This window comes from Haemaphysalis longicornis, unplaced genomic scaffold (genome assembly GCF_048455015.1).
Source record: "Haemaphysalis longicornis isolate Haplotype H1 unplaced genomic scaffold, Haemaphysalis longicornis Haplotype H1 scaffold_15, whole genome shotgun sequence".
Lineage (NCBI taxonomy): Eukaryota > Metazoa > Arthropoda > Arachnida > Ixodida > Ixodidae > Haemaphysalis > Haemaphysalis longicornis.
In genome coordinates this window covers 8,057,668-8,124,895 of record NW_027526257.1, presented here as the reverse complement: position 1 = coordinate 8,124,895, position 67,228 = coordinate 8,057,668, and the positions used below count along the sequence as shown (strand labels likewise).

General features: G+C 47.4%; 1 protein-coding gene across 1 annotated transcript; it reads left to right on the top strand.

Moving 5' to 3' along the window:
* The first annotated feature begins 7,688 nt into the window (after positions 1-7,688).
* On the top strand, positions 7,689-48,418 carry LOC144165789 (AB hydrolase superfamily protein YfhM-like). Its single transcript, XM_077695563.1, has 6 exons — positions 7,689-8,095; positions 20,172-20,398; positions 24,023-24,135; positions 31,178-31,352; positions 33,444-33,583; positions 45,834-48,418. Exons 1-6 carry the CDS (start codon positions 7,889-7,891, stop codon positions 46,109-46,111), a joined length of 1,140 nt encoding a protein of 379 aa, XP_077551689.1. The 5' UTR covers positions 7,689-7,888; the 3' UTR covers positions 46,112-48,418.
* Positions 48,419-67,228: the final 18,810 nt, after the last annotated feature.

The following is a 67,228-nucleotide window of genomic DNA, read 5'->3' as shown; positions in this document are numbered from 1 at the left end:
CACTTGCATGCCCACTCTGTTAGCTATCCTTCCTAAGTTGTGCGACGCGCCATGAAGGTGCGGGATCACAGCCGCATTTCCCTAAGGCCTTTGTTGTTGGTCTTGTTGCGAGCCCCACAACTCCTGCTTTTTAGCCTTAAAGGAGCCATGAAGACAAAATACAAGTTGGGTTTATTAGAAAGACTGCTTAGTCCCGATAACAATGATACCAATATCATCGCAATCTTCGAACAAGTAACGGAGATATTAAAGAAAATGTGTGAAGCAGTCGCGACCGCCTAGCCAATTTCCCGCAACTTTTCTATGACATCACGGAACCTTGTTTGTGCGATTGGCGGCCGCCTAACTCGCCTGTCGCGACGACACATGACTGGACGTCTGTAATGGGGCCTCTAGTTCCATATGACCGCATCACTTGAATGCTAAAGTGCAGTTAACGCACTGAAAATAATGTTTTACTGTTGGCCCGTATGGCGTCATTCTTGCTCATAACACGTCATTGTGGCGCAAAATTTGAAAGTTTTTAAATACTTCTTGCTTTTTTTTTTTTTTTCGTTAAAAAACATCTTTTGTGGCTGTAATGGAGCTGAGTGAGATACTGAATCCTAGCTCTTTCAAATTAAACAAAGTTGTATTTTCTCTTCATGGCTCCTTTAAAGGAGCCATGAAGAGAAAATGCAAGTTGGTTTTATTCGAAATATTTCGTGTTTTATAGTGCCCCCAGCGCTTGTCCGGATACAAACGGTGCTTTATTCACTGAGAAATTAAACAATTTAGGTTAAAATTTTGATTTTCCCGCTCAATCGTGCGTTTTCGTGGTCCCAAATGACATCACAGGAACCGACCGCTCTGCAGCCTAGACTACCTTCATTCACGCATCCGCCGTACAGGGTAGAGACACGTATACGCTGGCGCCGCCATTTTCGGTTGCTCGCTCGCCGCCGAAGAAAGTCATTGTGTCAAAACCGCGCTAAAATTATCGCCGCAACGCGGTTTACTGAAGCAGTTTGAATCATATTGTCTGTTTCGCGTTGCTAGGTCTCGTGGGAAACGAAAAGAATAACGCGTTGAGCCCGTTGGCCCAATTGCGGCGGCACGTGACCGTTCAAAGGTTGTCTCCACCCTGTACAGCGGTGTTGGTTTGTTTCCGCGTTTCTTTACGTTCCGTAACCTAGATGGCGCCACCATACCGTGGCAAGCGTTTGGTTTGTTTTTGCCCGCATTTAAACCTGGCTTGTTTTTGTTCTGGGAGAAAATATTCGTTCCCTGAAACAGTGCTCGCTCGACAAATGGGGTCACGTAAGACACCGTTGCTTGCGTCAATCGGCCAGTGTCGTCTGAGACAACCCCAAGCCCCGTAGTGCTGTGCAGCTAAACCAAGCATGCTGTGCGCAGTACGAACAGCAGAACGCATCAGTACTTCTATGTTTACATGTGCTTTTGTAACTTCCACTGTTTGTCCCATCATTCTTATTGCTTTGTAAAGAATGTGCCCTAAATTTAAGCGCAAATCGCTCGTTCGTCTAGTTTGTAAGCTCTACCTAATTTGCGTCTGCTTCTGCCAGCCTCTGCCAATCGCAGAGCTTAGCTCATGTGACATCATAGGCTCTGTTGCGGGAAATGAGCTGGTGGGTCGCATGACCATTCCCGTTTTTCCTAATTATGTAGCTTATTTGAGCGAAGTTTACGTTAAAAGTGGTGTCAGTATGATTCTAACGAGACAATCTTTTGAATGAACCAAACTTGTGTTTTCTCTTCATGGCTCCTTTAAGCATACCTTCTGCAACCAAGGCCAAGACGTGCCCAGGGTAACCTGAACCTGCAAAAGTCTGCTCTCTGAAGCTGGCTTCAGCTTTGTGGCTACGAGATTTTGCGAGAGCATTTGTAAAATGGAGTCTGACAACTTCCCTCTTCACCAATTTTGAATGTACTAACGAAAAGGCATCGGCGCTTTTGAACTTCCCCGCCCGTATTCCCAGCAGACATGACCTGATTGAATTGCAAACTGGTGTTTCGTGCGCGAGTGTCGGAGGTTTCGTGCAAGTTTGAGAAATCGACAAGACACTCGAGACCTGCTGACCGAGCCATTCGAAGCTACACTTAAGTTTGACTAAGAAATCATCCATGTACCGGAAAATCTTTAGCACATTGCACTCTGATAGAAAACTAGACACTGCTCTACTACCGTAATGCGCTAATACCAAATCGCTCAGTTCGGGGGCAATAAGTTGATCCCCTGCGACTGCCATCTTGCTGAAGAAGAACTGTATCTTCCAATGCCACAAACGTTGATCTCGCTTATGACAACAATTCAAGAAATACGCCAGCACTCACTCGTCCCGTGTTTTGAAATGGGACTGCTCCAGACCGGTCTGTGCAGTCTTCACTGCAACATGGTATTTTTTTCTCTTGGCAGGGAATTATACAAATCCTTTACAGTTGAACCTCGTTATAAGAAGCATGCATGTAGGAGGCAAATGGGTATAAGAGACACTATTCACCCACATGGTTGGCTGCCCTATCTTTGACCTCTTTTATAACAGACATCGGATTATGTAGAAGACAGTTGGTTACAAGGGACAAGTTATCCTTGACCTTTAATCAACAATCTTGCTTGTAACAGGCACTTCAACTTCAGATGCAGTGCCACCAGTCACTAATTGCAGTTGCTTCCATTGTGGAAACACAGGTGGACGACAGACGCCTGCAGTTGCTATTTATTATAACTTCAGCAAACACACAGCGGTTTAGTCAGCTACGAAATGACGATGAGAAGCCCTGCCAATGGAAGTGCAACTTACAGAAGTGGTTGAAGCTTACAGCCATCCATTGGAGCGCGACCGCACATGCGGGCTCTCCCACTCGCGTAGCTCCCAATCAAGAAGCATCGCAGATGTTGGGTCCTGCAAGCGTGATGAATAGCCTGAGCACACAGCGGAAGAAGCTGTGCGCTCTGGCTATTCAGCAGGCTTGTGAACTCAACATCTACGATTCATCTTCCACAAACAGTAAAAGGAAAAAAAGCTTGTAGAATCGGTTTTAAAAAACAGTGTAAATACAGTCATGAAGCAAACAAAGATTCAGAACTGTTTCATGAATTCCGGGGGACCAAACATAAATTAGAATGAATATTTTGCAACATGCTGTAGGTAGCGTTCTTTTGAGCTTATTTTAGTCATACGGTGCCCACATTGAACTAGGGTCTGATTAGTAAGTGAAAACATGGTTCCCTGCTTATAAGAGACAGAAACTTCTCCCCAATACGTGTCTCTCATAAAGGGGTTCAACTGTATATCGATCGAAAAAGCACTGTAGGACGCGTCAGAGTGGCAGTTCAAGAATTCCACCACTGGAAAAAAACTGATAAGGAAAGGGTCTTCTACGCGAAGCAAGCTCAACTTTTTCTGTAAAAAACATGGCGAGGGCATTTTGCCAGGTGTTATTTTCCGAAACAGCAGCTCAAGAACACCATATCGATCTTGCGCGTCTTCACAGAGAACAACTCTAGGCTGGAATTTTTGCTCTTGCCAATTTTCTGAGCTAGTGGTGGAATTCTTAAACTGCCACTCTGACAGGTCTTGCAGTGCCTTTTAGATCGATATAAAGGATTTGCGTTACTCCCTGCCAAGAGAAGAAATGCTAAGCTGGAAGTTGCCATGGGATTTCCTAAGGGAAGTTGTGGATACTTTTCGTCTTCTTACTGTGCAGTTTTCTCTGGAGTTTTTCTCTAGCCTTTCAAGGAAGGCTGCGACGAACACTAACTCGTAATCTGTTCCCAGTGCCTCTTTATTGCCAGCCCTATACTTGCGGGACCGTGGGAACAGTGTGTTAGGTGGGGTTAAGCATAAGTGCATGCCGCCAAAACTATTTTCTTGAAGCTTCATTTGCTAACGCTTCCAGTTGAAACAAGGCTGTGCGAAAAAGGGACATTGATCCCTTGTTGGGACAACAGCCGCAGTTAATTAGAGACTAGTGACCATTGTTTCGTGCTGTGTCGTGACGCGGTGTTTTTGTGGGACGTTTTGCAACGGACACTAAAAAAAGGATGTTGACGTCACCCCGTACACCATTCGCTTCTCAACATTTGAAGACGTTAATCGGGTGTCATATGAGGTTTTTGTTCTACTAGTATTGTTTAGCTTGTGGAAGTGCCGCATGGTTGATTGGCATGTGAAACCCCCTAGGCCAACGAAGTGGATTCTTTGGGGGGCAGGTGACGTTGGTGCGGAGTGTTCATCCGGCCAAGAGTGATCGACCGGAGCGGTTGCATCTGTTGGATGCGCGAGTCTGCTTGCCTAAGCTTTGAAGTGGTGCCGATCTTTGTGAAACTGATGGACTTACTCTTTCCTGTGCGTTAGTTTTTATATTGCGTGGTAATTGCCACGTCCGAATTTGTCCAAAATTTCCCTGCGTTAAAGAAAGAAAAGAATACGCAGACAGTGCGGTGGTGATGCACTTGACATCTACCCTGGAGACTGGTTTGAAACCTCGTATAAACTCAAACGCATTTCTTCATTACTCAGCAGCGGCCATTTCCTGTACTGGAAAACAACAAGAACAACACGGACGGTGCTTGTTTTTGGCAGAATGCCTCGCTTAACTGGGAACTGCACTGTCTTCAAAGATACATGGTGGGCGAGATAAAATGCCATTGTCTCTTAGTGCTGCTTTGTGTGCTCAGAGATGAACCATTGCAACCCAGACTGCAGAAAAGATTCATTCCACACAGAATCATTTGGATGGTCTCTTGGGTGGCACATCTGCCAAATTCTGCCATCTTTTTTTGCTACGGTTGCTTTAGTGTTCCTTGGGTCAGATGGCCGTGCGGTGTCTCATTTGAGCTACTAGCCAGCCCGTGAACATGGATCTACCTCGGGCCTTGGCGCTCAACGCATGTTGTTCACTGTTTGAATGGGAAAACCAACTGAGCATCATCTCTCTAAGCACAGCAAGCACAAACACAAACTCCACGAATCCTTGAAAGCAAGAGCTTTTCATGATTGGGTAACTGAAGCAGAACATTCGTTTTCTCCAAATGGCCCTAAAAAGAAATGTTTACCAAACAAAAGTCGGTTTTGCTATGAAAATGTAATGCAGCTTTCGCACGCACAAGGCAGACGTGTTACTGTGTTCACAAGATTGAAAAATTGAAAGTGTGAAAGCTGAACTAACAACAGCAGGTCGTGTTGCATGACGGGTCAATGCGACATCACTTAGACGAAACGTGCTCTTACTTGGCAGCAGCTAATAACGTAAAAGTTTTAAAGACACTGTGTCCTCTTCAGTGATTCACCTATGCATGAAAAGAACCCGTTGCAGTGGCTAAGGCGTTGTGCTGCTGAGCATGACGTTGAGGGTTCGGTTCCTGGCAGCGGCGACGGCTTTTTTGATGGAGGCGAAAAGCAAAAACGCCCGTGTGTACGAGATTTCGGCGCACGTTAAAAATCCCAAGGTGGTCAAAATTAATCCGGAGCCTTCCACTACAGCGCGCCTCATCGCCTGCGTTGCGTCGGCATGTTAAAACCTACAATCAATCAATATATGCATGAAAAGAAGGTGATGTATGGGATCATGGGAAGGTACTCTTCTTCCATGGTTTCCGCTAGTTTTATTACAGCTTTACCTTAGTTCCCTCGGGATTGGATGAGGCATTTCTTTGTGGTGAAATGAGAGTTGCCACAAATGTCACAACCACCACCCAACTCTTTTCAGCGTACAATGCAACCTACGCCTAAAAATTCTTTTGAAGCATAAAATAGTTTGGTAATTCGTTTAGTCCGAAAAAAGACACTTTTCACCAGTGCACTAATATTAACCATAGCACAGTCTCGAAATAGCGACTTTTTGACAGCTTGGAACACAGCAGATCAGTCGTCAGAGTCGCTCTAGTCGCGGCATCTACCACGGCTGTGAATTGCCAAGTGGTTTGCTCTGCTAGGTGTAGCCCTTTATTTTCAGCACTGGACAAAACACGACAGCGAGACGGGAGCCAGACACGCAGCCTTCTCGGGGTCTACAGCTTCTTACGCGTATTGAAATGAGGTTATGAGTGCAGCTAAGTTTGTGGGTGTCAATATGAGGACATACCTAGATGAATGCCCATAACAGCGCCAGCATATATGCTGGTAGCGTTTTGGCTCACGGCTTTCTCAATATTTGAGCACCACGATAGTGCACTGCCTGCAGCCGATTTCTCTCTTTTTATCCCCCTTTTAGCGCTTCTTGGTTTCTTCTTAGCTAGCATAGAATGTCCTCGCTGTAATAGTGCGTTTGCTGTGACGGTAAGGTTACTGTACAGTGTGTTGCGATGGTAACTGTAACACTTTAAAAATTTTTCCTGAACGAACCGCCGCTCTGTTCGCGCTCAAACTCCACACGAAGGTCGCATTTTGTGGTCTATTTTGTTCGACACCGGGAACAACGACGGTACTTACCTGTTTATCCTGAAAATAAATAAAAACGATTTTCGCCTATGGGAAATGGCGGCTGATTTGGACATGGGAGCCCGAAAACCGGGTTTTCTGATCGTCTGCTAGCTCATTTCTAAGTGGTTTTTCTGGTCGTCTGCTGCACCATTTGGCTCCGTACGTGAATCCCAAACGTGCGTTTCACTCTGCAGGTGATTCCGTCGTTCCAACATCAACTTGCGCTGGCTCGCACGTCCAAATCAGCCGCCATTTTCCAATTGGCGAAAATCGTTTTTATTTATTTTCAGAATGCACAGGTAAGCACCATCGTTGTTGCCGGTATCAAACAAAATAGACCACAAAATGCGACCTTCTTGGCAAGTTTGAGCGCGAACAGGGCGGCGGTTCGCTCAGGAAAAATTTTTAAAGTGTTCCAGTTATCGTCGCAACACCCTGTACTTACATCACGTGTCTTTCGCTGCAACCAGCCGTTAGTTATCGCGCTATCTGTGCACAGAAAAGTTTCTTCATCAGCTTTTTGAGGCGACGAAGGGACTTCTGCGTACACACGCCCGCGGAACAGGCAAACCAATTGAATATCGGCGGTGGGCGCGCAGCGTCGACTACGGGCACGTTTCTAAAGGTTTCAATCTGGCGCCACCACTGTTCGATCGTTGGCTTTTGTCACCGGGCCAGAGTAGTTTCCTTTGAGGTTCACCGCCTCACGGAAGTCTCGTCGACACTTCGGTGCCGCGAAGTTGGGGCGCGCAACAAATTTCTGGCGCTTGCCAACTATGCTCTCCAAGAGCTGCGCTTATTGGATCGTGTTACGAGATCGAAATGGCACTATGAGAAGCTTGCGTTCTCTCGCCGAACATGATCAAAGCGATCAAAGTAGCCGAACATCTATTTGTATGGGGGCCGCCATTTTTAAATCCCAGCACCCAGGGGAGGCTATGACCCAGGCGAAAGAGAGAAAAAGCAGAACGAGAGAGATGGAGGTTGTGAATCTTATTTTTGAGCCTGAATATTTTTATAAAAGAGCAATAAAAATATTTGTTATTTTACGCGTCGTTGTGACATTATTGCCGAAACGTTGTCATAAAGGAAAGGTTTGTTGCGGCATCTCTCGGCTTACTACAAAAACGTCTATTCGGTCGCCCACCCTCCGCAGGTAATAAAATAAAAAATCTCATACTGGTAGCTACTACTCCCAACAGAGGGCAAGACAAGCGGTTAACATTTTCTTTAGCACGCTTTTGTTCTTGAGACAATGTAGTGGCCGCACTAAAAGTCAACTGAGCCACCTCCACGACGTCACGGCTCGTCGATCGAGCTGCTCGCTTCTTCCTCCATGCAATCCTCCCTGTTCTGTGGCTACACGTGAGTAGCCGAGCCAGGCGCCTCGACGAGCAGTTTCTTGAAGGCAGCGGAGCGAGCATTGCGGAGAAGCGCCCGGCTTGCTGCTCGACAGACGGGCAATGGCAGCGTACAAGACGCTGCGGCGGGCTCTGAGCCACGTCTTGCTGGTCACCATCGGTGTGTGCATCGGGCTGTGGATATGCCTCAAGATGTGCCTGCAAGTGGTCTTCAAGGGACGGGCCATTCTGACGCCCAAGCCACGCACCGAGGAACCCGCATGTCTTCGGGACCCGGCGCTCGGAACGCACCAATTCGTCACACTGGAGGTGTGTGCGTCGTCTTTTGAACACGGAGATCTGATCTCGTTCGATGCCTTGATTGAGGGCGCGTACGCGATTGTGGGAGCGTTGTCCGGCACCACGGATTTCTTCGCGTCTTTTGAGCGAGTTGACGACGGCAGTTTGGTTGTGAGTGCATTCTATGACCGCCAATATCCGCGCCGCGACAACGTTGTCTGTTGAATCCGAGTAGCGATGTCACGGCGTTGTAAGGTCAGCAACGGCGACGCGCAATCAACCTGCAGTCGGTCAAATAAAACGCCGCCTCAATTGGTGGAATTCCTTCTGTTCGACCCCTGAATCGGCGATTGAACAAACGGCAACAAAAAACAGCTGCTTCTCGTCTGTACTACGTGTCTCCGGTCTCGTAAGCGAGCCAGGCTTTTATCGCGCTTATCGAAAACGATATCGCTGCTCATTACTGCTATCTCGTCGTTGCCGCTCAGGGTAAGTTTGAACGTAGCATGGCGGAAAGGATTTTGTCTATTTATAGGTGCGTGCGTGCGGCACCTCTTAAAAGATCGCGTCAAACCGCTGCCAAGTCCTGGGGCTCTAAAATTGCTCGTGCGTAAACCTTCAGCATTCGTGTACTCGTCGCTCTGTCAAGAGCGCTGACAAGGCGTAGCTGACGAGGTTATTGATGCGGAGCCGACAGTCACGCTTTATTTGTTTGTTTATTGCGAACGGGCCTCCCGGAAAGAGACGGGCAGTCTGACCTACGGGGAATGTCAGCTACGGGACATGCGAAACGGATTGGAGCCGGTGCTAACTGCATGCCCGCCGGTTTTTGTGTCTTCGCTGTTTGCTTTTCAACCGTTTTTGGTTTCTCTTTCCGGGTTTTGACGCGTCGGTTTTCGGTTTTTGTAGCGCCTGTCGGCGCGAGGCGTGTCTGCTTCGCACGCTATCTAGTTGCATCGACGGGGCCTGTCAAACACGAGACATCCAGCCGAGCCTCTCGTGTTCCATTCATTCATTCACCGGCTGCTCTTTGTGTTCGTGCGCGCTTCATTTCGCAATTACCTGTCAGAGCCGGACATTACGATGCGGCTAACCGATCGCGTATCCCCGGTGGTGCTACGCGCGGGAAATTTGAATGCGTTTTTTGCCGTACCCAGACTCGTCTCGAAGCTGGTGTTTGTTTCGAATCACGGAATGCGCCGTAGTTTTCCTAACTTTTTGTGAAATACTTAACATTTTCTGATTTGCCTAAATACGTCTCTATTGCAGAAGTGATATCAGTTCTAGAAAAAAAAAGTGTAGAGTGTTGCCTTGACTTTATTTTTCCAGCGATGTCTTTCGAATCCGCTGCAACTTTTGCTTTAGTATCACCCCGTTGGGAATGAGGCCAAATATTAGCACATGGGTATGATGCAAGCTTGTGAAGGTGATGTAAAACACCAGTCGACGTTACCGTACTGTCAACATTTTTCTCATGTCAATAAGACAGCAGTGCAGACCTCGGAACCAGTCTGTGACCCTAAATTCACATCAGTGGGAGCTATGGCACTAATTGCGGGTAATGAAATTGAGGAAAAAAGCAACTCTTCTTTTAAGCCTATTATTCTTAATGCCCATTTAATGTTTTGTTGACAATGAAGCAAATTATTCTTTTTCTTTCATGCGCGATGGCTGTTTTTATGCGCAATGGCTGTTTGACTCAACATAACCCATGATTCCGTAAAGTGCTTCAGCTTGATACAGGCCCTGAGCAAAGTAACCAACGTGACAGCTTAGAACAACCTGACAAGCTATTTAGCAAATAGTTGAGGCAGGTTTTTGCATTCCTGGCATATTTGTTTCCGTAAATGTAACAGCACATTTAAGAATTTTTTTGAGAATATTTCACCGATGGTCTCGCAAACTGGGAATCGTTAAGGTGAAAGGCTACTTGTTTTTCAGCAGCATTTGGCGAGGCCAGTTTTCAACCTGGGAGTGTCCGCAGACTTCTACGCACCCTGCCTACACTTCCCAAAACATCTCCGTCCCACATGCGTCAACAAAACATCACCGAATTGTTAAAACTTGCTGCTGAGCTGGTTTATTCATGGTCGTCACAAAGGAGGTTAGGTTTTTTGTACTATATGTGCGAAGATGTAGCTTAGTAATAAATCAGTTAAAGCAGCGCCCGTCCTGTCCGTTTGCTGTCTTGTTTCTTGAAGTGCTAGCCTCCTTTGTGACGATCACAGACTTGGCGGCATGCAAACGCTGCCACTTTATGCACAATAACCTGCAAGAATGTCGTGTCTACGTGGCTTGTACAGGCTGGCCAACTCGGCATAGGCCACATTGACTCTTCCCCAAGCAGCGTCCTTTGTAATGAAGTGTTGGTGTGTATAAGAGGGATTATCCCATCAGAAAACATTATCACTTTGCTTGCTATCACCGCAATGACTCAGCAGCTCGTAATCTTGACAAACCTGGTAGCTGCAGTATTATCTCTGGTAGAGGCATGGCTGCTTTATCATATGATTAGTTTGCAAACACAAGGTCTTGTAGGCTCTCAGTGAAGCCATAGTCTTAAAAAAATCTCTGTTCTGCATATCCACTGTATGTTGTCAGATTATAAGTTAAAGTGCCTGTGGGTAGATTCGAGAAATGGAAACTAACGTGTGTTCAAGGTTTGAGCATTCATTGGAAGAAGGTTCTCATAGTCTGAACTGAACCGTAGGCTTGTTGGTGGGACTAGCACTCTTTCCTTTGTATTTTGTACTTGGAAAAAAAAAAAAATTTACATTTAACTAACCAATAACTTGGTCAGACTACACTTGTTTGTCGGGTGCATTGTTTTTTACGAGTCTTCAGCTTTCTGTCATGGGGAAAAAGTTTCAGGTAATTAGGACCTGGAAATTTTCCCCCTGTGGCAAAAACGACTTATGTTTGTTTCAGCACGGGACCTTAAAAGGGCTCTTGAGTCATTGGCAGAAATTTTTTTGATGTTTGAGCTATTGCAATGAAAATTAGTAGACAGTGTGGTGATCAAAATAAATTTTTTCGCGCAGAAAAATAGTTTAGTATACATGCAAATTTCATCGTGAATGTTCGTTCAAAATTTTTCACGAAGCTGTCTAATGCGTGTTTACGAGTTTTATGCAAACATATAAATGGATGAATCTAGGAGTGCAGTAAAAGTTGCATCTCACATTTTTACCTTTCCTACCTTCAAAAGTTGTGCGACTTTATAGTGCGCGGTGGAAGAAGAAAAGTAAAATTTATCAGCAATGCACTTCCTGCGTGCATCATATCTCCTAGAGCAACAGAGCTAAAAGCCTGGAACAAACTCGCAACGCACTTTTTGGTTCGTCTCAGCTGTGGCTTCAAAGAAATCGTAAGCATCCGTTCAGCTGTTTTTTTTTTTTATATAAATGTACGACAAAAATTTTGCAACAAAATAGGTGTATATTTCAAATTATGAAGTTAATGTAAAAATTCGTTCTGCACTTATGGTCAGGACACTGCAACACACGTCTGCAGTTTTCACGGCAATAACTTTCTATTTTTTTTTTAGAAAGTTTTAGCGTTTTAGAAATTGAAAGCCATCACTAGTGATTTTATTGTCGTAATTAGCAGCTAGTGATGTTGAAAACTACCAGGTTGACTTCCTGTACTTTCCTTTAGAAGTCAGGGTTAATGGAGGACACGAAGAGAGATTTTGACAGCACTTTTCTCGTGACCTGTGTAAGGCAGTTTTCCCATTACTATTGCCTATAAAGCCATTAGGAATGTACAGTCATAAACAAATGGAACGCGATCACAGAAAAAAAGGAAGCAGATCACACAGCTATCGCGATGTCTTTCCATGCAAGTCATATTGATGCATAGGAAATGTGGCTTGCCAAATATTCAATAGGGCGCCAATATCGTGAACAGTATTTTTCACTTTTTCATGTTCTGGTCCATATTTTCCTGTTTGCATGTCATTTGACCATGACTGTACGTGGAGCCTGTTTATTATCTTCCATTTAAGTTTTGCGTAGAAGTTTGTGCCGAATCCCCTCCTCCATTTCAGAAAAGATATTGCGGTAATATTTTTGTTTTCGTACGGCTGCATGTAAACCTTTGATGAGAACTCGCAACTACCACTTTAAAGTCTATCCTTTTTTCTTTTTATAGGGAATTTGCTTTGAAGCTGTTAAACTCCCTTACTATCTAGTGCTAGTAGGTTGTCAACTGTCAACCTCCTTGATCTAGTGTCACTTTAGCGTGATTTGCTTGAACTGCCAGGTAAAAATAATACATTTTCTAGCTGGATTATTCAACCAGAAATTTCTTCTAGCTAGAGATGGGCAGAATTTCCAGCTAGAAATTAAGTTTCTAGCTGAGTCCTTGCTGGATTTAGATTTTGTTTCGGCAGGCACATATTACTTCGAGCTAGCGTTCGTCAGTCCAGCTGGAAGAAAAACAACCTGCGAGCAGAAAATAGTCGTCTCTAGCTAGACTAATAATTTTTCTAGTTGGAAGCTGTCAGTCCCAGCTATAATCCACAAATCTAGTCAGTAGTGAAGCTGGAAATTGTGATTTCTTGCTAGAAGTGCTCTTCCCATTTTCGCGTGTACGTAACCAGTGAGCTCATTTCACAGAACTGCCTTTGCAGCTGTTTGGACATTAAAAAAAAACGCAAAGGATATGGCACAAGTGCCCGGTGCCTTCCGAATTTAGCCTGAAAAAAGGAACTAAGAAAATGGTTGCTGCCTGAATGAGACTCGCCATCAAGCAATAGGCAGAGCAGGTGTGCTGGCCTTTTATCTTGTGTGAGGCCTCTTTTACGATACAGCCTCCTCTTATCTTTTATGGCTGCTAACTGTCCCAGTGCCTCTACCTTCGTTAGAGGTGTTTAGTCTGCATCTGTTCAGAAGTACTGTGACCGTCGATGAGGCAGGCATGCTCTAATCTGGCAGGAAATGTCTGCAGCACAAAAGGAACGGGGGGAGGGGGGAGTGCGCTGCAGTGAAGTCGGTGGGGCATACAGCTGGTAGATGAGATGTAAATGATTGGAGCACTTGTGTGTAGTGAGCAGGGGTTTTTGAAAGGTATAGGTCGAACCTTTCGCGTAGTTTTTGAGACGTTTGTGCTCGGCAGGTACCCTATGTTGTGCAAGTTCACTTTGGAAGGGGCAATTTTCGACTCGGAATGTATAAATTGGCGCAACAATTTTCGTGCAAGAAAAATTTAAGCTTTTTCCTTTCTTTTCTTTCGCGTGCTTTCGTTTAGCAAGTTTAATGTGATGAGATATTTTTGCCACGCTTTTTTTTTTAGCTTGTAGAGCATTGCATTCGCATGCAAGCTTCAGAGCTGTAAGTTATTTTTTGCACTTCTTTTTGTGGCATCATTTTTTGTTGGCTTCGTTGCATGCATAAGGTGTTGCCACAACTAAGTCAGTATGTTAACTCGAACACTGCTCAGTCTTCACAACACAACAGTAGTGGGTAGGTGACCATGTAAATTCTGACAGTACAGATAGACAACCAGATTTGTAACTGTTTATTGCAGCTAGAGAGAGAAAGTGCAGCGTCTGTGCTCATTTCCTGTTTGTGCAAACACGGAAGAAAAAAAATGTGAGAGGCCGAATGTTTGTACTCTGGAAAGGCTAGCTTGTCTGCGAAGTGCCGGCATAAGCCACCGTACGTGCAGACGTATCCTCCTTTCAAGATAACAGTCGTACAAGGTCAATGCACTTTCTGTCCGGCCCTTTGTTATCGCGTACGTCGGCAAGCTGACAGCCTATCGGTTTGTGTTGTAGGCAGACGGGTCAAAACCTAGAGCGGTTTATCGCGTCTGCAGTCACTCGATATAAAAAGGGTTCACCGTATAAGTTTTGCTCCCGGTTGCTGTTTATTTTTGGTATAAACTGCAGCATTCGCAAGATTCCTTTTGTTGTTGTTTTTTTTTTCATGTCTTTTTGTTTTTGTTTCCTTGTAGTGCGTGTCGTTTAAATCAAGCAATGTAAGCTCTTTCAAGGGGGCTGAGTTGTTCTAAACCCTCAACGGAAGCTTTTAGTGGTTTATTAGTAGATGCCGCCCCCCTCCCACCAACTATACCCAAACACCAAATAAAGGGGTTGATTCTTTCCTGACGCATGGTTTCGCATTCTTTGAGGAGCGTGTCTCCATTGAATGAGGAGAAAAAAAACGCACACAAAATCTTCAAAACCCAGAATTTTTTGTGCATTTAAGTAGTTATCGCATCACAGAAAATTTTCAAAAGTCACCTGTGACCATCACTCAAGGAATCAGTTTTTTCTTGCTCTAGTGGCATTAATGGAAAATATTTAGGGCAGCCTGATTGCTGCTCTGATGTTGACAAGATGAAAGAGCTTTGCAGAGTTATTTCAAACGGCATTACATTGTGGAAAGTTCAAAAGCACAGTCCTTTCGGTGGCATTCAGTCTTCTGAAGCTTCAATAAATGGCTACGTGACCGCCAGTTTTAATCGCATGCAACCACTTACAATACTTTAATTGCTTTAGCGAGGGGCAAGAGGTGTTCACTTAACTTGTTTCTGGGGTATCAAGGGCAACTTTAAGCTAAATCTTCCCAGTGATGCCATCACTGACTCAAGTGGCTGTCTGAATTGCTGGGAATATGGCTGTATATGGCTGGGATACCAAGGTCTTGGGCCGGCGGCAACAATTTACTCGGCGGCATGTGTTAACAGCGTTTGAAAAAATTCATTAAAAAAGATATTGGTCCTTTGGAGCCTTTATATGTTGGTACAACACGGCTTATATTGCCTCTAGAAAGATTTCTTCCCGGTTGTGCATTTATGTTTAGACGTGAAGCCTACTTTAAAGGGATCGGTGTGAGCTTGGTCTCTGTAAGCTGACTTTCCCACATTGCGTGTTGCGCAGTGAAGCGCGGCCACCCACGTAGAGAGTACAGTGTTACAGCCCCACTTTTAAGTGCAGAGCACTTTATGGCCGTGCCTTGTCGTCGTAGCTCACTCGCTGGACCCAAGTAGAGCCACACGGCGTTCCGTCGTAGCTGCTGTCGTTGCGGCGTAACCCAGAGGCTTCGAAAGCCAAGAGGTTTATATAGTCATAAGCGTTCGAAACTCGTAAAGCACTGGCGCTTGTCATACATCGTCCCGTAGCTTAGCGCAAAGAAAAGTGCATTTGCATTTGAGGTGAAACATGCGTAATTAACTGCCTGCATTCATTTAGTTACGAACGATCATTCGGTTGGTGTTTACGATAGCAAGGGGGAAAAAAAAGGGGGCAGTGCAACGCTAGCATGTGCGGGAGGAAAAGCAAGCGCAAAAAGAACAGAACTCCCGCTGGCGCAGTTTCAGGCGGGGGGCGCGCGAGCACTGCGAAGGCGGGAAATTTGAATTGCATTGGGTGGTAGCAGTGAGTGTATAACGGCGCCACAGTCCATTATGGCGAATCACTGCTCTGCACTTCCGACAGCTTCTTTCACATTGAGTGGAACGGCTTTGATTTTTACGCTCCTCTCAGCTGTCGCCGTCTCTTTCTTGAGTCATGTGTGCCCCTGGCCAAGCTGGTTCCCCGGGCATTGCACAATGCCACATGCTATATGACAGCCACCTGTGTGCTGCACTAGAGCCCTCACTGAAATTGGCATGGCTGCACTGTAAGTTTATTAGAGAGCTATAGCAGAGTGGAGAACCGGTCCCGGTACGGTACCCGGTGCACATGCGCATGCACGCAACCACTTTTTTTCACCTCAGCGCACGTGCAGTGGCGCTGGTCGCCTACCAGGTATCGTACCGGGACCGGTTCTTTTCTCTGCTATAACTCTGTTATCCCTGCCCAAGAAGCATCTGTGTCCTTAGTCTGGGACGTAGAGATTCCATCAATGTCCTTCAAATTCAACATAGCAAATCCCACTACACCGGCAGCTTCACTCGACTTCCCTCGTGACAGGATGAAAGAGCTGTGATTTTTTTTTTGTAAAAATCTGTGCGACTTTTTTAGCTTTATGTTGTAACCAGGAATAAAGCCTTGGTTTTTGTGCAGGTGTTTGCATTCCTAACCCTGTGCAAAGCTTCGGTTCTGAAAAGCTGGAATTGAATGTTTAGTTGTGTGACATTTTCAGAATTAACCAGTTATCGAGGGTGCACGTTTGTAATGAATGGCAACTGTTTGGACTTCTCTTCCTTGCGTTCAGACATGTCGGTTAAGTTCTGAAACGCCATAAATAATTTTGCAGAGGAGCAATGTTTGACAGTTTCCTGCCGCAATTAACAGATATTATCTTGAGTCTCTGATTGGCAGTTAGCATATGGGCAGCTGTAGAATCTCTTCTTCCATCACGAAAATCTTTTGTCTCCTCCCTCCCCCTTTCGTTGCCTGATTTTCACTTTCTTTTTCATACCTGATAATGCTACCCACTTGCAGCAAAATATTCGAGTAGGTTCCTAGTCTCACACTCCCACATATCCTTGTGCACTTCTCGGATAATTACAGTACCTGCAGTTTTTTTTCCAGAATGAAAATGAAATGTTTAAAGCAATGGTGGCGTGTGCGCTTGCCTCGCTGCATGTTGTCGAAAGACCTGCCATGCGACACGTTTTCCTCTTTCCCCATCACACCTCTCGTGCACTTTTGCTCCCTCCTGACTCTTCCACGACGAGTGCAATGGAAATTTGCTCAACTTTCCATTTCCATTCTCCTGCATCTGCTGCTCTGCCGGTGTCATCTGTTAAGACCTTGCACATCCGTTTGCCTTATCTTTTTACCGCATCTCCTTTTATTTTATTACCCATGGTAAAAACCAATTTGACGTGTATTATTAATTAAAGCAGCGCTGGTGCTCTCAGTTGTGTGCTTGTATTTTGTCTAAAATACGTCCAAAGTTTTCTTAGCGCTGAATAATGTCAAAATGTACGAGTCACGAGAGCAGTTTGGAAAGGTTTCCCCAATTCTGAATTCAAGCCCTCTTTCACTTATTTTTGGCTGGGCAGTTGTATTGGGTGGGACGCAGACAGAGGACAGATGGACCAAAATATATTTGTGTTTACGTAGCCCAAGGAAGACTGTCGTCTTTAAAAGTGCAATGGACATTGCCCTTTTCTTTTGTTGCTGCACGATTGAAGAACAATCGTTGTTTTGTTCTAGTGGGTATGTAACACAGCTGTCAAAGTAGCTAAACTCTCCATCATGCAGGTTGAATAAAAGAAAAATGAACTTGTTTTTTTTTTTAATGGATATGAGCAGACGATTTGTTTGTGGGCAACTCTTTTTTCTTATGTTGCTTTTTCGTTCAAGAACTTGCACTTCTTCAGCTGTAGCAGCTTGGAAACCTTCCCGTTTTATACTCATTTGGCATGATCATATATGCACAGTGCAAACAGGTCTTGCTGTTTAACATGGCCCCACATGTCCCCTAATTTTATATATGGTGACTCTTTCTCTCTGATACCTTGAGTAGAATGATTTAATTTAGGTTCAGGCATTGTTTACCTACGTTAACGTGTAACTGGGGGCTTGGCATGTGTTTAGCTTTACTAATGTTGGATGTTCGTCATAATGAAATTAGAATATCAACATCATTTTCAAAGAAGGGCTGTGTACTTTGTGCAGTTAAGGAGTGGATGTCAAGGGTTAAATAGATTCCTTATACAGTTGAAACCTTCTTGCTAATCATTGCTTTGAATTGGTGTTTGCTTTATTAGGTTTATTGCCTCACTACAACTTAAAAAATCCCGAGAACACTGTAGTGCTGCTCGGGGAATTTCAGGAATAAATTGTGACGTAACCTTGCAGCTACCGAATGCATCACTTCATTGGAGAGTTGTACATGGATGTACACGTAGACCCCCGTGAAGATGGCAAGAGCATTTCTAGGAAGAAATCATAACTTTCAGCTACATTTCTGACTATATTTATAAATTCTAGCTGTAATTGAAAGCTTCTAACCAAAAAAAAAAAATTCTTAGTCTACTGGAGAGGATTATTTCCGGCTTGCAGTTTTTTTTTTCTTCCTGCTGGACTGACAAATGTTAGCTGGAAGCAAATCTCAATCCAGCTAGAAATTAGCTAGAAACTGAATTTCTAGCTAGAAATTCTGCTTATTTGTAGCTGGAAACATTTCTATAGTTACGAGAAATTTTTGGTTCAATAATCCAGCTAGAAAAAATATTACTTTACTCGAGCGTAGGACACGAAAACCCCTTCACGGTTTCGTGCACTTGCCACTGTCGTCAGAAGAACATTTGAAAAATGGCGGGCTATTACTGGCTGATGTGTACTTGCTTTCATTATAGAGAAAAGCCCCCCTTCCCTCCCCCAGATATTGTGGCAACCTGGAAGATCATTTTAACATTGAATGTCCGCATGTGCCCCTGGTGATATAATAAAGTCCTGCAAGCACGCAGTACGATAATAGTGTCCCATGTAGACCACAGGTTTTGTCGAGAAAGTAGCGAATAGGCTAAGAAATGCAGCGCCATCACTGCATACTTGCCTACACATTGTAGGCACTTCTATCCACAGTGTTATTTCAGGGGCAGCTGCACTACCACATTTATATTGCTGTCATCTCTATTCTCCATCTCCCTCTAGTATCCCTTGGCGAGGAGAAATCTTATTGCCACACTGTTATGCGGTGCGACAGTTAATTTATTGCATTCCGCAACCCCCGTCGTGCCTCTTACATGGCGTTCGCATTATTTCTGATCGGCGCACTTTTCAGTTTTTCAGTGATGTCAAATATTTGCTCCTACTTTCTTATCATGCTTGCTGATGACCTGGCCCTTTACACCAGCCATTGTCGTTGCCTTTTAAAGTGTTTTCAATAAATAAATAAATTAATTATTTACATTTATTTTTACTAAAAAAATGGTAGGATTTACTCTCACAGCAGTCTCATGAAGTAACTTTTTTTTCTGCATTTTTTGTTCATAGTCGCTCTTGCGCTGTAAAAAAAACAATCACCATCAGTTATTAATTGAGTAAGAATAATTAATTGTGGCGCCACGTTCGGGTGCAATTTCAATGGTCAGTTGGGCTTCCTTGAAGACGTGATGAGTTCTTAAATCTGCCTGTCGCTGAACGGACTGGGCAACGATTGGTATTTGCCGCATAGTGATCAAGGTTTGCTTCACCGAGACGCAGACTTCTCCGAAAGGTGGTTGAGGGCAGAAATTTGTAGGCGGGAGGCACAGATACAGAACAATGATACAGTGTGCCTAATCTTGTGACGCAGAATTGCTGGAAGTCAACGAGAAAGTTATATGCCGAGAGGTTTCGAAAGTAAGGTCAGGTAGAGGGCATGTTGTGGCATACAGTTGGGCAAGTCTAGGTGTGCACATGCGTGCAATGACATTTTTTTTTCAATTAATATCAAAAACACGCTGCTTAAATCATTCATTTCAGCACTGCCAGACTTTGCACGTACGTCATAACTTGAAGGTTGTGTGGTAGAGTGGAAATGTTTGTAATGGTAGTACCTTGTTTCTTTCTCACTGTGTTTACCAAAAGATATTGCGTTGTAGCGATTGAACTTCAGGGCAAACAATGGGAGCTTTTTTTTTCTTTTCCTTTTCTTTCTTTTGATGCAGCACAGGCACTTAAATTTATCTTAAAGCACTGACTGTCATACCATCTTAGTTCTTGAAGCCCACAACTCCGTGGCTATCAATTGCGCCTTGAACGCAGCTTAAAAGCTCCTTCAGAGGGAGTGAATAAAAAAGGTACTTAATATCGATTGAAAACGCTAAAAGCCCTTTGTTGTTGGCTTTCAAAAAGTCTAATACTTTGAGTTTTTGATCATAAAGGGTTCGTCAAGTACTAAAAGCTTGAGCTTTTGCTGCAAGAATAACGCAAGGGGCTTTCGCCATGCCCTGTTTTCCGAGACAGTGGCACGAAACAGGAAATCTGGTTTGTGGTTTTTCGCCATGGAAAATACCTACAAGCTTAAGCTTTCTTTGCTGGCTTTGCTGACTTTAGACTGTAGCGATCCAATAACTTTCATGTGTTCGTACCGCAGTCCCATGTTTCGTGTTCCCTCCACCTCCTTCTAAATTGGCTTGTAACCCTCATAGGTGAGCAGTGGTTTGCTGGTGCATAATACGGTCACCAACGCCACCGTTGACGTTGACTGTGCAGTGTGCGGAGGAGGAGGAGGACCGGCCGGGCCGGTCCAGGGGCGATGTAGTGGAGAACGGCAGCAACGGGAAGAAGAAGTCGGACCGCCGGTCGCCTCCCCGGACCGTGACCCTTCACTACGTCTCGGCAGGCAGCCGCGACAGCCCGCTGCTGCTGTTTGTGCATGGGTTCCCCGACACCTGGTACACCTGGGAGAAGCAGATACGCCACTTCCAAAAGGACTTCTGGTCAGTATGATGATGATGATGATGATTGCTATTGGTTTCCCCTCTGTAGCGGGGTGATGACATGTCATCTTACCCAAAAGGACTAATACACCCATGTTTTATACTCTTTATTTAATACTAGCGCCGCTCTTAGGGCAGGCACAGAAAGCTTATTAGGCACAAAACACCTTTTTTTTTTTCCTGTTACAGGTGGTAACTGTACTAGGCAATATTCCCCTCTCACCTTTTCGTCCTCCAGCATTCTAATCTTCTTTTCGGCGCCTCGACAGCCTTGAAGTTAACTTCCTCTGTGATACCTTTAAATCCTAGGGCTTCTGGAAGCCGAATATTTCCCTCGTGTAGATTTGGATGGACACCCTCGCATTCTAACACTATGTGCCGCATATTTTCTGTTTCTTTTCCGCAGACCACGCGTACCCCATCATTTGTGAATACTTCCCCGGGGGAGGGGGGGAGGGGGGGAGGGTATGCACTCTCTCGCCCTCTCTCTTGCAAATGGGCGCCCCGGCATTTCATTTCCTTTCATTTCATTTCACCTCATTTCCAATTCCAACATGATAGTTCAGAAAAACTGCTTGGACCCATAGCCAAAGGCTAGTATCGGGTCCAATGTTGAGATGCAAGGCATTGTAACAGGATACAGAAGACGAGATGCGAGAACATTGCGAATACAGAAAAGAAGATTAGGGAATTGTGGGAATTGTACAAACATGTATATCCACACACTGACAGAAAGGAAGATTAGGGAATTGTACAAACATATATGTCCACACACTGACAGAAAAGAAGATTAGGGAATTGTACAAACATATATATCCACACACGGAAACTTGGGTAAGATAACAGAAACATGCAATTTAAGCAATGAATAATAACAACTACGCAGTAAACTTTCGCTGGATGAAGTTATGTTTGTAGTCAAGAGTTTAACGATTTTGTTACTATTTGGGGAGAGACTGCTGGTCAGGGAGACTCATTAAGGAGGGAACGGAAATGTTTCTTGATTTTAAGGGGAAATTTATCAGCCGGTTTTATGTCCTGGGGCCAAACTATTCCAGATTTTGGTACCGATGAACTGTATTCGTCGTTCTTCATATACGTTATTGGTGGGAGGTAGGTTGAAGTTACCGGCAACAGAATATGCACAAAACGTTTGTAGTGTTGTCTGGGCCAGTTAACAAATTTTTTTGCACAAATGTGACCCTTTCGGGTCGGTGTTGTTTGATGGCAAAGTTGGCAGTGGCATCGTGTCGCAGAAAGTTTAGCCGATGCTAAACAACAGTATTCGAATTCGAAACAAGCGAGTGAGTGTGGTTGCCCATGTTGGTGTTAAATGAATTGGAGCATGAAGTGCGCGACTTTTGTGCACAGCTTTTGAGGAAAAGTAGGGATCTGGGTTTACTGTGGAAAAAAAATCTTTATAAAGTGGCTTGGAGAATTGCGCAACCCCCCCGCAGCAGTGTTGAGGTGGGTTTAGGGTTGCCACCTGCCCGGTTTTGGACCGGCCCGACTGGTTTTTTAAACACCAGGCCGGTTGATGGTCCATACTTAAAACTGGCTGGCATTTGCCGGTTTTTTGGCCCTCGTGCCGTGACTATGTCCGTTTTGGTGTTTGATAAGCTTCAATTCAACAACTAAGATGACAAATATGTGTCGACAAGCTGCGCAAAGACACTTGAGCTGAGAAAATACGCGGGCGAGCGCACTGCCTGAGATGGAGGGGGACCTAAGGGAGGAACAAAACAATGAAATGCTGCCACCGCGGTCAGCAATTGCGGCGACTGTTCAGTGAAGCACATACAGAGCGATAACCAAGCTCTCAATCACTTTCAGTACAAACGTTATGATGGTTTCTCTCTAAGAAAACGCTACAATAAATGGCACTGCATGTCAAAAACATGGCGTCTTTTTTTCGACAGAATTAAACATTCTATATACCATGCTCCCCTCCCCCCCCCCCCTTGCCTTGAAGGGCCTTTTTTTTTTTTCGGGGAAAGGTGGCAACCCTGGTTGGGTTACGTAGAGCTGAACCACAGGGAAGTGGGGGGAAAATAATTTTAGTGTTGTTCCAAAAGCCTGTGTAGAAAAAAAAGTGGGAGGGGGCAAAAAAGGGAAAGAAATGCTGTGTCGAGATCCTGGCAAGCAGCTGGGCTCGCGTAACTCAGCGAGTGTGGTATTTTTTTGGTTGGTCTCCAATGCAATCTTGTGACAGATTGCATTATGAGCACACGAGGACCATAGTGCCTTGTACTAAAGCTTGACGTTGGGCTAGAGAAAGCGGACAGACTCGAGTGCTTTGTCTGTCCGCCTTCTCTTTGGTCCACGTCTTGCCGCGCAGTTTACCGGGGTGTCAGAGTGCCTGGTGTTTGCTCTTTTTTAAACTGGCCCCAGAGGGAAATCAACACACAGATTATGTTTGCTTTCCAAGTAGCGACGCTGTGTCTGCATTATTTGTTCAAATCACTAACGCGTAAGAGTTACGTTAGATGTGTGTCATTTTATTCAAAGAAAACGGAGTACAGTGTTGGTGCCACACTTGCATTGTATTCCATTTCGGCTTAGAATCCTGTCTGGGGAATTCATCGTACTAGCGAAAATTACGACAGGGACGAAGTTGAAGAGGAGATGAAACACACGCTAGAACTTCAACTCAGCTTATGCCACAGGAACACAGAAAGCACCTATATGTACAGTCTCTGTCAAAATTTTCTAGGCCAGGTAGGAAGTGCATCAGCGGCAAAACATTTAACGTACAAGCCTACGTCCCGAGTGAGGATGTAACGTTGTATGCCGAAAGCTAGGGAAAACGCCTTTCTTTCCTACTGTCATTAGATAACTTTGTCATATTTAAAAGTAAAGCTTATTCTTTGAGTTCTTTGTGGTCCAGTAGGCTTAGGTTTGGCCTAGAAAATTTTGGCAAAGAGTGTACATGATACGTACATAGTGTGTTTTGTCTCCTCTTTAGCTTTGTCCCCGCTTTAAAGGAGCCATGAAGGCAAAATAATACAAGTTGTGTTTATTAGAAAGACTGCTTAGTCCCGATAACAATGATACCAATATCATCGCAATCTTCGAACAAATAACGGAGATATTGAAGAAAACGTGTGAAGCAGTCGCGACCGCCTAGCCAATTTTCCGCAACTTTTCTATGACGTCACGGAACCTTGTTTGTGCACTTGGCGGCCACCTAACTCGCCTGTCGCGACGACACATGACTGGACGTCTGTAATGGGGCCTCTAGTTCCATTTGACCGCATCACTTGAACGCTAACGTGCAGTTAACGCACTGAAAGTTATGTTTTATTGTTGGCCCGTATGACGTCATTCTCGCTCATAACGCGTCACCATGGCGCAAAATTTGAAAGTTTTTAAATACTTCTTGCTTTTTTTTTTTTCGTGAAAAAAACACCTTTTATGGCTGTAATGGAGATGAGTGAGATACTGAATTCTAGTTTTTTCAAATTAAACGAAGTTGTACTTTCTCTTCATGGCTCCTTTAATGCTCGCTAGTACAATAAATTCCCTAGTTCATAACCAAGTCGCCAAACTTAGCGCTTTAAAACCCTGTTTGTGGTTCAGAGCGGCAGCTGGCATGACACTCCCTCTCTTCCCTGTGGTGTGCAGGGTGGTGGCGGTGGACATGCGGGGCTGTGGCAAGTCGACCAGGTTTGAGCGCGTCGAGGACTACCTCCTGTCGCACCTGGTGGACGACCTCAGGGGCCTCATCCTGGCACTGGGTGCGTTGGTTGGCCTGCTGCGTGTGTCCTTGAATGTCTGCGAGGTCGGTTACGGGGCCCATTGAAGAAGGTGACGGCCAACCAAGGGGGGGAACATTTGTAGAAACTCCCAAGCAGCGATTGTTTGGCAGTTGTGTTAGCCGTTGAGCCCGCTTGAAGTTAGCTTCACTGCGATACGCAGATGCCATGCTGGGAAGAGGTTTATCAGGGGCAGCATAAACAGCTCAGTGTCAAAGTACGAATGTCCAAGGGCTCAAATAACACTATAAGATCATATGTGCAGGCACCGTCAAAAGTAACTGGAACATGGTCTCGAAATTTACGCGAATTTCATCTTCCGGAAACTGCCTGGCTGCATTGGTGTCCGTTTAAAGGGGTCCTTTCTAACAGAAAAAGCATCCTGAAAGCCAGTAATGGCTGTCATAAAGCCAGTAAGAAAAATATTTTGTGATGTTCGCAAATCCTCGTTCCGATTATTTATGACGGCACTTGCACAAGCATGGACAGCAGACGACAGATGCTGGTGCCACAACCCAGACGCGATCGGAATGCTCTGATGGGATAAAAGGCATGTTTGTTCACCTGCTGCACAATGAATAGTTCCACCAGTGGATGTGTGTTTTGTCCAATTACACATATCTGGAAAGGACTTGTAGGTTTATGTTTGATTATGATAGACGGGATTGGTGGGGCTCTGGGTGGTGCAACAAACCACGTTTTCTTTGTCACATTTGTTTTGGGCTTTGTAAGCCCTGATTTCTGTGAGTTGTTGTGGGGTACTCTCAGGCGGGGCGAGTATGTGGTATAAATACTATAGTTATTAGGCAGAGAGATAGGTGAAACGCTGGTGAAAGTTCACGAGGAAACGGCATCTTGAAACTGTTAAACAATAAATCGGGAACAATCAAGGAAATGTGCAACCAGACAGAACGCTCGCACCATTTTGAATGATACGGTCAAACCTTGATATGACATAGAAGTAAAAACAGCGCATTACCTTGTTATATGCTGAAATTTCACTGCATCGAAATTCTGCCTGTAATATACAGAGATGTTGCCAGTGTACTTGCCAGTTGTAAGGACTGATTCAGAACACCCCTTCTTTTTTTTTTGGAAAGTAATCTATGAAGCTTATTTGCGCCCCTTTAGTTGTCAGATACGACCTCGCATTGTGTTCATAGGCCCATCATGTGACCCAGTCAATCTTGCGTAACAAGCCCTTTGAGGTTGCTGGGGCCTTTGCCGTCATCATCATTGTCACTGTCTTGAGCCCCTTGAGAGTGTTCAAACACCTCTTGCATGATGAACTCTTCTGTCCCTTCATTGGTTGCAAGGACACCAGAGTCGGTGCAGAGGTAGTGCTTTAAAGTGACACCATCAGGAACGACGTTGTCGTTTTCCAAGCATCACCTAGCTTCTCCAAGGCTGTCCTTTGGGGGTTACTTTTTCTTTGTAGCTTTGTTATGTCAGGGGTTTAGTTATATTCAAGTTCATTATACTGAGGTTTTTTTTTTGCTGTACAAAGTAAACTGTGCTAGTTTGGAGAGCGGCCATTGGCATTGCCAACTTTCAGTAACGTGAGATGGCGAAGGGATTCCCTGCCTCCTCTGTGTCCACATTACGGCCAGCAGGGTTCGGCGTAACTCTTGAAAGTTAGTGCCAAGAACGGAACACACATGCACTCAAACGAAAGAAAACTCTGTTAGTGGCCCCAAAGTCAGGAAAAAGTACGCAGAGGGTTGCATGATGGCTAGCTTCTGTGGCAGGCAGAGTTCCCGAGTGGTCTACCACAAGCAGAAACATTTCAGTTCCTTGGTGGGTGAAATAGCTTGGGTATAGCAAACTTCAATGCTATAACAAAAACTTTAACATAACAAAGTAGCAAACCTTACGAACTTCATGCCCATTGAATATCAAGTAGCCCCGATGTAACGAAACACTTTTTAACAGTGAATCTGTTTAAACTTTCTTCTATTTCGTTAACAGGAAATTGTACTCAACAAAGTGGAGAGGGGGAAATACTAGACACACAAGTGTGAGGGAAAGTGGTAAGGGGGCTAAAAGCTCACAAGCAGGTGTTGAGAGTGCATGCCTCAAAAAAAAAAAAAAAAAAAAAAGCTTCCTGTGGTAGGAATTGAACCTGGGTCCTTCATGCTATGAAATTGGTGTTTATCCGATAGCGCTATCATCTCGGTCGTGTCATTCAAGTGTTTCCTATGGGTTTGTAGCACGGGAGGGAGGTGGCTTTGTACTTAGGCAGTGTGGATTTTGGACTTTAATAGACTCGATTGTAGACTCTGATTTAAGTCAGGATTTTGAACTTTAATTGACTGGATTGCAGACTCTGATTTAACTTTGGATTTTGGACTTGGATAATAGGCTTGGATTGTGGAGTTTGATTTAACTCAATTTACTCGGAGAAAGCTTCGCTTTTTAATCGTCTTTCTCTTGAGAAAGGGGCAGACTTTTAAGAAAAGCCAAGTCACAGCTACTGAAGACTACCAGCTCCACTGTTTGCTTGGGCTTTGCGTCTCAATTGCAAAGGTGGCCAAATTTTCTCGTGTAATTTCAGTACAAGAAGTGGCTTAATATTGCAAGTGCAAGTGACTTCAGCCTGTCAAGGCAGGGTTTTCCAGGCTTGCCACAAAGCATCTGGACATCAATCGATTGGTGTTACCAGAGTGTCTGCTTTCTTCTTAATCTTTCTACGGATGAGCTGTCTATCTGTTCATTCTTTCATGGCCCTGTGTTGCTTATCACATCACCTTTCCTCCTCGGAGCTTTATGGTCCTTGGTCTTTTATCTTGTGTACACACTCCTGTGTGTACAAGCTGTGTGTGTACACTTGGGTACGCACACTTGTGTTTACCGTATTTTTCAGTCTATAAGTCACACTTTTGTATAAGTCGCACCCCCCCTCAAAATGACAGTTTTTCCGAAAAAAAAAAAAAAAAACGTATATGAGTCACCGGTGCAGAAAGCGCACTTGGTAATCAGGTAAGCTCATAGAGGATCAGTTCATTAGAAAGTGTGACAAAAGTACATGGTTGCGGCGGCCGCCTCCTCTGAATGCATCCCCTGGTAAGCAGTGCTAGACACGCGCATCTCCCGTCCAAAGTCTAGACAGAACTAACTTCTCAAAAATGGGTTATTGATGCACACAGATGGCATGCACTCACAGACGGTGTTTAGGCAAAACCATCGAAGCCTTCTTCCTCCGACACGCTAACAAATAATTCATTCATTTAGACCATGGAGCTGTGTCTCTTAGCGTGCGCTGACATCACACAGCGCACAGGCACCTTTTCGAGCGTGGACCATGTGCAGCCGCCACGTACCGGATTTATTCTATACGTAAGTCGCACCAGTGGATAAGGCGCACCAACGAAAATTTCAGAAAAAAAACCGCGACTTATGCACCGGAAAATACGGTACACAAGTTTTGTGACGCTTGTGTGTACGCTTGATGGTGTGTACTATCGGCGTCAAATCAACCGCGAACACGAAAATATGAACCTGAACACGCAAGTAGCGCGATCATTTTCCATGCAAGCCAAAATGACGCGTGTCTTAGTTACAAAAACAAAGTTGGAAAAAGTGGATGTCTAAACATACCAATAGCAAGCCGTTATATGAACTCTACGAACAGTGTTCTTCAATTTTGCACGTTCTGGTTCATGTTTTCGCGTTCGCGTTTCCTTTGACGCCGAGAGTACACTCGTGTTAGCGCAGCATCCCTCAGCATGGGGCCATGGTTCTGAGCATTTAAAAGGGATACAGGTAAAAGAGGGCGAGGCAAACAGATGCCGTTCCCCAGCAATTCTTTTGCTGACACTGCACCATATGCCAGCTTCAAGGGGGCATGCAGACAGAATGAAGTTTTGTTTTATTTGAAAGATTGGGTGTTTTATAGTGCGCCCAGCACTTGTCCGGTGCCAAATGATGCTTTATTCACCGAGAAATTGCGCAATTTAAGCCAAAATTTTAATCCTCCCGATAATTTATGCGTTTCGCAATGTCAGCGATGGCCGTGTCCAGGGCAGGCATTTGGAACAAAAGCTAGTAAGTGTGCGACTACGGCTGCAGTGGACGACGAAGCGTCTTTTGTTGTTGCCTTGTTTATCATCCGTCCTCTAGATGGCTCCGTAATACCGCTCAGGCCTGCTGTCCACACTCGTTTTATTTTTGACCAGACTTGCAGCGGGCTTGCTTTTGTTACAGTAGAAAGTCACCACTTCGTGAAACATTGGGTATGCTCGACAAACAGGGTCACGTAAGACACCGTCGCCTACGTCAATCGACCATTGTCGTGCGAGACAACCCCAAAGTGTCGGGACTGCTGTGCAGCTATAACAAGCATAGTGCGCACAGTACCAACAGCAGTATGCGTCGCCACTTCTATGCTTATGCGTATTTTCTTAACTTCCATTGTTTATCCCTCCATTCTTATTGCCATAAAATGAATATGCATTACACTTGTGTGCAGATAGCTCATTCTGCAAGCTTATTAGAAGCCCTGCCTACATTGTGTTCGCTCTTGCTGGCCTCAGCGAATCAATCGCACAGCTGTGCATATTAAGTCGTATGTTTGAGTGAGGGAAATGAGTTGTAGTGAGTCACATGGCCATTCCCTGTTTTACTAATTATGTAGCTTATTTCAGTGTAGTAGTTTGTGTTAAAAGTTGCGTCGGTGTTCATGAATGGCTTTCAAGTTTGCTGCAAGTAAATTCTTACAACTGCTTAATGAACTTCTACTCTTTTGTGCATTTGAGGTGCGAGTTTTCAATAGAAGGAAATTTCAGTGAAGTGAGGTGTTGACTTTGTTGTATCGAGATTGAGCTGTACCACACTTTTCTGCCAGTTCAAAGAGCAGGGAAAGCTGGGGTGCCAAGTGCAGGGTTCGCACAGGTCCTTGAAAACCTTGAAAACCCTTGAATTTAGAAGTGTCAATTTCAAGGCCTGGAAAGTCCTGGAATTTTTAAATGGTCCTTGAAAACCCTTGATTTTTCCTGAGAGAATCAATGGCCCTGTTTTGTCACAAGAATTTAAAGTGTTTGTCATGGATTTTAGGTGTTAACAAATGTGGAGAAACATTGTAACAATCAAGTTTCAGTGTATTGCGTGAAATTAGAAGTTTGGTGGATTTTCGTTATTACAAGGCAACATTGGGAGCAGGCACTTGTCAATCCAATCCATATCACGACACAATCCAGTTAAATCCAGCTTCTGTTCTCTATCTTGCATCTTCCATCTAGTCTGTGGACGCTTGCTCATTGCATGTTTGCTGTGCCTCATACTATATTCTAGTTCACTATACTCATACGCTCCATCTATGTTTGCTTTTACGTGCAAATGGTGGACGTGTACATAGTTCATCCTGCCTTGAAGCAACACTTGCTCGATTTAATTTCAGCTGGTACTCTTGCTGACAAAGCAGGACATGCAGGCAACATTAACTAAGTTTAGAAATCAATCAGTCTCAGCAAAACACAAAGAAAAACCTCTAAATGCCAGCCATGAAATAAAAAAATAAAGCTGGGGGAGCATATACGAACCCGTTAGCACCTATCTAAATGTGCACTAATGTGCTTATGTATTGTGCAATAAAAAACTTTTGCATTGTGTTGGAAAAGTTATAAATAATCCCAGATAAAACATTAAATGGGGACCTTGAAAATGTGTTTTCTGGTCCTTGAAAGTCCTTGAAAACCCTTGAATTTTTGCTTTTGAAGCCTGTACGAACCCTGCAAGTGGCTTGACGGCACCCAAATTTCTGGGCTGTCAGAGTTGTTTGATTCCCCGCTTGTGCTATGCATCTCAGCAAGGCGGTTCTGTAGGTTACAGACCGGTTACAAGCATAGTGGTCTTCCTACCACTCAGGCTAGTTACGTGTTATAGAGTTTCATACTAATATGCACTACAGCTAAATCTGCCACTGTAATTGTGTGCTGTAGCGGGTACCACCAAATCAGCTGGGAGCGTTCTTCTCCTACTTGGCTTGGCTTGCCACATGGCTTCTTTTTGCCCCTGAAGCCAAAATCCACAAAAAAGGGAAAAATTCTTACTCTTGTTTGTCTTTCATCAAGATTCCAACTATTCACAGACAAATCATTTGGCGCCCCACTTTCCTATAAATGAACCAACTTTAAATCCTTTTAACTCTATAAATATTTTCATGGGGCAGGAGCCAGTAAATACGATATATTATACTGTTTACAGCGGCAAATATAGCTAGCAGGGGAACGTTGTGTACAGTGTCAAAGCGTCTGTCATCTTCCTCCAAAAAGCATGCCCAGCCAACGCCTTCTGGTTGTCTTCAATGCCCAGAGCAGTCTTGTGACAATATTATCATTATTCTTTGCAGCCATAGGCAACTTCTGAGCTTGTTGGTGAGCTGTGCCAAGTAGCAATGGAACACCTCTCTGCAGTCTACAAAGGCACACCCGCTGAAGCTTGGCTAGCCTAGATGCTAGTGCTAGATCCCTTTTTAGTATATATCAGTGTTAAACTCTCTCTGTTGGGCCTACCAGTTTCAGTGAAACCTACATGGTGCAGAGTGAGCAGTCAATGGTTTGGTGCGACGAGATTCCGTTCTCTTGTGGGTGCAAGCTCACCCTGGCCTGTACGCACGCAGCGCCATTTACGGTACGACTTGGAACACTCAGGCTTTTATTGTTTTGAGCAATTGGCGAAAGGGCCTGCTGTTTGGCTTCAGTAGCCGAATGGGTAGGACAACCAACGGGTTTTGGCGCAAATGGACTGGGTTCAAGCACCACGAGTGCAGGAATTTGTGCAAGTTGCTGTCTCTTTTACTGTGAAATGTTCTGTTGGCCCAATTCGACGCATTGTTTTTCTGAACACGGCTGCTGTGGTGTCGTTCAGGCCGGTTTAAAGGCAGGGTGCGGCGTACCAATAATTGTTATTGTTCATCGAACCAGCAATGTCTGGCCCTGTACCTCTCTTGGAAGAGAATATTGCCCTGGAGCCAATGATCTCAGGTTAGCGGTTGTTGACCACGCTTCCTGTCCTATTCTGTGTGCAGGCCGGGGTGAGAAGAAGGCCACCGTGGTGGGCCACGACCTGGGTGCCCTGGCGTGCTGGGTGCTGGCCACCCGGCACCCCGACCTGGTGGACCGCCTCATCGTGGTGAACGGCCCCAGCCCCGGGGCCTGCCGCGAGCAGCTCGAGAACAGTGTCGCACAGATGGCCAAGGCCTGGTATGCGTCTGTCAGCCTTCTGCCTTTGGCTGTTTGCTTGCATGGAGGGTGTTTGTGTTAGTGGCTGTGCTTCTGTGAGACCAAGTATTTGGCTTTCTAAACCTGCGCCTATCGCAGACACACTTCCCTCTGGAAGGGACAGCAGTTGTGCGTTGTCCTTTGGAGCGCTAGTCTTCCTTCTATTCCATTTCATGTCCATTTTGAAGCATCCATTTCGGACGAGCTCTGATTGGCTGGAAGTGGACGCCCCGGATGCGATGCAGCAGAAGCAAGGCAGGGTGTCCAGAGGCCTCACAAGTGCACGTGCATCACAACTAAAGCAGAGACAAAATGTACATTTTTGAAATGGACACAACTCACATTTCCGCCACTCCATACACCACTCAAGTAGTCGTTTTATAAAATGAGCTGAGGTGGCGGACAGGTTGTGAGGTAGTGTGAGGCCCCTACCTCAGCTCATGCCTTGTGCAGTCGAATCGAGTCAGTACTGTGGCCTAGCATACAGAATAACAGTGGACCCCCAACTAGCTTCTCTAGTGCGATAACTGCTAAGCTGTGCTACTAGCCGCATAGTGGAATTTGAACACTAAAGCACAGGTTCGTCTATGCCAACTCCACACTTTATCCGCACAGCTGTGGCTTTATTGCCATCCAAGTACAGGTGATGTAGCAGACAACAGTGCTACCGTTTCCCGCAGTGGAAGTTCACTCGCTCACTAAGCCATGGGGATATGTCATTGTCGGTGCTGGGAGAGGGGCTAGCCAAATAAGATCAAATCAGACCCACTTAAATCGGTCCAGGATGTGCTGTTTTCCAGTAATGCGTTCGCTGCAGGTTAGGCCTACATGTAACCAGTGTAAGCATGTGCGGGCATGCTGACAGGAAAATTCTGTCGGCACTAAATAAAGTCGTTCATTCATTCATGTAAGTAACACACTGCCAATTTCTTTCGAGGGTTGCAGAGAGGCGTCATCTTGTTGCAGTTTTTTCTGGAAACGCCTGGCTGGCGACATTTACTAATTTGCTGTCAGTGGCTAGATGTGAGTGTAGGGTTTAACGCGCCGGCGCAACGCAGGCGATGAGGCGCACCGTAGTGGAGGGCTCCTATGGATTAATTTTGACCACCTGGGGATCTTTAACGTGCACCGAAATCTCGTACACACGCACGTTTTTGCTTTTCGCCTCCATCAGAAAAGCGGCCGCCGAGGGGGGGGGGGGGGGGTGGCTAGATGTGAGCAGCGACAAGGAATGTGAGGGGGAGGAGACACCCACGATTGAGTGTGTGGAGTAAGAATTGCATTGGTCTTGCTTTACAGTGTTGCTGGCATTGTTAAACTGTGCAATTCGTGCTTGCTCACTGTCAGGCAATTTAGCTGGGATCAGAATGCGATGTGGCTGAAACGTGGCAACTTAAGCATGCGTGTCTGAAGGGGGAGGGGGAGGCAGCAAAGGAAGAGTGTTCCCTCCCCCTTCTCCCCTCGGTACCTGAACTAGTCTTAGTAATTAGTAAAACAATTGTAAAACAATTGTAAGACTTAGTAAGACAATTGTAAGGCCTAATGAAATGTTTATTGTGTGTGCAATTGCCTCAAAAGTGATGAAATTCCCTGTTGTTTTTTCATTGGTCCAATTTTTGGGAACCGATAGTTCAGCTTTTCCTTCTCCTGGCTAACCCACCTGTTCTACCCTCCCCGTTTACTGGCATGTCGCCGAGGAAAGTCTCCGCGAATACAGTATAGCCCACTTATAGCAAACCGGGTTTTAACGAAATGGCGGCTATAATGAACGAATCTTTCTTTCCTGTTGCAATTTGCATACATAGATTTTGTGTCCAGATATAGCAAAAAGCTGGTATTACGAACTGATTTTTCAGTTTCCCAATGTGTTTGTTATAATAAACAGGCTCGACTGTACCCACGAACAGAGGCAATGGCCATAAGAGTCCTCTCAAACTTTCACCCATCTCAACTGCGCACCCTTGCTCTACAACATAGTTTAGTGCACCATTCTCAATTGGCCAAGAAGGCCCCCGCTAGTTTGTGTTTTCCTGCCAATCGAACCTTGCCCCCCCTTTGATGTCAACCCTGCAGGCACCTGGTGGCGTTCCAGAGCCCCAAGCTTCCCGAGGTGTACCTGCGGATCAACGACTACCAGGTGCTCGACGACGCCTTTGGGCCTCTGGAGACGGAGGACATCAAGGAGGTCGCCAAGTACTACCTCTCGCAACCAGGTATCGTATGTGGCCACAGCTTGGGGGTCACACACCGCCCTTGTCGACCAGGGGGTGGTGTTCAAAGAGAGTTAGCATCCCTTAGAACATTCTTGTCATGTGCGGGTAGATGTGGGCTATCACTTATAAGAAGGCCTTTGTCCAAAACTCAGCAAAAGTATTTAAAACTTTGAGGGATTCAAGAATGGTGTTCACCATGATGTGCAACTCACCGTGCACTTCAGAGTGCCAGCTGGCATCCCCGAGCACTTCGAAACTCCCGCCATGCGGTGCGCGCCTCCCCATTGGTGAAAGTCGTCAGGCTCCTCCCACTGCCGTGCACAACGCGAGAGAGAGAGAGAGAGAGAAAAATATATTTAGTGGCCCGATAGTGTTCAGAGGGTCAGCGGTTGAGCCCGGCTTGGACCCGACGGTGGCCCCCTGTGGCCGGGCCGTTCATGGAGGTGGTTGCTGTGGCGGATCTCGCTGAAGCACTGGAGGTCCCGCACGGATCGCTAGAGCCGGAAGCGCCTTCTGGATGTCCTTATTGGGGCTGAGCACCGCGGCCTCCCAGTCTGATTCGTTGTGAATAAAATTGTCGGTCTGCATAGTGGGGCACTGCCATAACATGTGTTGCACAACGCGAGTCGCTTTCTGGCCGAGGCAGAAGCCGCCAGCGGCGTGCGCAATCGCGGGTGCGGCTTAAAAAAAAAAAAAACGCGCGCAAGGGCTCCTGAAGACCCAAAAATGCTTTTCCGCACACTTGCTGCAACAATGAAACCCGACAAGCAAACTCAGAACGAACGGCAAAGTGGCGGCGACAGCATACAGTTTGTAGGCAAGAAGCTTGTGGTCACGGAGCTCACTCACGGACTCGTTGGCTAGCTGCATCCGCGGCATTGGGCAGCCAGTGTCGCTATTCGTGTTTTATCAACACCCTGTTTTGGCACTTGCATCTCCGAAAATCTGCTGCTACAACCGAAATTTCGTGCCTAATTGTTCATGAAACTTTGTCACATTGAATTTTAAGGCAAGCGGGACCTCATTACACGTAGGAGGAAAATACATGGTGTGCATACAACGGAAGTTAAAAAAGCATTACAAGGTTCGTTTCGGTGCATTGAAGTTTGTTGCATCGAGGTTTGGCTGTAGTCACTAGCTATTGTGTGCACTCTTCCATGGGGCTCATCTTTTTGTTGCTCTGATGGCCCACTTGCTGTCCGTCCTCCAGTTCACAGAGCCAATGTCACCAATGAACCGTGATGTCCTCTAAATGAGTCTGTTCCCTGTTCACTGATGTTTGTCTGCTATGACTGTTATTCAGGTTATGATCTCTTCTCATTTTTTTTTTCTGCTTGGCCCTTAAAAAGTGTCGGAATGTGTTGCTCCCATAATAAGATGCCTTCTCGCAGCTGTGGTATAAGAAGAGCGGTCTGCTATTAAACAGGATGTGATAAGGACCCTGGTGGGCCTGGAACAACTTGTGAGGGACTTGAATCGTTCAGCAATGGGCACAGCCTGGCTAATGAGGTGATCTATGGAGAAAAAAAAAAAGGTGGTGAATGTGGAATGGCTGGCGAAGCTGTATAAAATACACATCCTGGACACATGGTTGGAGAATGTACACATATTTATTTTACTCACTATTCGGTAATACAGTGTAACCGCGCTGATACGTCCCCTGGACGTTAGACGACCCGCTTCTTACGACAGATCACCGTGGTTCTGGCAAACTCCGCGTAGAAACAATGCATTAAAAAAACCGGATGATATGACACTCGGGTGCTCGCAGTCCGCTTTAAACGATGGACCCTGGCACGGATAAACCGGCGTTTTTCCAATCTTTTACGCTGCTTCGTCTCAACCTTTCTGTATTCTGAACCACTGTTTGACGCTGCTTGATGTGCAAATTAAGGGCCGCAGGTGGGCCAGACTGCTGGCTGAACAGACGCAAGCAAGCAAGCAGGCGGGTACTCGTGAGCAGCAGTTAACTTGTGACGGCTCCATGTTGCACCAGTACGCCAGTGAGCCAACCGCAACAAGTCAAAGTTCAGGTGGCTGGCGAACCATGAATTCGGAGTTCCCATTGAGCTGCCGAAAAACGTGAAAACGCATACCGTATTTCCGCTCATATAACCCGCACCAAAAATGCGCAAATTTCAGCGGCAAAGTAGGGGTGCGGATGATGTGCGGGGCTTTTCCTTTAGTGCAGCTTCACGGCAGTGCGCGTTGTGCCGTGAAGATGAGCTTGTGTACAACAGTGAGGACTGCAGCTTAAGTGATAGCTCTAGCGAGAGCAGTGACACTGAGTGAATTGTGACTTTCGCCTTGCGGTCAGTGTATTCTGCTTGCTAAATATACGTTTTTTTCTGTCTGCATAGTATGTGATGCGTTGCATAAGCAGTGGCTTTGGAGCAGCCTTTCCTGTATCAAATGTGCGGCCAATACGCAAGTATCTTTTTTTCTTTTCCGCCGGGCTGGAAGTGGGGGTGCGGATTATATTGCCGCGAACCATACATTGGGTTTGTTTATTTGTGTTTTGCTTTTGCCGCCCGGCTGCGCCGGTCTGTGTTATCTCTGCGCCAAGGGAAGCGCGTGTTCCATTCTTTCTTTCTGTGCCGCATGTGTTATCTGTTGTGATAGGGAGAGCATTCCGATCTAATGTGAACAGCCCAGAATAATCTTCTTGGATCTACTATGTTCTCGATGCGAATCGACGTTTCGAGAACCACGCGCGCCAAAAGATAAAAAGCCTGCAGTGCGGACGCCGGGGCATTCGATTCGACGACACTCGCCTGTGCAAGTCACTTTGTTGACCGCTGCTTCGCCGCCTCTGTATTCTTTTGAGTTGTTAGGGGAGCACAAGTTCGCTCCAATAAACGTGTTTCTCATTCAACACCACTGCATCGTCCTTGTCTTCGTGACATCTGGTGGAGGTGCGGGGTACGCACCCTTCATGCCCACTACAACCTCGAAAAGCCGCCAAGCCAGTCCAACAAGAGCCAGCCCCCGCCTGCAAGATTTACCGCCCGAGTTCGGTCTTCTGCCAGAAGGGCCCAAGAGAAGGAACGCTGCAACCAACACCATGGTGCAAGAAACAACGTCGCCAATCATCCTGCAGCAGCCCCGAGAACCGCCATCGTTCCGGGGAGCCCCCGCTGAAGACCCCGAAGAATGGTTGGAGAAGTTGGAGCGCGTCCGCATCTTCAACAGGTGGGACGATGAAGAAACGTTCCGGCATGTCTTCTTTTACTTAGAAGATGCTGCTCGAACTTGGTTCGAGAACCATGAGAGCTCTTTGACCGACTGGACTCAATTCAAGAGGGAGTTCCTTAAGACCTTCACTACCGTGATGAGAAAAGAGCGAGCTGCGCTTTTGCTTGAAACTCGAACGCAGCACCCCAACGAAGGAGTCGTGATTTTCGTTGAGGAGATGAAGCGACTTTTTCGTCGTGCGGACCCTGAAATGACCGAGGAAAAGAAGCTCAGGTTTCTAATGCGAGGAGTGAAGCAAGAGCTTTTTGCTTGTCTAGTCCGTAACCCTCCGAAGACAGTGGCCGAATTCGCGTCTGAGGCGGCCGCGATGGAGAAGACGCTAGAAATTCGAACCAGGCAGTACGACCGCCCTGTCAACGCGCTGTTCTCGGAGACCATCGGTGCTGCAAATGGAAGCTCCGATACATTGCGAGAGACCATCCGAGCAGTGGTCAGGGAGGAGCTTCGGAAGCTTTTTCCAACGACGCCGCAACCTCAAGTGGCTTCCCTGACCGACGTAATCCGAGAAGAAGTCCAAAACGCACTGGGAACTTCTACGCCGTCGGAAGCACCCCGCGAACCACAAGCCACGACCTACTCCTCGGCTGTTCGTCAACCCCGCCCTGCTCCAACCCGTCGTCAAGAGGCTGAGCCATACCGCCGTCCAACGCCGCCCGCCCGACGCCCTGTAGACCAATACCAGACGCCAAGGAAGACCGACGTGTGGCGAACGCCCGATAATCGCCCGCTGTGCTACCACTGCGGAGAGGCCGACCACATCTACCGTCGCTGTCCCTACAAGAGGCTCGGTTTGCGAGGGTTCTCCGTCGACGCCCCACGCCCCCGATACGGCCAGCGCCCTGCTGAGATCGAAGAATACCTCTCCAACACCAACCGAGGACCAGCCCGCTTCAACCGTTCACCGTCGCCGTACCCGTCTCAGTCACCAAACCGCCGCAGCACTGCTGAATTCTCACGTGGAAGGTCCCCCAGCCCACGCGGGGGAAACTAAAAGCAGCAACTTCGGGAGGTAAAGTTGCACAACGGCGGAAAAATGAAAACCCTCCAACGACGCAGCGACTCGCTGAAGACCATCATTCACGACATGCCCTCATCCCGACGACCCGACCTAGCCCTAACGAGACTCCTGAACACGACGACAGCTACACGGCGCGACGCGTACCCGACCTGACCAAGACGTCCGTTGAGAAGACGGCGACAACGACGATGCACAGTGCCCGACCATCAACACGTACAAGCAGAGATACGACGCCCCGACGAACCCGCAACTCGAGGACGACTGCATCTGACGTCAAGGTGTCCATCGACGGCTTTGACGTAGTCGCCCTCGTAGACACGGGAGCTGACTATTCGGTAATGAGCGGACCATTTGCGTCTAAACTGAAGAAAGTTATGACCAGATGGGACGGTCCGCACATACGCACAGCAGGAGGCCACCTCGTGACGCCAAGTGGAACGTGCACATCGCGCGTCACCATAGACGGCACAACGTACCCTGCGGCGTTCGTCGTTCTGCCTAACTGCTCCCGCGACGTGATTCTCGGAATGGACTTTTTGACGGACAACGGCGCAATAATTGATCTGCAGACCAAGTCGATAACATTTTCCTCCAATCACTCCACGACGCCGCAGCCGAACCCCGATCACCGTGCTGCTGTCAGGATCGCCGACGATCACATCACCCTGCCACCCCGCGCAAGCTTGATGATCGCCGTCTACTGTGAGGATGCTGCTTCTGACATCGACGCTATCGTAGAGAGTGATCGAAGGTTGCTTCTCGACCGCGGTGTCTCCGTCGCAAGAGGCATTGCGCACTTTAAGCAACGCCAATCTCACGTTTTGGTCACTAATTTCACCGAAGAGTACCAGCATTTAAACAAGGGAGCTGCAATTGCGTTCCTCGAAGAAACGCAAGAAGCAAGTGATGTGATCGCAGTCGCCGACTTTGAACGCACACCCGTAGGAACATTCAAGCTCCCGCAGCCATTCGACGTGAATCCGGCGCTCCCGCAAGAACAACGGAAAAAATTATTGGCTTTGCTGCGTCGCTATAGCGAATGTTTTTCGTCGAGCGCAAAACTACGTCAGACCCCTCTAGCGAAGCACCGAATAATAACCGAAGATGGAGCCCGACCTACCCGACAGTCACCGTACCGCGTCTCTTCACACGAACGGGAAGCCATCCGGACTCAAGTCGACGACATGCTGAGCGATGACATTATACAGCCATCGAAAAGCCCCTGGGCTGCGCCCGTCGTACTCGTAAAGAAAAAAGACGGCACATTAAGGTTTTGCGTTGACTACCGGCGACTGAACAAAATCACGAAAAAGGACGTGTACCCCCTCCCCCGAATCGACGACGCCCTCGACCACCTCTGCCACGCGAAGTACTTCTCATCGATGGACCTGAAGACCGGCTACTGGCAAATTGAAGTGGACGAGAGAGACCGAGAGAAGACTGCATTTATAACCCCAGACGGCCTATACGAGTTCAAGGTGATGCCGTTTGGGCTGTGCACAGCACCAGCGACGTTTCAAAGAGTCATGGACACTGTGCTAGCTGGCCTTAAGTGGCACACCTGCCTCGTATACCTCGACGACGTAGTGGTATTCGCCCGGACTTTCGACGAACACCTTGCAAGGTTGGAGTCTGTACTCGAGGCCATTCGTACGTCGGGGTTGACGCTGAAGCCTGAAAAGTGCCGTTTCGCATACGGGGAACTCAAGTTCTTGGGCCACGTCGTCAACGCCGCGGGAGTCCTACCTGACCCGGCAAAAACTTCAGCCATTGCGAACTTCCCAAGGCCAAAAGACAAGAAGGGCGTGCGGAGATTTCTCGGGCTGTGCGCATACTACCGGCGCTTCGTCGCAAACTTCGCACGCATTGCAGAGCCACTCACGCGCTTGACGAAAGATAGCACCCCTTTCAGCTGGGAAAACGACCAAGAAAAAGCATTCGGCGAGCTGCAAAAACGCCTGAAAAGCCCGCCCGTGCTCGCTCATTTCGACGGAAATGCCGAAACGGAAATGCATACGGACGCCAGTGATATAGGCTTGGGTGCCGTCCTTGTCCAAAAGCAAAGCGGCTGCGAAAGGGTAATCGCCTATGCTAGCCGTGGTCTGTCGAAGGAGGAGAAAAACTATTCTGCCTCTGAGAAAGAGTGCCTGGCTATTATATGGGCGATTTCAAAATTTCGCCCATACGTGTATGGAAGGCCATTCAAGGTTGTAACAGACCACCATGCGCTGTGTTGGCTCGCCAATTTGAAGGACCCCTCTGGCCGTCTTGGGCGGTGGAGCTTGCGCCTGCAGGAGTTCGACGTTACAGTCGTTTATAAATCCGGCAGGAAACACTCCGACGCCGACTGCCTGTCCCGCGCCCCCGTCGACCCACCACCACAAGACTCTGATGAAGACAGCGCGTTCTTCGGGATCGTGACGGAGAGCGACCTAGCCGCCCAGCAGCGTGCCGACCCCGACTTACGCGTCATAATCGAGTACCTCGAGGGATGCAACGTTGCCGTTCCTAGGACCTTCAAACGCAGTTTACCAGCATTCAGCCTGAGAAACTCCGTCCTTGTGAAGAAGAATTTCAGCCCCGGAACAAGAGCGAATTACCTTCTCGTCATCCCCGCGGACCTTCGTGACGAAATTTTGGAAGCGTGCCACGACGACCCGTCTTCCGGACATCTGGGCACAGCCCGCACTATCGGAAAAATCAAGGCGAGGTACTACTGGCCCGGCCTTACCTCTGACGTCACCCACTACGTCCGGAGCTGCCGTGACTGCCAGCGACGAAAAACGCCGCCGACAAGACCCGCCGGACTTCTGCAACCGATCGCCGTCCCATCGAGACCATTTCAACAGATTGGAATGGACCTTTTAGGCCCGTTCCCTACGTCACGATCACAGAACAAGTGGATTGTCGTAGCGACAGACTACATGACGCGCTACGCAGAGACCGCCGCTCTTCCGAGGGGGACTGCACAAGAAGTGGCGAAGTTCTTTATAAGCCAGGTTGTGCTGCGACATGGAGCCCCGGAAGTCCTAATCACAGACCGCGGAACGGCATTTACTGCGGAGCTGATGCAAGGAGTATTACGCTACAGCAACACGGATCACCGAAGAACGACGGCGTACCACCCCCAAACGAACGGACTAACAGAACGTCTGAACAAGACAATCGCAGATATGCTGTCAATGTACGTTGACGTTGACCATAAGACTTGGGACGAAGTGCTCCCGTATGTCACGTTTGCGTACAACACGGCTATCCAGGAGACGACACAGCTGACGCCGTTCGAGCTTGTCTACGGTAGAAGGCCGACTACGATGCTCGACGCCATGCTTCCGCACGTAGAAGACGACGACCTCAACGCCGACGTCCACGGATATCTTCAACGTGCGGAGGAGGCCCGCCAGCTCGCTCGAGTTCGTATAACGGACCAGCAGCTGGTGGATGCGGGCCGCTACAACCTCCGACGCCGAGACGCCGAGTACCAACCAGGGGATCGTGTGTGGGTTTGGACTCCCATCCGACGACGCGGACTCAGTGAGAAGCTCCTGCGAAGGTATTTCGGACCCTACCAGATTCTACGACGTGTTGGCCAACTTACCTACGAAGTGATCCCCGATGGTGACTCCGGCACATCACGACGACGCACGCGGCCTGAAGTCGTCCACGTGGTTCGCTTAAAACCTTTCTACGGACGATGACGAACTTTTATTTTCATTTGTTCGGACTGTCGCTTATGTTAGCATCGGGTCGATGCACTCTTAGAGGGGGGGGGGTAATGCCGCGAACCATACATTGGGTTTGTTTATTTGTGTTTTGCTTTTGCCGCCCGGCTGCGCCGGTCTGTGTTATCTCTGCGCCAAGGGAAGCGCGTGTTCCATTCTTTCTTTCTGTGCCGCATGTGTTATCTGTTGTGATAGGGAGAGCATTCCGATCTAATGTGAACAGCCCAGAATAATCTTCTTGGATCTACTATGTTCTCGATGCGAATCGACGTTTCGAGAACCACGCGCGCCAAAAGATAAAAAGCCTGCAGTGCGGACGCCGGGGCATTCGATTCGACGACACTCGCCTGTGCAAGTCACTTTGTTGACCGCTGCTTCGCCGCCTCTGTATTCTTTTGAGTTGTTAGGGGAGCACAAGTTCGCTCCAATAAACGTGTTTCTCATTCAACACCACTGCATCGTCCTTGTCTTCGTGACAATATGAAGGGGAGAGTTATACGCATGAAAATACAGTATCACGCAACCCCACGGCGAAGACTGAACACCCACTGTCCTCGCACACTCGATCCAAGTTTCATCCTTTGAGGATGCTCTCTCCCCCCTTTCTCTCTCTCTGCTTATCAGTGTCTTTTTTTTTTTCAGAAAGAGAGAAAGAGTTAATAATAATAATAATAATAATAATAATAATACAGTAGAATCTCGATGATACGATTCTGGGTGATACGAATTTTGGGATGATACGAATTTCTGAAAAGTCCCGGCAAAATTGCATTGTTTGCAATGGGAAAAATTTCGGCTGTTACGAACGGACCTGCGCGGCCCGGCGGATGATACGAACGAGCCGGCGAGGCGCCCAACTGCCGAACAAGCAAGTGACGGCTCTCTCCCCTCTTTTGTCACTCTTCTTTCTCCAGAAACGGCAGGGCTGTTGTTTTCTGCTCGCGAAAACGCGCCCCGCACGCCCCATGCGCGCCGCGAAACCTCTTGCACGCTGCGCGCGCCGCGGCCGGCGGCGGTAACATGGCGGCGGCTTCGGCCACGAAGTGGCACGGCCGCTTGAGCGACTGCATCTAGCCGCTCTTTAAAATGCCGCTCAAGGCAGGCACGAAGTTTCTTGTGCAGTAAAGGAGCTGATAACATTGGCGAAAACGGTACTATAAAACACCATCTGCGCCGCTAGTGAAAGCGCCCATAAAATATCTGCCGGAGTGCTAAGCCTAAACATCTCGGGCAAAGCCAGCGGGCTGTCTCGAGCGTTTCGCAAGTTGTCAGCGTCTTTTTCTGACCGAGGTAAGAGATACCGCGGGCACGAAATCGTCAATGCGGCCTTGAAAACGCAGCACGCGCAAAGCCGAGGCGTGCGAATCGCGTGCGAAAACGCACCATGCGGTTCGCGCTTGACTGTTGCGGCGTGCAGCGAGCTTGGACACCGGGAGTGAGGAGACAAGCGCGAAGCTAGGCGAAGCGTTACGCGCCCCTGAAAGGACTGCTTTGTGACGTGGGGGTTTAAAAAAGGCAGAAAAAATCATAGATTTGTTCACGCGAAAGTAAGAAAAGAAATAAACGAAAACTTTTTTCAGCGCTCAATGTTTTGGTCTGTGTTAGTTCATACGAATTTCACATGATACGAATATTTTTCGCGGTCCCGCGAGATTCGTATCATCGAGATTCTACTGTACTTCATTTGTACTCATGGTGGGTGAAACCAGGCGTACAGGGCCGCAAAAGGCAGAATTGCCCATACCAGTCAGGCTTGCGTACCCAACCTGGGACCCAAAGTTGCTTCATTGAAAGAGGTGTTGTCACTCCACTCCTTCCTTTGCGACTTTGTTTTTTCCGTCGGCGCCTGGTACTATTGTACCTTTTGCGTGGCCTTGGCAGTTTCACGCTCACCCTTTCCCCTCTCAGTTTGCGTGACCACATTGGCCTTATCTCGCGCGCACAAGGCGCGGGGCTATCAGGCTATAAATAGCGCCGAACCGCACGGAGTAGCGTAGCGCGCGGCGCTTAGCTGGCGGGCTAGCTCGGACACTGGGGAGAGGAGGGGGGCACGAAATTTAAACTTGGCACTTTAACTAAAGGTTCACACCTTGCGTGAGAACGCGCCAAATATAGTACGTTCTTAAATACGTTCTTAAGCCCATCTGTCGCGTAAGACAGTCCTACCGGGCTGGCATTTGCCCGCGCCCTGGCCATACGACACTGTCGCGCAGTCCCTTGAAAGTCATATTTTCAGGGGTTCCAGTGTAGTAGTGACTACCTACTATGGCTTTGTGATCTCTTTAAGGGGGCAGACTGGTCTTAGAGCTATTTTTTTTATTTACCAACCAATTTTAATGAAACTGCACTGCGTTATAGGGTTTTTTGTGCTGATTTCAAATCTGCCATTAAATCTTTTGTAAGTTGATTATATTTTGAGTTAACTAATGATTAATTGCCATTATTTTGGGTCACAGTTACAAAATAACCACTTTATGCAGAATGGCAATTACCACGTGGCTAGGCAGACAAATGACTAAAGAATACAACATAGGAAGTACTTTTTTGATTCAGCTATTTTTGGTCGTTTTACAACACAGGGAACTTCACTTCTCCCGTGCTCTGCCAGAAATCACTCGCAGGTGGTGCCAATTGAACACAATAATAATTTTCCAAAGCCTCCATTTGAAAAATTTGTTTCCAACATTGTATTCTCCACACATTTTGGTATCAGAAGCAAAAGGAATTAAAGTTGTACCTGCTCTGGGTGCCAAGATATCTGAGGATGAAATGCTAGCTTTGCATTGCAAGAAAAGTGCTGTTTCACCGTCGAATTCTGCACTTACTGAGCTGTAGAGTGCACTTTAACATGCTATTGTAATATAATAACAACAAAATATGATGCCTTTTGATGAGGAAATTTACAGACTGATAGAAAAATGGCCGTGGAGGCCAAAAATGACATTTTTGAGAAAACGCTTTTTTTGACCGTTTTTCGGCCCCAAAGACCCAACTGCCCCCTTAAAGGAACTTGGAAGGACTAGAGTGTTATCCTAGCAGACAAACAAGGGCCTGTGTGCTTTTCTCGTGTCGAAGCCCATGTAGTGATGAGAATTCCACATTGGCAACTTTCACTGTGAACAGCCTGGATATGATAAGTGAAGGAAACCTGGAGCAATAACACAGTAGATTTAGCAGCCAAGGGTCATAACATTGTTTTTGGCAAAATTTATGTACTGAATTGCGTGACAGCCACCTTCTTCTGAGCGTTCGCGATAAAGTTGGCCTTGCGACATGGTTTTTTTTGCGCACTTTGAACAAAATACGTAGAACCGCACCCACAGAAAGCTCAGAATTGAAAGGAGGCTGGGGCAAATTGCCAAATAAATAAGGAAATATCAGGGAACGTGGATGACTGCCTTAGCATTGGTGCTGATGTGGTAGCAGGATAAAAAAAATGGCTTCTGAAAGGAAGTGGGTGGAGGGGGATAAAGTAGAAAAATTTAGTAGCAAAGATTGGGCTCGGGCAATCCCAGACGGGAGTGATTAGAAGTGCGTGCAAGTAGGAGGTCTATGTCTCGGAGCTGACCGCTTCTGATGCCGACAAAATTCAGTTTCAATTTCGAGTTTATTTTTCCAGAAACTGGTGTGTTTTCCCGGGTATAAGCAGCCTTAGCAGCTTGACAAAGCCCTGGAAACCACATACAAGGCAATAGCAGCAAGCACAGGAAAGTGTAACGAAATTCTGATTACTTAATCACGTAGAGTAACACAAGAAGCATATCATACAAACTGTAGGAAAGTACCACGGACAATGAAGCATAAGCTTTGTAAGTTAACAAGATGTGCAAAGATAACAGAGCATCTACATTCTTTCTACAGGTACAGTATAAGAAGTAACAAATACTAGTAACGCTTTATACCAATCACGAAGAAAAAAATGAAATCTTAACATAAACATTATGAGCAAACACACAAGACATACGTAAATTACGATGTAACAATTACAAGTACAGGATAGCGAAAACATCAATAGCACGAAAAAACAACCATGTACTTAAAATGTCGGTCCACCTGAGTAAAAAAGCTCCGTAATTCTTCTTTGTTAGCTATCTTTGTATGTCGATATTTATTGAGTAATAATGGGAGATTATGAGATAACGACTGCCACTTATAATCTGTTTGAAAATGAGGTATATGCCATAAAGCCGGATTACGTGTGTTTATTATGGTGCTGTGATATGTCAGTCCTGCTATGACACCGCGCACCACGCAGGGGCGCTGACATCGGCGCTGCACCACTACCGGGCGCTGTGGCGGCGGGACGAGCGTCTGCGGCAGCTGCGGTACCGGTACCTGACGACGCCCACGCTCATCGTGTGGGGCACCGCCGACCCCAGCCTCACCCCGAAGCTGGCGCAGCTCAGCATCCAGCAGGCCTTCGGGCGCGTCGAGTACGTGGACGGCGCCGCCCACTGGCCCCACCGGGAACGCCCCGACCGCGTCAACGACCACATCCGCTGCTTTCTACGCAGTACCGAGGGCTGGCAGTGACCATGCTGGGGCATTCTTGTTCGCGTGAGAGGAGAACTGTGTCCAGTGGTGCTGGGAACCAAAGGACTCTACAAAAAGTGGCAGCGGGACATAGTTTAGGAATGCACCGCGGCTGCTTCCGGGTCACACCTGGCATGGACGTTCGAGGGAAGAAACCCACGGCTCTTTTTTCCCTTGTTTGTTCTAGGCTTCTGAAAGTGCTCTCGTTAGCCTTTGAGATGGCTGGCCAACACCAGCAGCGATGTAGCTCAGGAACCTACCACGGCTCTCCAGTTCACACAGTGTGGGAAGAGCGCCTGCCTAGTGTGGATGCGCGAGGAAACAAGCATGTGGCTCTCTCTTTCTCTCCTTTTCTGTCTGCTCTAAGTTAGCCGTTGAGTTGGCTAGCCAGTGTCAGCAGCGGGGACATAGTTTAGGATTGCGTCGCTGCTCCCTCCTGGTGGTCACATGATATGCAAATGGAGCGCCTGGTGCGGATGTCTGAGGAAAGAAACATGTGGCTGTCTTTCTCTCTTAGTTCTAGGTCTTGTTAGCCATTGAGATGGCAAGAGTAGACTTGACAACATTGTGTATGACCAAATCAACTCCTTTATCAAGAACTCAGAGAGTCGCTCAGAAAGTGTTTAGTTTGTGTATTCAGTTGGAAACATGGTGCCTGTGTGTGGTGAATAAGCTGCCTGCAGGGTTTGGTTCTTTAGTTGGAGGAAGAGTAAAAAGCAGCGGTGCTGGGTTCTGGCATCCGATGTCTGCTTGCGTGAAGCTCGAACGGTGATGTTTTTGCTTTGCGAAACGTGACAACGGCATTTGTCATCACTCTTGTGGTGTTATCGAGGCAACAGGAATTCACTTTAGAAATGCTCTGTTGCTGTGATGCCGGCAAACACAGTACATACAGTAGATACATTTTTTTTTACCTGAACCAGTGCAGGTGAGTGCAAACCAGTGTAGGCCAGTGCAAAGTGATTCTGGAGCTGTAAGCTAGTAAGAAAAAAGGAGGAACATATGCTGCACTGGTCGCGCCAGTGTAGCCAGTGCAAGTTAAAAAAAAAAAAAGCAAAACAGCTCGAGTGACATTTCGCAAGTCTTACCTTTGAAGTGTTTGGTTTATTAAAAGCCAAACAATAAATGCTCATTTTCTAGTGTGTACAAGTGGCAAAAGATAATGCACAGACCGGTGAAGAAGACCTTTGATTGCAAATGAACAGTCTGTTCTGGTTAACTTCTCGCATGTGAGCTCGTAGGCAGTTGTGCTTATAAGCAAGTGAGATGTCATGGACAGCAGTGATGGAGGTGTGTATAGGGAGGAGGTGGAGGCAACCAGTTGGGCTGGCATTTGAAATGCACTTTCACTTGTTTGAAACACATGCACGTGTAGCATCAAGTGAGTGTCAACACAGTTGAAGCACTCAGCATTGCATTGCTGGACATTCTGTACTGCCTTCTTTTTATGTAGGCAGCGCCTGACTCGTGGGGATTGAAAGCAGAACAATATTAATAACCTAGAATGAGAGTTTTTTGTTGTTGTTTTTATGTGTGAAGGATGTCTCTGCAAACTGTAGCAGGTTTGTTTAGACACAGTTTTAGCTTGCATGGACAGTGTAGTTGCAATATCTCAGCAACACTGTTCACACTGCCTACACACTGCAGGCATATGTAGGCACAAAAGTTGTCTTATTTACTAGCACTGGTGAGCAAGTTCACGCATTCCAACATTTCGAGCCACGAAAAAAACCTGATGCACACCTGGGGATGAAAATTAGTCTGTGACAGGTTAACAGGATCCTGTTCATTAAGAATAAGTTGCGCTGGTCACATTTGATTTGCACAAGCTAGTGGTAGCCAACAGCTTCATGTGACTTTGCATTCCAAATTGCACTGCACAAGGTGCCAGCCCAGCAGTCCGTGATCATAATGTCCTGGTGTGTGTAGCGTCCACCGCTGATAACAGTTTAGCAACCATGGTTGGCAAACTTTCCATAAGCAAAGTGCAGAAAGCAAGGGATAGAAAAAAGTCCCCCAAAGCAAGTCACTCAAAGTGAATCCCTCAAAGTGATTCACTCAGAGCAAAGCACAGAAAGCAAAGAGTGGGATGTTGTCAGCATAGAAACTTGTGCAGGCAGAACAGAATTACGTTGCAGGTTACGTTCAACTCAAACTGGTGCCATTGCAATCTTTGCATTATCTCTCAACCAACTCTTAGAGGGACCACTTTTTGCAATTCATTTTGGAAGAATACTGTTACCACATTTTTCTTTCACACCATTTGGCTCGCCATGCAAGTTGAGTGGTAAGAATTTGGGCTGCAAATACATACTGAGATAACCTGTGTGAACAACGGTTGTAGATGTCGCTTCTAAGAGAGCTGCCATTATCTGGTGTCCTGCTGGATAAGGGTTGGCTCTTTCCAAAATATAAGTGGGTGGCCAGTGTAGAAGCAATGAACAGAACGCTCGTTTCGTGTGCTCCATGTTGTTGAACGAACAGCTGGCATTCTCGCAAAACCTTTTGGTCGCTGCTGCGTGAATTCAGCTAGCACTCATCACTACTGGAGTTTTTTGGCCTGTAACGTTGTTTTTTTAATTGCTGTTCGGCATTGTTTGTGACACTAAACTCACTTCGATGACACATTAACCGCTGCTGTTTCGTCCGCTTGTTTTTCTTTTTGTTTCGCACATCACCGGTGCATTCTTGCTCGCTCTGTTCACAAACCGCACTGTTTTGAAAACATGCGATGAAAAGTGCAGAGTTGACTGTGTTTCCGTGCCCTACCACCTTGACTCAAAACCCTGTGGCTGCTTTTGTTGGTTTTTTCCCCCTGCAACTGTTTGAGTGCACACAGTGACATGCTTTTTATGTTCTGTGGGCAAACACAGTAGCAGTTGTATAGTGTACTGAGGTTTTACTCAGCTGTTTGTTTGGGTTCTGATATACCACTAATTCTCTTAGAATGGTTACCAGTGTAGCCCAACTATATATTTATAGCTTAAGTTTGCTATTTTTTCTTGTTACATGCCCTTTCAAAGTGGAGATATAGTAGCTTACTGCGTTTTTGTCAGCACTGCACTCAATTTCACACCTGAAACTTGGCAGCTGGGAGTCTTGGTCGGCTTCTGATGCCCCCAAAGAGAGGCAAGCACATTTTGAATGTGATTCTAGTGACTAGTGAATCGGTCAGAGCAAGTCATTTACTTGTTGTTTCACAAGCATCGTCACAAAAGATGTTAGTAATACAGGAGATGCCAAAGCAGTTGCAGGCTCAATGGGTGCATTCGAACTTCTGTTGTAAATGAAAATAAAAGTACTTAGTACTGTAGTACTACAGTGGACGTGAATTGTCAGGGGAGAAAGCCCTTTAGAGGCTACAGAGTGTTTAGAAGTACAAAGTGTTAAATACAGGTCTAGGTTCGCGCAATAATCACTAGCAACGTGACACCACTTGAAAACAGTTCAGTTGGTGAGATAGTAAATAACAGCTCAACCATGCAACAGGCCAGGCGCTTCGAAAGGCATAAAAAGCGAAATCTGCAGGAAAAATTTTCAGAAATTATTTGTGAAGATACATGTTCTAGAACAGAAGTATAAAAGAAGCTTCCCTATTTGTTTTTACAGTTTGTCTGTGTGTTAGGTGAAATGAAACTATTATGGGAAAGACCTGTTGATAGCAATGTTTGCATTGGTTCATGTGGCAACATATCTTTGTACTGATGGGGGCTAAAACACAGAATAGGGCTAGCTTAGAGCACTAACATTAGTGCAGTCAGCGTGCATATACATCTGCTTCTTCATAACCGGGATAAACTTTCTACCCTGGTTTGGAGAAGAATGCTGTAAACTCTCCTTCCTTGCTCAACAAGGTTGGCTGGTTGTGCGTTTCGTGTACAGACATCAGGCCCCTCCGATTTATTCCCTTTGGACAGTGATTGAGTAGGGCTTTTCTCAGCCTGCAATTGCTCAAATCATGTTGATGAATGGGGCTGCGAGTGTTTTTGTCACCATGGGAAGGGATCTTGTTGCTTCAACTATGTTTGTCACGAACTGATTTGTGGGCCCTTATGTACAGTAAAGTTTTCGACGTATCGAGGAACTGTGTGTCCAGTTTTTCTTTTGTGGTTTACTATTTCAAGGTGCACCTTGAAGGCAGTGCTACACGGCCACTGGCATTTCTTCCAAAGTTGATGTAGTCAAACCTCGTTAATTCAAAGCCGCATAATTCGAACCAACGGATAATTCAAACTGGTCCGTTGGTCCTGGCAAAGTGACGTGTGTGTGGATGGGGAAAACTCGCTGATTCGAACCTGAAACACGTGCCACGGTTAATTAGAACAATATTGCCTGTCCGCACAGACTAGTTTTCGTGGAATTTGAAGCCGAAGGCCAAAGTTCAACGCGTCACTAGCCTCCTAAGCCTCGCAAACCCATAACAGCATGCTTGCTTTGCGTACACTAGAGCAGCTGGCATAAACCACGCGGCCTCGCCTCACGCTCTTGCGGGGACGTGGTTGTACACCGTACTTTCGCGGCGTGTAATTATTGAAAGTGCGCTCGGAAGGACGTGCAGTACTGTCTACTTTATCACGCATGCGTTTCTACTAGTAGCGTGCACTGTGCCACCAATCAAAGGGAATCCAGGTAGTTCAAACTCCGGCTAAATCACATTTTCTGTCCCAAACAGGCATTTCTAGGTTCTATTAAGTTTTATTCAAGTTCTATCAAACACAATTTCTGTGTTGGAATTAACGAGGTTTGACTATTTGATTGCTTAAATCGTCAATTGGTTCCGGTAGCGTGATGGCCTCCAGAGGCCACTTTTGGGCACGCAGATAAACTATCAGTGCAGAACACCTAAAACTGGCTTAATAAACAAGAGCACTGCAAACTCAAGGGTGGAATACCTAGCATCTTCAGCTGAATGCAGGGGAACACAATGCAGTGCACAAGTGAGGGGAATTGCAGCAACCTTGTGTGGAAGACAAATGTTGGTCATGACAGATTTACTGGTCACATCACTAGAGGAAATACTTTATGAAAAGGCATGCCCATTCCAGAACACAAGATTTTGGTTGGAACAGTGCCGTCTTTAAGTGTGAGTTTTCATGCATGTGCGATGCATGAAAGTATGTAAAAGTTTTGTTGTAAAAAGTCACAAATATTTTAAGGTAAACTAAACACGCAGTGCAACAATAAAAAAAATAAAAACCCATATTGTACAGGAATGCTTTACACCACATATGACACATGCATGTCATTTTTGAAGAGGGGCATGACTGACGGCACCACACGGTGGTGAAGTTATAAGTCGCCCAAAAGTAGGTAAGGATGTGGGGCCAGAAAACATTTTTGCAGAAACCCTCGGCATGGCCCTATTGAGGAACAGCAGAGCTGATCTCACAATTGCCAAATACTGAAAACCTTGCGGTCGGGTAACATTGAAAAATGCAATAAAAATGCCCTGATCAGGGCAGTTGCGTTAAAAAGAGCAGAAGGATGTTCTTATGCTATTGTAATATATAATTAAACAAAATATAAACACTGTAAATGCAATAAAAATGCACTGCAGGTCAGGTACATTATGTGCTATTCTAAAATATAAACAAAAAATATAAACATTGTCGAATGCAATAAAAAATGCACTGCCGGTGTCAGGTGCATTAAAAAGAGCAGAAGGATATTCTTATGCTATTGTAAAATATAAATAAACAAAATATAAACATTGTAAATGCAGTAAAAAATGCACTGCAGGTCAGGTACATTATACACTATTCTAAAATATAAACAGACAAAATATAAACATTGTCGAATGCAATAAAAAATGCACTGCCAGTGTCAGGTGCATTAAAAAGAGCAGAAGGATATTCTTGTGCTATTGTAACATATAATTAAACAAAATATAAACATTGTAAATGCAATAAAAATGCACTGCAGGTCAGGTACATTATGTGCTATTCTAAAATATAAACAAAAAATATAAACATTGTCGAATGCAATAAAAAATGCACTGCCGGTGTCAGGTGCATTAAAAAGAGCAGAAGGATATTCTTATGCTATTGTAAAATATAAATAAACAAAATATAAACATTGTAAATGCAGTAAAAAATGCACTGCAGGTCAGGTACATTATACACTATTCTAAAATATAAACACAAAATATAAACATTGTCGAATGCAATAAAAAATGCACTGCCGGTGTCAGGTGCATTAAAAAGAGCAGAAGGATATCCAGTGATGTGATTGGGTCAAGTCATTTTGGAGCGGCCAAAATTAGGTTTTGGAGCAGCAAAATCGGCTTTTGGAGCAGCCAGAACGAGCATTCGGATTTGAGAAATATTGCTAGAAGGGGAGCGAAACAACCGAGAGGAGCCCCAAAAGCAGCATCCTGGACACACGGAAATGTTTAAACAAGTAAAATGCCTTTAGTGCAGATGAGTTTCTGCCGCACAGATGTCTTTTAGCAGTGACTATGAAATGCTTCAAGACGAGCACCGAAAGAATTCGTGCGAGTGTGTACATGCATTCACTGCATGAGGCAATTAACAGATCATGAAAGAACGTGGTTTTATTTTAAAAATGACTATCGGGGTAGCATATTCCAATCGGTAGGCTACCGTTTCGTAAAACCATAATGAACGGAACACAGTGACACGCGACAAAATGTACTGAGTGCATTTTATGTAATGGCCTCTAGCGCCCAGCCTAAATGTCTGTTTCCCTCCGGGTTCCCAAGGCAAAATGGCATGCTACATGTCCTCTCCGACTTCTACACTTGCTTTCCAATTTGCAGCGGACTAGGTTTGCAACAACGGCAACTCTCTGCTTTTTAGATGCAAGGCATCTCTTACACTCGGCCTGTCCTTCCATCCGGCGTGCATGCGTCCGCATCCCTCCTCCTTTCCCCTCGCCTGCCAGCTGCGTTAGCGCGTTCCCCTCGCCATGCCAGCTGTGCGTCAGCGCGCGTATGCCACACTCTCTCTCGTTCTCCTCGCCATGCCAGACGTGCGTTAGCGCGCATGCGCGTCTCTCTCTCATCACTCTCTAGCTCTCGTGGAGCGGCTATATAACCGCGGTATCTGCGGCGCGCTCCTCAGTCGCTCCGTCAGTCGCTCTCGCTGCTACTGCTCCGACTGCTGCTCCGACGAGTTGAAATGGACACTAACATGCCTGCTACCGCGTTGGCTGACGCAACCGTAACCAGCTCCAGGGAATTGAACCCCGTGAGATGACTTATCACCCCAGGGTTCCCCTCGCGGGAAGATGGAGAGAATTTTTTTGAGTGATGAGACTGTCTTCATGAAGCGCCCACCCAGCTTGTGAAAGAAGATCTGTGCTGCCCATCGCTACGAAGGGCACCCGAATCCTACAAACGAAACCGAAACCACCTTCCGGCTGTCTGCCGCCATCTGGCGTGTTCCCCCCATTGGCACACAACACTGGGGCAAACCCTCGCCCCGCTTCGACTATGAACCCGGGTCAGGCCTCTCAAGCTTGGACGTTCCCTGGTTTCCCTATAGGCGGCGTAAAAATCGACGCCCCACGTGACCAACCTAAAGCGCTGTTTTCGACCATCAAGCCCACCAGACGGCGCAAGCAAAAGGTTACTTTTGGTATAGAATACAAAACATTCATTCCGTGACTGAAAGAGCCCACACAGTTCGCTTACAATGTGCTATTTAAAAATATTATTAACAAGTTCCGCATCAAACACCCGTTGAGCAAAAATGTACGCAACTTTTTACGAACAGCCGACTGGTGCACCACCTCGTTTCTGAATTCGCAACCACAAAGCCGCCAATTCAAATTGAAACCGCTGCAACGGCCCACCGTTTCTATGTGCGCGGAGCACTGGTTTCGTGACTGTTATTGCTGTTATGTGCTTTTGCGTCCATCAGTTGTTGAGAGGACTGGCAAAACACGGGAATTGAGTGCTTGTGGAGTGACAAATGTGGGAAATTCCGCATCGGAAGACAGCTGTCGAGGCCAGAATATTTGATTCTTCCAACAGAAGGTGAGTGTTATGCACTCCGCTAGAAAGACGGTGCAAAGGAAACCGTTGTCGCCAATACCTCATTTGTGCCCTTCGTTCGAAATCTTAGCGCAAGTGGACGAGTTGTTATGGCAAAAAAAAAAAATGTTGTCACGAAAGCGACGTACAATTGCAGCGATCGAAATGAAATGATGTCCTGGCCTCTGTAAACTTGCGGATGTCAATAAACGATTTGTTCTCACTTGCTGCTCACTGTGGTCTGTGCCAGTCGAGGCCATCTGGTCACCTGGCGTAACATCACTTCACTAGCGCGGCGCAAGTAAACACGCGGCCAGCGTGCCAGCCAGGAACCAGCAGGAGCAGCCACGGCCGAACTCGACGCTCCTTTCACGCGCGGGAGGAGAGTCGAGTCCGGCCGTGGAAAAGCGAGCCGGCGGCCGCCGTGCGAGGGCAGCCATGTTATTAAGGAGCTCAAGCGGCCTGTGCAAAAAGCATCCGCCATGTTTACAAAGCCGTGTTTACAGCGCCATCAAGCGGGCGTACTGGGTAGTTCACGACGCCGCCACTACGCTTTTTCTGGCACTGCAGGCAAAGCTAGACCTTTGCTTCTCTAAAATCCTCCCTGTTCTGTGCCCGGGTGTGGCAGCCCACTTCAGAGACAATGAGCCAAGGTGTGGCAGCTGGTCGCACACCACTGCCTTTTTACGGCATGGACTGTTGATTTTAACCACCATGTGTATTCTTATTCAGTTTATCATAAAGTTTCGGTTTTAATCGTCAGTACTGTCGTCATCAATCAGGAAAGCAGGCGTTCTTGGCGTAAGTCGAGGGCTGCCTATGAGGCCTGCATAGTAAAAAGGCAAGGTTTCGTCGCCACCGGACGCCAACCCACGCTTTCGGACGCCATCAGAAGTTTACGGACGTTTAAGCAACGCTCCAGTGCTTGAGGATACGTCGTTACTGCAAGGCATCTTTCTGCTTCGCCGCGACAATCGCCTACACCAAGCACGGTGCACGCTACAAGCGCTCCAACTCCCGACGGCACGCGAAACGCAAGGTGGGCTCATATTACGTTTCTCCGCACGGCGCGCGTCCACGAGAGACTCAGGCGCTGCATGAAATACGAGCCTTCCCGCCGCTGGCATGGACGACGTTGAATCAACATGCCGGGGCGCCAGCGCGGGAGCTGCGAGTGGGGCCAGACCACGGCGAGCAGTCAAGCTCTCGTTGAAGGCGAAAGAGCAGTACGAGGCCGACCGGGAAGAACACTGCACCGAACTAGATGCAGTTTGGTCAAATGTTGAACGCGTCTTGCGAAAGCTATCGGGCGCGGAGCAAAGGGAGTTTGAAACCACCGAGAACACGCTTCGTGCGAGCTTCGCAGAATATAAAGACGCAGCTGCCAAATACGAGGCTTTCTTGGTGACCACGAACTGTCCTGAAAGCTTACTACAACGCGACCAACAAAGGGAAATTGACGCCAAGCGTGAGGAGCTCGTCATGGGAGGTCTAGACAAGTTCCGTGCGGTTCGCAACACCGCGCAGGACACAACGTCGCAGAGCTCTCGGTCCACCCGTTCCGAGCGGTCTTCGTCATCCCAGCAAACCAGCTCGTCTACGATTACCGTAGCGGCGGCGCAGGCACGCGCGGCAGCAGAAGCGGCCAAAGCGAAGGTGCTTTTCAGTCGAAAAGAAGCAGCCATGAAGGTAGAGAAAGCCAAACTCGACGCTGAGCTCGAGATTCTGCATCACGAAAAAGAAGCAGCTGCGGCAGACGCGCATGCGGGTGTTCTAGAGGCTGCTGCGGAGCAGGATGGCGGGGAGAGCCTTCGTGCGCTCCCCTTGCTTGACTCAAATAAGCGCACTGAGGGCTACGTTCTGGCCCAAGCCACCACGCATGGCCCAAGGCATGTCTCTTCGGAACCTCGCATGACTGAGGCCGATCACGGAGATGTCCATGATGAAGTGAATGTGCATGCCCGGATTGAGGAGCACCAGACTAGCCGACAGGCGGATCAGCTATCAATGAACGCCTTGGCCTCAGGCGGCGCCAGTTCCGAAATGACCGGCGTCGTAAAATTTCTGTGCCGGAAGGACCTCCTGTCAACTAGGATGACACGGTTTGATGACCGCCCCGATGGTTTTCGGGCATGGGCATCCTCCTTCAAGGCAATGACGAGTGACCTCGACCTTTCTGCCCAGGAAGAGCTAGACCTGCTCATCAAGTGGCTTGGGCCTGAGTCGTCTGCACAATCTAGTAGGCTCCGGTCCGTGTATGTGCAAGACTACGAGGCAGGGCTAAATGCTGTCTGGAAACGGCTGAACGAAACCTACGGCAGTCCTGAGGTCGTTGAAGATGCCCTCATGAAGCGTCTAGAAGACTTCCAGAGAATACCCTATAGGGACAACGTGAAGCTCCGAGAACTTGGCGACCTCCTCCTTGAACTAGAGACAGCAAAGGCTGACCCATACCTTGCTGGTCTAAAGTACTTGGACACAGCACGAGGTGTCAACGCCATCGTTGCAAAGCTTCCACCTGGGCTTCAGGAGAAATGGATGTCGGCGGGCTCAAAGTATAAAAAAGACAATAACACCGCATTCCCACCATTTTCATTCTTCTCAAAATTCGTGAGAGACGAAGCTGAAATGCGGAATGACCCGAGCTTCATACTCCGTCAGCAGAATACTTTGCCTGACATCCAACCAAGGAGGGAGAAGCAGGCTTCCAACGCCGTCAAAGGAAAGACAACAGTGTCCTCCAGAAAAACTGATGTGGATTCGAAACCAGAAAGCTGCTACGCGACAACCCTGAATGCCGACGGACAAAAAGAAAAGGAATTGAGGGACCTAAGTAAGTGGTGCCCCATCCATAAGAGACCACATTCTCTCGAAAAATGCCGTGTGTTCCTTGGGAAGACATTCGACGACAGCATCACCTTTCTGCGAAAGCAAAGGATTTGCTTCAAGTGCCTGAAGTCTACGAGCCACTTCTCGAAGCAATGTGGGACAGCCGTTAGGTGCTCTGTGTGTGACTCTACCGAACACCATGCAGCGCTTCACCCGATGGTTACGCGCACATACAGCCCTTCTAAAGCTGCAGAAGGAGAAGACAACACTCAAGAGACAGGAGGAAGCGTAACTGCTACGCGCACCGAAGTGGGTGACAAGGGAGATCAAAGCAAGTCTTGTGCGAGGATCTGCCTGGTGAACGTAACCCACGACTCTCAACCGCACAAGGCAGTAAAGGCTTACGCTATTTTAGATGATCAGAGCAATCGGTCACTGGTGACGTCGGAGCTCCTAGATCTCTTCCGTGTTGATGGGGTACCCACAGGCTACACTTTGAGGACATGCTCTGGAATAACGGAAGTTACTGCAAGGTTGGCGAACGGTTTCTCGGTTCAAGGTGTGAGTGGTGACGTCGACCTGAAGCTTCCACCGTTGCTTGAGTGCAATGACATTCCTAACAGCAGGAGCGAAATACCAACACCTGAAGCTGCTCGGTGCTACCCACATCTCCAGTCGATAGCCTGTTTCATCCCTCCGCTGGAACCAGAGGCAGAGATATCGCTTCTTCTTGGCCGGGACATCATTAGGGCCCATAAGGTGCGTCAGACATGCAACGGTCCACACGATGCACCTTACGCCCAGAAGCACGACTTAGGCTGGGTGATAGTTGGGAATATTTGCATCGGCCGGACGCGGAAGCCAGGTACCATCAACGTGCTGAAGACTCACATCTTGAGCGACGGACGTCCATCTCTGCTAGAACCTTGTGACAACCATTTTGTGGTGAAAGAGCACCCTGTCCTGGCGTCACCCGTCAAGCATGATCCCACGCTGGATTACGGGTTGGCAACGGAACCGAAGAACTTTGCCTGTACGCTGTTCCAAACGACTAGTGAGGACAACGAGCTCGCTCCCTCTATAGAAGATAGAGCATTCCTTGACATAATGGAAAACGAGTTCGTCCAAGATCAGTCTAACAGCTGGGTTGGTCCCCTTCCGTTTCGCATACCGAGACCCCGGCTGCCAAACAACAGGCAACAGGCCTTGTCCCGCCTTCTCGGACTACGTCGCACTTTGCGTAGGAATCCTGAAATGAACGCGCACTTCGTGGCCTTCATGAAGGAACTGTTTGTGAATGACTATGCAGAACCTGTTCCACCTCTCGCTGATGGCAAGGAGTGCTGGTACTTGCCTTTGTTCGGGGTGTACCACCCTCACAAGCCAGAGAAGATCAGGGTCGTCTTCGACTCCAGTGCTCAGTACAAAGGAGTGTCTTTGAACAGTGTCCTTCTCACAGGTCCGGATCTCACAAACAGTCTCATAGGAGTGCTGATACGCTTCAGGAAGGAGCCAGTGGCAGTGATGGCAGACATTCAGCAAATGTTTTACAGTTTCTTTGTCCGTGAAGATCATCGCGATTTTCTTAGGTTCTTGTGGTTCGAGAACAACGACATGTCAAAAGAGATTGTTGAATACCGCATGAAAGTGCACGTCTTTGGGAACAGCCCATCGCCCGCTGTGGCTACCTATGGACTTCGGCGAACGGCTCGACAAGGCTCACTGCTGTACGGGGAGGAAGCGGCGAAGTTCGTGGAGAGAGATTTCTACGTCGACGATGGCCTCAAGTCAGTTCCCACCGAGGAAGACGCCATCAACCTGCTGCGAAACACACAGGAGATGCTGGCAACGGCGAACATACGTCTGCACAAGATCGCTTCAAACAGGGAGAACGTGCTAAAAGCATTTCCGGTTGAAGATCACGCAAAGGACTTAAAGGAACTCGACTTTACTGCAGAGACGATGCCCGCGCAACGCAGTCTTGGGCTCCTTTGGAATGTGCGCGAGGATACGTTCGTATACCGTGCTCCACCTCAAGGCAGACCCTGCACGCGGCGTGGTGTTCTGTCCACTGTTAATGGCCTCTATGACCCGTTGGGTTTTGTGGCTCCAGTGACAGCACGGGCAAAACACTTTTTGCGTGAGATCACAGCGGAAGGCTATGACTGGGATGCTCCGCTTCCAGCTCACAGAGCGCAAGATTGGGAAGACTGGAAGAGCTCGCTTGGGGCACTGGAAGACCTGCAGATCCCCCGGACTTACGCAACTTCAACAATGCTTGAAGCTGAGCGAAAGGAAATTCACATCTTTTGCGATGCGTCCACAAAAGCCGTCGCAGCTGTGGCGTACCTCAGAGTTGTTGACAAAGAGGGAACGCGACATGTGGGTTTCATAATGGGAAAAACAAAGCTGGCACCCCTGGCCGAACCTACTGTTCCAAGACTCGAGTTATGTGGAGCTGTCCTTGCAGTCGAACTGGCTGAACTCGTGCAACGCGAGCTGGACATTCAGCCGGATGCAGTGAAGTTCTACATCGACAGCAGGGTCGTTTTAGGCTACATCTACAATGAGACCAGAAGATTCTACGTTTATGTGGCAAATAGAGTGTTGCGTATACGTAAGACCACACGGCCAGAACAGTGGACATACATCCACACGAGTGAGAATCCTGCGGACCACGGCACAAGAATGGTGTCAGCGATGAAGCTCAAGCACACGACCTGGCTCAGTGGCCCCCACTTTCTCCGACAAGGCGATGAACCAGGCCTACCGTCACCTGTCTTCAATCTTGTATCTCCAAGTGAGGACAAAGAATTACGCCCGGAAGTCAACACGCTGGCCACAGCAGTTACGTCATCCAGGCAACTCGGTGCGGAGCGCTTCCTTAGGTTTTCGAGCTGGAAAACACTTGTTCGCGCAGTGGCATTTCTTCTTAGAGCTGCGCAGCATGTCAAGGGTCTGACCGCGCAGCAAAGTGCCGCCGAATATCTTTCTACAGCGAGAACTGTAGTAATTCGTGCTGTTCAGCAAGACAGCTTCTCTCAAGAAATAAGCCTCCTCGAGAACAAAAGACCTGTTCCCAAGAAAAGTCCCCTTCGAAGACTCGACGCATTCATTGATGGGAACGGCCTTGTGCGAGTCGGTGGCCGCCTCAGCAGAGGGGATCTACCCGAAGAGGAAAAGCATCCTCTCATCATACCGAGCCGACACCACGTCGCCACACTGCTCATACGTTACTACCACGAGCAAGTGCAGCATCAAGGCCGACACTTTACTGAAGGAGCAGTCAGGTCGGCTGGTCTGTGGATCATCGGCGGCAAGGGACGCATCTCGTCCATCGTAGGGAAGTGCGTCACGTGCAAGAAACTGCGAGGTCGGTCACAGGAGCAGAAGATGGCCGATTTACCAGTAGACCGGCTGACCACCGAGCCCCCTTTCACCAACGTAGCCGTCGATGTCTTCGGACCATGGCTGGTTGTTGCTCGCCGTACAAGAGGTGGAATGTCCAACACTAAACGCTGGGCGGTGTTGTTCACGTGCCTAAGTATTCGTGCAGTGCACATCGAGGTGATCGAGGCGATGGACACGTCCAGTTTCATCAATGCACTCCGAAGATTCCTGGCAATCCGGGGACCCGTCAAACAAATCCGCTCTGACTGTGGCACAAACTTTGTGGGAGCGTGCAGAGAGATGGGAATCAACCCAAATGATCTGGGAAGCTCGACACCGGGGAAGTTTCTCAACGAGAAAGGCTGTACGTGGGTATTCAACCCTCCGCATGGGTCTCACATGGGTGGAGTTTGGGAGAGAATGATAGGTATCGCTCGTCGGATATTGGATTCCATGTTGCTTCAGACGCACCATAACCGTCTGACCCACGAGGTCCTCACGACATTCATGGCAGAGGTCTCAGCTATCATAAACGCAAGGCCTCTCGTTCCCGTATCCTCTGACCCGGAAAACCCCATCATTCTCACACCAACGGCGATCTTGACGCAGAAGCTGGGAGCTTCAACTTCAGCCTTTGGGGAAGCTCTACCAAGCAATCTGTACCGACGTCAGTGGCACCAGGTGCAAAACTTGGCCAGTGAGTTCTGGAAGAAATGGCGCACCGGGTATTTGACTACCTTGCAACAGCGAAGGAAGTGGCAGATCGCTCTACCTGACCTCAAGGTCGGAGACTTCGTCTTGCTCAAGGAGAAACAAGCCAACCGGTGTGAATGGCCGGTCGGGGTCGTCACTCAGTGCATACTCAGCGCCGACGGGCACAGTCGAAAGGCTGAAGTCAAGACAGCAAAAAACGGGATCGTTAGGATGTTCATCCGTCCCATATCTGACATTGTTCGTCTGATGACTACCTGATACCATTGTGGCGCCCACGAAGCGGTGCACCAGACGGGGAGTGTGCTGCCCATCGCTACGAAGGGCACCCGAATCCTACAAACGAAACCGAAACCACCTTCCGGCTGTCTGCCGCCATCTGGCGTGTTCCCCCCATTGGCACACAACACTGGGGCAAACCCTCGCCCCGCTTCGACTATGAACCCGGGTGTGGCAGCCCACTTCAGAGACAATGAGCCAAGGTGTGGCAGCTGGTCGCACACCACTGCCTTTTTACGGCATGGACTGTTGATTTTAACCACCATGTGTATTCTTATTCAGTTTATCATAAAGTTTCGGTTTTAATCGTCAGTACTGTCGTCATCAATCAGGAAAGCAGGCGTTCTTGGCGTAAGTCGAGGGCTGCCTGTGAGGCCTGCATAAGATCACCTATGATGATAATTGAGTGGGTGGACCAATGGCTAACTTATTTGAAACGACAAAAAAAAATGAATGAGAACGTCGACCCCATTCTTCACGAAGAGTAGCTTTGCAAAGAAAGTTTCATCATAAAAGGCTTTCCTGAAGCACTACTGTAGCGTTCCTCCTAAACGACATGTTGAGTCAGGCATGATCACTCTCTTCGAAGCTCAAAACTGTTCAGTTGACCGGCTTATATGGCCGCTCACAAGTAAGCCATCTTGAACTTTCGTCCCTTTCCCACTAGCTACCCTTACAATGCCCTCTCCATCTCGACCCCTCGGAGTTAGTCACGTGAGCTCCTGCCAAGCTTTCATCATCATCATCATCATAATCACCAGCACATCTACGCCCACTGCAGGGCAACGATCTCCAATTAATCCCCAATAGACCCTATGCAAAATGCGCCCCGCCATCTCACGTCGACTCCGGTAACTAGGTCCGCCATTTTGGTACGGTCGTTTGAAACCGAAACCAAGTAGCAAAACATAGAAGGCGGGCATTGACCGCTCCTGGTGATGGACTACAATGCCGGAGCATTGCTGCGTGCCGCAGTGCACGCAACGAGGAAATATCGGTCCAGATGGAGAAAAGGCACGTGAAGTTCCACGCTCTTGAACGAACATTCTGACGCGAACTACGCCGGCGCGAGCAACCTTTGTGACACGCTGAGCGCGGTGCGCTGGGAGCGAATATTTGTCATTGGTTCGCTAAGCGCGGGATTTCGTAGTCGCTGTCCGGATGAAAAATACAGCTGCGTTGGAGTTCCGTGGTTCAGCCTTTGTATTATAAATGAAGCCTGAGCGTGCGTCACCTATTTATGACTGACAGCGGCGCTCGAGCGGGGAAACAGTACCACACGTTGTCAAAATTAGGCTTTATTTCTTCACTCATCCCTGTGGCTCTACGCCCGCTTCATTTCATTGTTAAATGGTACCGCTTAGCCCCTACACGAGCCTTTATCTTACCTAGGGCTGTAAACTTTTCTTGCCGCACTACGCCGTCACGGCGCGGTTGAAAATTTCCTCTGTGGCGGGCGCGCACGGTATCGGAGTATGTTGTTAGTTTCTTTTCGGTGCATTTAGCCGCGGGTCGTTGCGGAAGTGGCGTACACTGTTTTATGATGATCTCACGTTGGAAAATTCGAGTTTTTGCACTTGGTTCCCGATTTGCCGGGCTGACAGGTTTGTTTTCGTCAAGTTAACTTGTTGCCCATTGTCATTTCAGCCGCGGTGTATTTACTGTCGAATATTTTGCGACTAAAATACACACTCACTCCTCTAGTTTGTCACATACTGCATGCATGCCTCCGACGTAATGATAGTGGCCATTGATGTAGGTAGCTGAGGCAATTTTCAAGTTTTCATCAAAAAAAAAAAAAAAAAAAAACGGCCAGAGTTGCATCAGTCCGCCGCGCATCAGCTTGAGTGCTTTTCCTTTTTGTGTATCCACAGTGAAAATCCAGGTAAATTAAAATACTTCGCTGATTTATAGCGCGTGCAGTATAGCAAACTGTGGATATAAATGGAACAAAGGGAAGCATTCGCGCACCCCTGCATGCAGCGGTCTAGTAAACACGACGTTGCCCAGCCTCTGCGTGCTCGCGAGATGACCACGGCGTGATGTGGCTTGAATGCTTGTTGGTAGCTCATAGGTGACCCTTCAGGTGCCATGCCAGTCCTTGTTTATGTTACTGTGGGGGGGGGGGGGGGGGTGAGGCCAGCAAAACTGAGGCAAAAAACCCATTCCAAAGGCTACCGAGTTTTCTCCCGAGCGCTTGCACGGCACTTTATTGCTGCTCGCATTGCTCCTGCACTCGACGTGCGCCGAACAGACGCATTGGCAAGGGAAGGGAGGGGCCATTTTCTTGCGGGCTTCTCCAGTCAATGTCTTGGACACTCGCTGGCTTGATGCCCTGCTGTCTCAGACGTCCCCACTGTTGTGGCAGTTGTGCACGCAAGCTCCGGTGGCGCCTCTTTAAAACCTTGGGCTTGCAAGAGGACGAGTAGGTGCATAGCTGCCAGGATGTGACTCCATGCTCCACTGCAACCCGCCGGGCACTCGCACGCTGCCTCCACAATCTCTCCACTGTCCGTCTCGGAGGAGAGGCACACAACATAGGGCCGGTCAATTTTTCTCTGGGAGCGAAAGCAGCTGCTCACCACATGGATGATGCCCAACCTGCAAGAACAGAGAGAGTAACAGTAAATAGCACTCAGGGAAGAACAGGACTAGTCCGCTACAGTTTATGCTAAAGGGACAGAGCAGAAAGCAGTGGCCGCAAGGAACAGACTCAAAATGACCAGATTTTGTGTCTTGCTTAACACTGTTGCAAGGGCAATAATCTACACCTCAAACAGCAATGATGTCAAAATTGGTTTTCAAGTTCGAGTGTGCAAGTATCGCTGCATGCTTTGTTAATTTACTTTCAAGAGAACCTCACCGTGGGTAATGATACCAGTACCCGCATATTCGTGTTCGTCATAACTTAAGCAAGCAATATTATGATTATCTGGAACTCACTTCCAAAACCTTTCGAGATAAACAGGTAAACATTCTGGCTATACCGACGACCCATCGAATTTAAAAAAAAATTTTTAGTTCAGTGAGTTTGAGCTAACCAGGTTTCACGGTATTATCTGTTCGGGCACACTCAAAACATGCGCTTTAGAAACTACCACAACCACCCCACTGCCAAAAAAGGACAAGCCAGACGCACAAACAGATTTTTGCGGCAGGACATGCGCAATAAATAATGAAAACACACACAAAAAAGAAAATTCAAGGCGCATGTGCACTTTTGTAGTTGACTTCGCCGCAAAGCACGAATGCTTTGCGGGAAACGCGCGGGCGGACGACCGTCACGGAAAACGGCCGCAACCTTTCCGTAAACATCTTCGCCAAAAATCGTCCCGTAAATTCGATGTGCAGCATTTGAAAATACCTAATCCACCCACTAGCGGTACGGTCTGGCGATTGTCGCTTTCCTCTTTCAGGGTTACTGCAACAGGGTCCCCGCTACGCATTTACATTATAAACAGCGGTGAACAAAGTGCTATACAAATGCTCATACCGGTTAACTCGCGTCAAGGAAAAAACAAAGATTTACTTACTGCGAGTCGCACGTGTTTGTCCGCACCGATGAAGGCGAGCAATGCGGCTCGGTGGCTAGGCGGCATGCCCTGCTGCGCTGGGCTCGGATGGGTCTCCGGCGCGGCACCACGAGTGGTGTGAGTCCTCAGACACAGTCGGCAGCGCAGACGAGTCCTTCGTCCACAATCCGTGGTCGGGACCCGGAAAACGCAGTCCAGTTTGAGCCATACCGCGTTACCGTCACCAACTCTTCCACAGTAAACAATACGAGACTTCGCGATCGTCGCCCGTACCAATATGGCAGACGGTCTTGTTTACATCACTGTTGCTAGATCACCAAGCAATTTCGCATAGGGTCTATTATCCCAGTCCTGTGCTAAATCGCCAAGCTTTATTGCAAAGCAGATAAAGCGTGAACCGCATGGCGTGTTTTTACACGTGATTCGTGCGCGCGTCGGCGTTGCGAGCGCGATATTTTCCACGGCCGCATCGACGATATCGCGCCCGCGGCACCTTCTACCTTGGTCAGAAACTAAAGTGCGACGCGCGCGACAGTGGGAGGAGCCATTGGCGGATCCAGAGGGGGGGTCCGGATGTCCTGACCCCTCCCTTAATTTTTGAATTTAAATCTCCAAGAAGATGACCACTCAGATCGCAGAAAAAGGTGAATTGATGACTTGTTGCATTCCTTGTGTTTTTGCTTTCCTCAAATTTCAGTGAATAATTAAGGCTTCTCCTCCTCCTGCTCATCATTATCATCATCACTGATAGGAGCTGACCCCCCTCTCAAAGCCTGGATCCGCCCCTGGGAGGAGCTTGCCGACTTTCCCAAATGTAGAGTTCCTGTATATTCGCCGCGAGCTCGACATGTAGGTGGCGACACCGTCGCGCTGCTAGTGTGGATGCTCCGCTGAGCGGCCCGTAAGAATGCACACTGTGGGCGCGCTTCGTGCCTTTTTCTCGCCGAATGTGCGCACGACAGGTGCAAACAAGAGTGGTATACTGTAGTTTGGTTACTCAACGTTCAATGTATAGCATGGAAGCGGCAGTCAGTTTTCATTATTACGCCAAAAAACGCGACGACTCATCGGGAATCTCAGAATGGCCGTAATTGTGACAATGAACTTGTATTGTACGCTGTGGCTCGTAGCAAGCTCGATCTTTCCAGACTATGGCTTTGAGCCTTCAATAAAAGCATAAATAGAAACAAATCAGGAAGCCTCGATCTCTAAAATTCAGTTTACAACGGCACTCTCAATCGCTTTCACTGGTAGCATGACGCATTCTTGCATTTGTGGGATGCTCTGAAATGGTAACACTACTTAACTGCCCCGAAATTCCTTCTTAGAGCTTACGATATTTTTTGTGTGTTCAAAAGGCAACATAAAATTACTGAATTTTGATCAGCGCAGAGATATAAATGTAACCACTCTAACCGGTCTTTTAAATGGAATTTTAGCGACTCTGAAGGAAGGTTTCATGAATAACGGTTCCGGATCACTTATTTACAGCTTTCGTCGCAAGTGAACTTGCGAATTGAATTGTCAACGCACGCAGTACAACGAACATCTCATGTTTAGCTAGGTTTTCGCAAAGTGACAAGCAGGCTTACAGTGTGCAAACCAAGCTTCTGGGACCTCACAGTGAGCACAAATTTTCTGTGATGGCTGCTCTGTTAAAATCTAACAGGTGCCTGCAACAGCGAGATGTGTTTGCATTCTTGCGTATAAGGTCGCTTACGAACCCTAAAGACGGCAATAAATGAAGTTGCGCTGTTGCAGATGTAGTAAAACATTTCCTTTTTATTTCTCGTTGCAAATCAGCGTAACGGCCGGGTTCCCGGTAACGACGTTGTAAACTGAATATCGTCTTTGTCTTGGCATTTAATTGTTGAGAATTGGTTAAAAAGTGAAATTTTGTGCATTTCATTTTTTCGGGAAGGGAGGGGGGGGGGGTCCTGCCAACGTCGCAAGAGCAGCGAGAAGAGAACGCATGTAACGCGCGCTAAAAGCCAAACTATGGTTATCAGTATTATTTACAATCGAAACTATACTAGGCGTCGTGTTCTGTAGCGGTGAAAAAGCAGTACACGTATTTTACAAAATGATTGACCCCCCTTAGGTCCGAGATTGTCCAGGAATTGTGGGACGCCTTTTTCAAAATTGTATTGAAAGCAAGCACTGTGGGAAAAAATTAAAAAAAAAAAACAGCGAGTCATGGCACACACCCCTCACACATGTGGGCAACAACGTGCATTATATTACGCGATTTTTCCTCTTTCTTTAAACTTAGGTCCACCTTAAGAGGTTAAGACGTGACCAAATTAGGCATTTGGTTATGGTGAGTGAGACACGTTTCTGGACAAGGTGATTCATGTCGGATTTGAAAATTATATATAT

What these genes read in the sequence shown, in the direction of transcription:
- LOC144165789 (XM_077695563.1), top strand. Translation starts at nt 7,889, where the DNA reads ATGGCAGCGTACAAGACGCTGCGGCGGGCTCTGAGCCACGTCTTGCTG. An exon ending in CACTTCCAAAAGGACTTCTG is followed by an intron (nt 20,399 to 24,022) that starts GTCAGTATGATG and finishes TGTGGTGTGCAG; the next exon opens with GGTGGTGGCGGTGGACATGC. An exon ending in GCACAGATGGCCAAGGCCTG is followed by an intron (nt 31,353 to 33,443) that starts GTATGCGTCTGT and finishes TCAACCCTGCAG; the next exon opens with GCACCTGGTGGCGTTCCAGA.